The 72089-nt window shown below is 44.3% G+C and overlaps 2 protein-coding genes across 2 annotated transcripts in view; one reads left to right on the top strand and one right to left on the bottom strand.

Annotated features, from left to right (window-relative positions):
* The window catches only part of LOC137348666 (telomerase protein component 1-like), a 63098-nt gene extending 58279 nt beyond the window's left edge, over positions 1-4819 (bottom strand). The window contains exons 1-2 of the mRNA XM_068013924.1: positions 4780-4819; positions 4328-4354 (exon numbers count right to left, since the gene is read on the bottom strand). Coding sequence (XP_067870025.1) covers positions 4328-4354; positions 4780-4819 — 67 coding nt within the window. The remainder of the gene's footprint in view (positions 1-4327; positions 4355-4779) is intronic.
* Positions 4820-39961: 35142 nt separating this feature from the next.
* Positions 39962-60319, top strand: LOC137348665 (lysophosphatidic acid receptor 6-like). The gene is made up of 5 exons (XM_068013923.1): positions 39962-40787; positions 40909-41004; positions 53410-53490; positions 54723-54797; positions 60231-60319. The coding sequence occupies exons 1-5, from the start codon at positions 39962-39964 to the stop codon at positions 60317-60319; spliced, it is 1167 nt and encodes a 388-aa protein (XP_067870024.1).
* The last annotated feature ends 11770 nt before the right edge of the window (positions 60320-72089 follow it).

The following is a 72089-nucleotide window of genomic DNA, read 5'->3' as shown; positions in this document are numbered from 1 at the left end:
ATTAAAATAATAAATTAAAAGGAGGGACTGAGTTTCCCTGTTGAAGGGAGACCAGGAATATCCGAGAACAAAAGCCAAAAAGTACCGACAGACTGAGAAAGAACAGGCGGCTCGGGATGTGGGAGGAGATTGTAGGCACACAGAAGGAGCCTTGGGTGGGCTGGGAAGTTTCAGAAACACCTGGGGTCGGCCTGAGGCCCCGTGTTAACCCCATGGTGACAGGCCCGGGGGAGCGGGGTCATTGCCCGCCATCTTGGACATGGCAGGTTCAGGGTGTTTACGTGGCCATCTTGATGAGGGCACAGAGAGTGGGCGGAGCCTCAGGGTCTGTTCCCAACGGGGTCCGAATGGCCGGGAGCTGGATCCTGGACAAGGCGGTTTTAAGCAGCTTCACTTACTCCCTTACGAAGGACGTGGATTCACTTACGAAGGACGTGGATGAGCTTTCCGGACGTCGATGGTGGGCACTAGGGACCTTATTACCTGCACCCGCTTTCCCCCCCCCTTTTCCCCCCTTCCCCTTCCCTGCTCCACCCTCTCAGCTCACCCCCCAACAACCCCGTCCCAGCCCGCCACCCCCCGCACCATATTCCCCCCACACCCCCTTCTCCTGCACCCCCCCCCACCACCTTACAGCCCCCTTCCCAGCTCCCCCTCGCACCTCCCCTCCCTCCACCCCTCCCCCTCGCATCCCCTCCTCCCACAGGCACCATCCTACACCTGTGTAGGTGCCCTAACAACCCCACTGCCTTGTGGGCGTCTCGGGAGAGACCAGGGCTAAGGGAGTAAACCCTAACAGATAATCCGGAGTGGAACCCCGTAGGCAGTCATGTGTCACCTTTAACATGTTTCCGGCAGTTCCTGCAGCCATACCGGTGCCAAACGTCGTGCCCTGCACTCCTTTGGACTCCACCAGAAAGGCCGAGAGGGGGTTTTGACGACTGGGCAACTCTCAACCTCCATAAACTTGCCCAGGCATGCGCCATGGAGAGGTCACTCCATAGTTGCCTCACAGCGACTGACACTTTCTCTGCAGCACCTGTGGAAAAGCCTGTCACTCTAGAATTGGCCTTTATAGCCACTCCAGGCGCTGCTTCACAAACCACTGACCACCTCCAGGCGCGTATCCATTGTCTCTCGAGATAAGGAGGCCCAAAGAAGAAGTCTTGTGTTATGACCACAGTGGGAGCAATGCACTGTCAAATCAGTCCCATCACGACATTGCTTGCAGCATATGATTAAGCTTGCACACCTAATCTGAAAACAGCTAAGTTAAACACTCTAGTCACCCCACAATAAAACAGACCAAACCAGATATCTTTAGACAACAACAAATTAACTGTTTAAAAGCTAAATCTTAAACACTATTAAGATAAACCTATGTCTAAAGATCTTATAACTTCTTCAATTAGTCCAACTCCCCCATTCACACACATCTTCTTTGGGCCTCCTTATCTCAAGAGACAATGGATAAGCGCCTGGAGGTGGTCAGTGGTTTGTGAAGCAGTGCCTGGAGTGGCTATAAAGGCCAATTCTAGAGTGACAGGCTCTTCCACAGATGCTGCAGAGAAATTTGTTTGTCGGGGCTGTTGCACAGTTGGCTCTCCCCTTTCGCCTCTGTCTTTTTTCCTGCCAACTACTAAGTCTCTTCGACTCGCCACATTTTAGCCCCGTCTTTATGGCTGCCCGCCAGCTCTGGCGAACGCTGGCAACTGACTCCCACGACTTGTGATCAATGTCACAGGATTTCATGTCGCGTTTGCAGACGTCTTTATAGTGGAGACATGGACGGCCGGTGGGTCTGATACCAGTGGCGAGCTCGCTGTACAATGTGTCTTTGGGGATCCTGCCATCTTCCATGCGGCTCACATGGCCAAGCCATCTCAAGCGCCACTGACTCAGTAGTGTGTACAAGCTGGGGATGTTGGCCGCCTCGAGGACTTCTGTGTTGGAGATACGGTCCTGCCACCTGATGCCAAGTATTCTCCGGAGGCAGCGAAGATGGAATGAATTGAGACGTCGCTCTTGGCTGACATACGTTGTCCAGGCCTCGCTGCCATAGAGCAAGGTACTGAGGACACAGGCCTGATACACTCGGACTTTTGTGTTCCGTGTCAGTGCGCCATTTTCCCACACTCTCTTGGCCAGTCTGGACATAGCAGTGGAAGCCTTTCCCATGCGCTTGTTGATTTCTGCATCTAGAGACAGGTTACTGGTGATAGTTGAGCCTAGGTAGGTGAACTCTTGAACCACTTCCAGAGCGTGGTCACCAATATTGATGGATGGAGCATTTCTGACATCCTGCCCCATGATGTTTGTTTTCTTGAGGCTGATGGTTAGGCCAAATTCATTGCAGGCAGCCACAAACCTGTCGATGAGACTCTGCAGACACTCTTCAGTGTGAGATGTTAAAGCAGCATCGTCAGCAAAGAGGAGTTCCCTGATGAGGACTTTCCGTACTTTGGACTTCGCTCTTAGACGGGCAAGGTTGAACAACCTGCCCCCTGATCTTGTGTGGAGGAAAATTCCTTCTTCAGAGGACTTGAACGCATGTGAAAGCAGCAGGGAGAAGAAAATCCCCAAAAGTGTGGGTGCGAGAACACAGCCCTGTTTCACGCCACTCAGGATAGGAAAGGGCTCTGAGGAGGAGCCACCATGTTGAATTGTGCCTTTCATATTGTCATGGAATGAGGTGATGATACTTAGTAGCTTTGGTGGGCATCCAATCTTTTCTAGTAGTCTGAAGAGACCACGTCTGCTGACGAGGTCAACTCCCCCATTCACACACATACATTCAAAAATAACAGTAGTCCATCGGTTTTAAAAAGTGGAGTTTTTAAAAATTAGCTGTTTCTTAAGAAATTATAAAAAATAAGAAAGTCTATGCATGTTATGTTCCTTGTGGATGAGGTCTTCTAATGTGAAAATAGTCAAAGGTCACTCGAAGTCTTCAGGTGGATTTCATGCAAATCGTCGTTCAGTAGATAAGCATTCAAAACTCTTCGGCTGCAGCAGGCATTAAACAGTTCTTTGAACGATGAGCACAGTAATGCAAATGGTTTCTTGAAAAAGAAGGCTTTTCTTCTTTGCTCAGGGAATTAACTTAGATTGTAGCTAGTAGAATTTTCAGCTGAGAGGAAATAAAGAGAGTTCTTGTCTTCAGTATGTTTCACTGGAAAGTCTCTCAAATCTAGCTGGTTTCAGCCAGTTTCTGCCAGTTCTACACACAGCCAAGTGGAAACATTACCATGTGACCTCTCTTTCTCCTGCTGTTGCTCAGGGTAACAACAATGCAGCTGTGGTAGACTGTGTCTCCAGAACTTTCTCTCCCTTAAATGTGCACTGTTTTTAACAAAGTCTTTAAATGCACACACACTGTTTTTAATCCGAGGAGAAAAATAATGAGAAATCTGTGACACTTGCAACTGGCCAGCCACCCATTCTGCTACTTGTCCCCTGACTCTGCGTGCTCTGACCCTGTTTATTAGTCTATTGTAGGGTACCTCATCGAAGACTTTTTTTTGAAAATCTAGATATATTTCAACTACTACATTATCGTTGCCTGCTGCTCACAGGGAAGTGCAGTGATTGAAATACCAAATAAATCAAAGAGTTATAAAAATAGAACAATTTACAAAGACATTGCTTTCAACAAGATGTAGGACAATGTCACATGACACATACTTTCTCCTGCACTGAGATACACATTCATGTCTGCGAAAACTGACCCATTAACCCCGTCTGCATTGAAATTGAACAGCTCATCACACATGGATGTGAGCTATCCACAAAGTGAGCTAAAACAAAGGCACTCGCAGATGCTCCATCTCCAGCTACAATTGCTACAACAAAGTATGAACATCCCTCATCTTATCAAAATGGGCTGAGATCAGAAGCCATTGTGCAGCACCTCAGGAGCCTTAAGTCACATTGGAAAACTAGCACTTTATGAATTTACCTTTAGAGGTAACCTCTTTGGAGTTATCAGTCATCAAGTCACCAGAGCATCAGTCTGAGAGGACCAACCACAGAGAGAACATCGAAAGCCATCTTCAATTTCAGCACAAGGCGGAGGGGATGGTGGGCGGGGGGGGGGGGGGGGGGGTGGTAGAGAGACAGAGAGATCAATTCCAGTTAAGACATTTGAACACTGCCTGAGATGAGTTGGCAACCAACTACAGCAGAGCAATAAGAACAACCCCTCCACCTGTGAAAATTGATCTAAGAGATACCAGCACTGTCTTTGAACTGTTGACTGCCAGAAGACTTCAGCAAACCAGCAAAGGCAAGGCAACCAGAAAAGAGGCCTGCAACTTTAAAAACTTACCTTCAAAAAGGATCCCACAGGTTTTTCCTGTAAACAGCAGACATTTACACCTTGAATTCTCAATGCCTCTTTCCCTTTACCTTCTATCCATCTTTACTTGAGTGTGCATGAGAGTGAATATATGTGTGGGTGGTGGTGTGAATATTTCGGGTAATTATTGTTCAAAATCTTCTGTTATAAACTCATGAGAAAACCTGCCACTATCTGTTTATTTGGCCAACAAAACATGGGCATTGAAACACCAGTTTAAACAAAAACGCTATCTGTGGTCAGTTGGGAGTTGTCCAGTGGAAACCAGCCATGCCATCTCCCACCTGTCTATAACATTACTCTCTCTGTTACCGTTTCAAAAAGTTCAATGAGTTCGGTCAAGAAAGACTTTCCATTTTGAAATCCATTATAATATTATTTGTTTCCAGATGGATTCCTATTTTTTGCTTTAGCAGGGGTACCATTATCTTTCTTATTACTGGTCCATAGTTCCTTTAGCATTTTCTAATTCCTTTCTTAAATATCGTGTTACAACCGAGGCAGGAGGAGTGCATTGTCTTTTCTAGTTCCAATTCTCCACAGGTCACAACATATATTTAAATTTTCTCACTTACCGATACAGTCAATCATGTACCTATTTTTTTCTCAGAATAAAACGCACGAACCAGGTTTCTTTAATGAAGAACAAAATTATCAGTTCATTATAAAACAAGTAAAGCATAAACACACAGACTGAAATTTTAAAGTTCCCTTTTTTACCTTAGCCCCTTACACTCACACACACTCACACACACACACTGGTTAAGAGGAAAAATAAAAGGGATTTTTGTTTAGATCTCTTTTACAGGGAAGAAACTCTTGGACTGAATACTTGCTCATTCTTGAAGAAAACAGCAGATGAGATATGTTGTGTTCCAAAACTGGTATACAGTCTATCCTCCGAATACATGTAGATGGGTCACTGGGATCTTTTAGAACAGTTTTTTTCAGGCAGCACTGAGAGTTAATTGAGCAGGCTTTTCTTCAAAGACAGGAGATGAGATGAGTTGACACAGTGAACTTCTTAGGGTCTTTTAGAGAGATGCTGGAAAGCTGAGCTGGGTTGTGGTCTTCTCTCCTTCCTTGGGAATTCTCTTCTCTCTTTGGAAGTTCTCTTACTGTTTCTTCAGGCTTTTTAAAGAGATGGAACAGGCTGGGCTGAGCTGGAGTTTTATTTTTAAAACTCCAAACAATTCAAAAGTGAAGCCGGAAACAGAAAGTTTACCTTCTGACCTGTCACTTCTCTGCATGCATCTTCCACAATTACCAGGGTTTCTATTTTATTTTTAACTTGAGTCATGCGACAACCAGTAAATGTTGTTGTCAAACCAATCCTTTCAGTGTTCTCTTGATGACCCTCTTGAAAGAAAAATCGGGTCCAACATTTCTTCAGTTTCACTATGAATTCCACCTACCCACACCCCCCACCCCCCTCCCCCACCAAAAAAAAAAACATTAGAAGCACTTTCATAACACCTCCACCCTTGGAGAAATGAAATGCCATTTGTAAATGCACTTCATTACAAAGTGTAAGAAAACAGAAGATGAAAACATTTGAAAACACATTTTCACACTCATCCCCATTAATTCTTTGCCTGTAGTTAATACAATTCTGCGCTGTGCCCTCCTTCCATTCAGATAACTCAAAAAAAGTTAGATTCTCGATGAAGCATCAGCAGTAACATTATTTTTGCCCACTATGTGGATAACCTTTAAGTGATAAGGTTGTAATCATAAACTCCATTGGAATAGTCTGGCATTCTGGTTTTTAAATTTTTCCACAAAGGCTAGGGGGTTATGATCAGTATATAGCAGTGTCTCTCTGTAGTCATGGTGGACATAGACTTCAAAATGCTTAAGAGCCAATAATAAACTGGGAATCACAGTTCAATATCTTTTTGATGTCAATTTAGCTTTTTGGAAAAGTATCTCACTGACCTTTCTATGCCCGATTCATTGCCTTGTAACAGAACTGCATCGATCCCCAGGTAACTAGCATCAATTGCTACTTTGAAGGGTTTAGTCAAATTTGGAGCAGCCAACACTGGTTCATTAATCAAAATGGCTTTCAGCCTCTCAAAAGATGCATTGCACTCCCCTGAACACACTACCTTGGTTTTCATTTTCTGCAATAAATCGGTCAGTGGAGCAGTTATGGAATTGTAATTTGGTACAAACGTTCAGTAGAAATCACACATCCCCTGCTTATAAAGCTAATGATACCCATATACTTTTTTAAACAGCTTCATAACTTGTCTTGCAACTTCCATAGATTTGTGTACATACATCCACAGGTCTCTCTGTTCCTGCACCCTCTTTAAAATTACCTCTCCATAATCTTCCTAACAAAATGCATCATACGAACATTCAAATTAGGAGCAGGAATAGGCCACTCAGCCCCTCGAGCCTACTCTACCATTCAACAGGATCATGGATGATCTTTCAGCTTTCTGAAATTAGACTTCCTCCAGTTGTGTATTTTCACATTTGATTGTTCCTTGTCCTTTTCCATGATTATTGTAAACGTAGTGATAAAGTAATCTCTGTTTCCCAACTGCTTCCCCACTGAAACATGATCCACATGTCCTATTTCATCCCGCAAAGCCAGATACAGCAATGCTTCCTTCCCCATTGGGTGGAAACCTACTCATCAAGGAAGTTCTCATGTACACCTTTAAGGAATTCCTTCTTGCCTTTGCCCTAAACACTGTTATTTTCCAAGTCCATATTAGATTAATTAGTTTAATTGAAGTCCCCCATTTCACTACGTTATACTTCTTGCATCTTCCTGAAACTTGTATGAAGATTTTCTCCTCTATCTCCTAACCACCAGTTAATGGCTAAGAGCGCAGATCCAGCACCATCAGAACTCCTCTATTGCTCATTAATTCTAATCAAATAAGTTCTGTCATTGGGTGCGTAAGTAAGTCATTCTTTTCCAGAGCTGTAAGAGTAACGTTGACTGCTAGATAGGTATGATCGATGGATGGATGGATGGACGGACACAATTTTCTTTCATGCAAGACAATATTTGTAATGCTTTGCTCTCACAGTAAAGAAATTGCATATTTGCTAAATAATCTTCAGTGTGCTAAGAATTCTGTTGACAACCAATTTAAGATTGTCAGTAGGGCTTGCAGTGTGGCATATTTTCACGTACTGGAAGCTACATATATTAAAACAAAGGGCCCTGTTATTTGCAGACAGAAAGAGCATGTACACACATTGCGCCTGTTTCAGCTAAACAAAATAAGTGACAGCCAATCGCTGGTTCATTCCACAGAGCAATGCCTTGACCAATCAGATTCAAGCCACCTGGTTTAAATTTCAAACAAAGCTTGGCAGTTAACTGTCAGTCACCATAAACAGGTGCATTCCCCATGGCAACGCCTCTACCAATCAGAGTCCACTTGCCAACCAATCAGCACTCTCTTCTCATGCAGTATAAATTTGTTGTTTCCCTTACATTGGTATTCTTGCAGGTTGTCCTGATGAAGGCAAGATGAAAAGCTTTGAAAAAATGTTTCTATTTTCAGCAATACACAAGGAAAGAAATTAATAGAAGCGTGAGCTGATGAAGAAGAAAGGGATGAAGATCATTGAGGGTTAATCCTGGCTCTTCTCCTTTTCTGCTTTGCTCTTTTCACATCCCTGAACTGGAGTTTACAATTATAGAGCTGTGAGATCCATCACATCAAATCTCAGGCTTTTACTGATGCAATGTTAAGTCTCACACTTGACTCCCCACTTCCTTCACTGCCTTTCTCAATCCTTTGCTGTAGATTTATAGGTCCCAGAGCTTTCAATGGAGACCTCGCTGCTTCTCTATGTAACACGTTCAAACCAATGTCAATGATCCTGATATCGACAGGGTTGCAGTACAAAAAAATTCACTCACTTCTTTTCCACAATGAGGTTGGAGAGAATATGCTGGGGATGGACATCGTGAGCTACCTTTTTTGGAAAAGAACTTGCAACTGAGGACAAACTCTCCAGCTTAACACAGATTCAACTTTTCTGCAGTGCAATAATTCTGAACTAGGCATTTCTGTCCAACAATAATTAGTTTCTACCTGCAGCTATCAATTTTATTTACTCATGTACTTGATACCTGTCTATTTATCTAGCTGTATGTCTACACATTTTTCATTCTATCTATCACCATCAAAATATATTATTTAACTGTGAATCACCATTCAATTACCAGGCACTTTCTATCCTTCAATCTATGTATCTATCTCTCGATGTAGTATTCCTTCTAACTGTTTTATAAAACCCCTCTCCCCTGTCTCCTCCATCCCTTCCTATGATCAGCGGCTTCTGAAGCATCCCTCCCTTCCATTAGCCCACTGGGCCAAACTGCCTCTAACGCTCCCCGCTGCCCTCGCCCTTTAGTTTCTCTCCTGTCTTCTCTTATGCCCTCACCGAACTCATCTTGGCAATGAGACGCAACTCCTGCTCCATCAACCCTATTCCCATTAAGCTGCTGACCACCTAACTTCTCCATGTTAACTGATATTGTTACTGGTTCTCTCTCTTCAGTGTTGTCCCTCTCTCCTTTAAATCTGCCGTCATCACCCTCCCCTCCTCAAAAAACTGACCCTTAACCCCTCCACTGTCCTTACAAACTATCATCCCATATCCAATTTCCCTTAAATAAAAGCAAAATACTGCGGATGCTGGAAATCTGAAATAAAAACAGGAAATGCTGGAAATACTCAGCAGGTTTGGCAGCATCTGTAGACAGAGAAGCTTAGCTTGTTCAGTTTGCTTATCCACTGTTTTTTTCATGTTTTTACTAGCGGCTGTTCAATTTTCAGTCCGTTAACACCCTATCTGTACTAATGCTTTGTCTTTCAACACACCATTAACATATTGTTTGCCTTTGCTCCACGACCTTCTGGTCAGCTATTCTGTGACCTTGTCCTATCTGCACCTTCTCCTTTATTATCTCTTGCCGCACCCCCGCTTTACTTGCTTATAACCTTTTACATTTCTAATATTTGCCAGTTCTGAAGAAGGGTCACTGACCTGAAACGTTAACTCTGCTTCTCTCTCCACAGTTGCTGCCAGACCTGCTGAGTATTTCCAGCATTTCTTGCTTTTATTTCCAATTTCCCTTTCCTCTGCAAAGTCCTTAAATATGCTTTTGCCTCCCAAATCCGTGCCCATATGTCTCAGAACTCCATGTCTGAATACCTCAAATCAGGTTTGTCCCTCACCAAAGAACAGAAATGGTTCTTATAAAAGTCACAAATGACATCCGATGTGACTGTGGCAAGGGTAAACAATCCATCCATGTCCTTCTTGAGCTGTCTGCAGTCCTTGACCCAATTGACCACACCACCATCCTCCAACATCTCTCCACTGCCCCCCAGCTGGGTGGGACTTCTCTCACCTGTCTACCTAATCACTTGCAATTCCTTTCCACAACCACCTTGTCAACACACCTCAGGATCTTATATGTTTCAATCAAGTTGCCTCTTACTCTTCCAAATTCAAGTGGCTACAAGCCTAGCCTGTCCAATATTTCTTCATAAGACAGCCCACCCATTCAAGGTATTAGTCTGGTAAACTTTCTATGTACCACCTGCAATGCATTTACATCCTTCCTTAAATAAGGAGACCAGTACTGTACACACTACTGCAGATGTGGTCTCACCAATGCCCTGTATAGCTGAAGCATAACCTCCCTACTTTTGTATTCAAATCCCCTCATGATAAGTGATAACATTCTATTAGCCTTCCTAATTACGTGCTGTACCTGAATACTATCCTTTTGTGATTCGTGCACTAGGACACCCAGATCCCTCTGCATCTCAGAGCTCTGCAATCTCTCACCATTTAGATAATATGCTTCTTTTTTATTCTTCCTGCCAAATGGACAATTTCACACATTATACTCCATTTGCCAGGTCTTTACCCACTCACTTAACCTATCTATATCTGTTTGTAGCCCCCTATGTCCTCTTCACAGGTTACTTTCCTACCCATCTTTGTGTCATCAGCAAATTTAGCAATCAGACCTTCAGTCCCTTCATCTAAGTCATTTATATAAATTGTAAAAAGTTGAGACCCCAGCACAGATCCCTGTGGCACACCACTCATTACATCTTGCCAACCAGAAAATGACCCATTTATGCCTACTCTCTGTTACCTGTTAGTGAGCCAATCTTCTATCCATGCCAATATGTTACCCACTGCACCATGAGCTTTTATTTTCTGCAGTAACCTTTGATGTGGCACCTTATCAAGTGCCTTCTGGAAATCTAAGTACAATACATCCACCTTTATCCACAGCACATGTAACTCCCTCAAAGAACTCCAATAAATTGGTTAAACATGATTTCCCTTTCACAAAACCATGTTGACTCTGCCTGATTACCTTGAATTGTTCGAAATGTCCTGCTATAATGTCTTTAATAACAGCTTCTAACATTTTCCCTAAGACAGATGTTAAGCTAACTGACCTGTAGTTTCCTGCTTTCTGTCTCCCTCCCTTTTTGAGCACTGAATGCTGAACCTTGGTGCTGGAACTGAGTGCGACAGACTGCAAGACACCTGTTCCAAACAGTGCAGCAGAGGTCTCTAAGAGAGACTTATTGTTGGAGTTTGTGCCTCACTTTGTTTTGTGAGACCAGTAAGCTAGACAGGCAGGAAGCAGAAATATATGGCTGGGACTTGCTTGCAGACCAGAAAATAGACCTCTCTCTGAAAAGGAAGACCGACATACCTTGGAAAGAAATTCTACATTTGAGGTGCGGCTGTCACCTGCCTGGAGAGAGGAAAAGACCCCTGGAGAGAGAAAAGAGCCAGGAAAAGAGGAGTTGCTATGCTCTGTGGAGGAAGATTGCTTTGTAGAGCGGAAACCCTGCATTTTTAAAGGTAGCAGATTCCTATTGCCTCCACTCTCTGAAGAATCTCTGCCTCAAGAATGATTCCTGTTGCCTCTTGTGTTTTGCGAGATCCTGGAAAATCGAGAAAGCTTCGATTGATAGACTGTTACTTCAAAACAAGCAGACCTGTTCCAGCACCCTTTGCTGAAAGTTCTGTGTGACGCTCGCTGCAGATGAATTGCCTTGAAAGCCTACCCATCACAGACTGTTCATCAATATCACCTGCAGAGACTTCAAGTGGCATCCAACTATTCGACTCTGGGACACCACACCTTACCATAAAACATCCTACCAGAAAGTGATAAATTCAATCATTGTATTTTTTCTTTTTATTCTTAAGAAACAGCTGGAAACCAAAACATGCTTTTCCCCCAGTTAACTGTTTTTTGAACGTATGTGTGCATGCATGAGGGTTAGGAAGAATATGAAGTTTGAAAAGAATCCTTTCACGCATACAGTAATCTCATTGTTTTTTTAAGACTTAGTTTATTAATACATAGTTATTTTTGTTGTTGTTTAAAGAAACCTGGTTTGGTGTGCTTTATTCTGTGGGACGAACAGAGTGTTTAATTTGGCTATTCTCCGGTAGGTGGAAAACTTTACTAATAAGCTGTGACATGTGGCATAGTGGGACTGAATTAACAGTACATTACTCCCGCCTTGGTCACAACATATTAATTGGGGGCTCTTGGCAGGATTCAAATCCAATGCTAATAATGTTAATTGTGAGGGGTGTAATAATTTGAAAGAGAAAATAAAATAAAAGTACCAGGTTTCTCATATAATAGTGTTAAGGCGATACCATTGGAATGACATTAGCAGTTGCTGTAGCTTCGCTGGGTAAGGAGAATGTGTCCCTCAGTGACTTGAAACCTTTAATTAAGGTTAAATTAAACGAATTGGCAGCACAATCTCAGGATTACTTCCTGTGCCACGTGCTAGTGAGGGTAGGAATAGGAGGATAAGGCAAATGAATGCGTGGCTGAAGAGCTGGTGTAGGTGGGAGGGCTTTAGCTACTTGGATCATTGGGATCTCTTCTGGTACAGAGGTGACCTGTACAGGAAGGACAGGTTGCATCTAAACAGGAGGGGGACCAATATCCTTGTGGGGAGGTTTGCTAGTACTACTCGGGAGGGTTTAAACTAGTCTTGCAGGGGGGTGGAACCCAAAGTAGTCATCTCTCAGATGAGATAGTTGAGGCAAATATAGAGGTTAAAGCAAGTAAGTCCAGTAGGCAGGCTGGGCAGAGGCAGGACAGGGAGAGTGGAAGGTCTGGTAAGCTAAACTGCATTTACTTTAATGCAAGAAGCCTTACAGGTAAGGCAGATGAACTCAGAGCATGGATTGGTACATGGTATTGTGATATTATAGCTATTACGGAAACTTGGTTGAGAGATGGGCAGGACTGGCAGCTCAATGTTCCGGGGTACCGATCCTTCCGGCATGACAGAGGTAGAGGTAAGAGAGGAGGGGGAGTTGCACTATTGATTAGGGAGGGCATCACGGCAGTACTTAGAAAGGATATCCCGGGAGTGGGGGGGGGGGGGGGGCGTGTGTCCAGTGAGGCCATATGGGTAGAACTTATAAATAAGAAAGGGGTGATCACTTTGATGGGATTCTACTATAGGCCCCCCAATAGTCAGAGGGAAGTGGAGGAGCATATATGTAGGGAAATCACAGATAGGTGTAGGAATTATAGGGTTGTAATAGTAGGTGATTTTAACTTCCCTAATATTGAAAGGGACTGCCTTAGTGCGAGGGGATCAGACGGGGAAAAATTTGTTAAGTGTGTCCAGGATAGTTTTCTGAAGCAGTATGTGGATAGCCCTACTAGAGAAGGGGCTACACTCGACCTCCTCTTAGGAAATGAGGCTGGGCAGGTGGTTGATGTGTCAGTGGGGGAGCACTTTGGGACCAATGACCATAACTCTATTAGCTTCAAGATAGTAATGGAAAAGGATAGGACTGGTCCTCAACTGGAAGTCCTAAATTGGGGGAAGGCTAATTTTGATGGCATCAGACAGGAACTCTCAAAGGTTGAATGGGAGAGACAGGTAAAGGGACATCTGGCAAGTGGGAGGCTTTTAAAAGTGAGATAGGAAGAGTTCAGGGCCGGCATGTTCCTGTTAGATTGAAGGGCAAGGCTGGAAAGTTTAGGGAACCTTGGTTGATAAGGGATATTGAGGGTCTGGTCAGGATAAAGAAGGAGGGATATGTCAGGTATAGGCAGTTGGGATCAAGTAGGTCTCTCGAGGAGTATAGGGATGTAGGAGTACACTTAAGATGGAAATTAGGAGGGCAAAAAGGGGCCATGAGATTTCCCTGGCAGATCAGATAAAGGAGAATCCTAAAAGATTCTGTAAGTATATTAAGAGTAAAAGGGTAGCTAGGGAGAGAGTTGGTCCCCTTAAGTATCAGTGTGGTAATCTATGTGTGGAGCCACGGGAAATGGGCGGGGTCTTAAATGAATATTTCTCGTCAGTATTTACCATGGAGAAGGTCATGAAAGCTAGTGAGTTCAAGGGAGGGAACACTGATATCCTGGAGCATATCAACTTTACAAAGGAGGAGGTGTTGGAGGCTTTGAAGTGCATTAAGGTGGATAAATCCCCAGGGCTTGACCAGGTGTATCCTAGGATGCTATGGGAAACAAGGGAGGAGATTGCTGGGGCCCTGGCAGAGATTTTTGTATAATCGTTAGCCACGAGTGAGGTACCAGAAGACTGGAGGATAGCTAATGTTGAGCCTTTATTTGAGAAGGGCAGCAGGGATAAGCCAGGGAACAACAGGCCGGTGAGCCTTACATCAGTGGTGGGAAAGTTATTGGAAGGGATTCTGAGAGATAGGATTTATGTGCATTTGGAAAGGCATGGTCTGATTAGGGATAGTCAGCATGGCTTTGTGTGTGGGAAATCATGTCTCACGAATTTGATTTTTTTCGAGGAGGTGACCAAGAGGATTGACAAGGGCAGGGCGATGGACGCTGTCTACATGAACTTTAGCAACTCCTTTGACAAAGTCCCACATGGTAGGTTGGTCCGGAAGGTTCGAACACATGGGATCCAGCATGAGCGAGCAAATTGGATACAAAATTGGCTTGGTGATAGCAGGCAGATGGTGGTAGTGGAGGGTTGTTTTTCAGATTGGAGGCCGGTGACCAGTGGTGTGCTGCAGGGATCAGTGCTGGGCCCTCTGTTGTTTGTCATACATATTAATGACTTGGATGTGAATGTAGGGGGCATGATTAGTAAATTTACAGATGACACCAAAATTGGTGGTATAGTGGACAGTGAAGAAGGTTGTCTAAGGTTACAACAGGATATAGATCAACTGGGAAAGTGGGCAAGGGATTGGCAAATGGAATTTAACACAGACAAGTGTGAAGTGATGCATTTTGGGAAGTTAAACCAGGGCAGGACATATACAGTGAATGGCAGGGCCCTGGGGAGTGTTGTTGAACAGAGAGACCTTGGGGTGCAAGTACATAGTTCCCTGAAAGTGGCAACACAGGTAGACAGGGTGGTGAAGAAGGCATATGGCATGCTTGCCTTCATCGGCCGAGGCATTGAGTACAAGTGTTGGGACGTCATGTTACAGTTGTACATAACGTTGGTTAGGCCGCATTTGGAGTACTGTGTGCAGTTCTGTTCGCCGCACTGCAGAAAAGATGCGATTAAGCGAGAGAGGGTGCAGAAAAGATTCACAAGTATGTTGCCTGGTTTGGAGGGCTTGAGTTATAAAGAGAGATTGGATAGGCTGGGTCTGCTTTCCCTGGAGCAAAGGAGGCTGAGAGGGGACATGATAGAGGTACATAAAATTATGAGAGGCATAGATAGGGTAGATAGCCAGAGTCTGTTTCCCATGGTAGGGGTGACTAAAACTAGAGGGCATAGATTTAAGGTGAGAGGGAGGAGGTTTAAAGGGGATCAAAGGGGTAAATTTTTCACACAAAGAATAGTGGGTATCTGGAATGAGCTGCCTGCGGAGGTGGTGGAGGCAGGAACAGTAATAACATTTTAAGAGGCATCTGGACAGGTACTTGAATGAGCAACGCATAGAGGGATATGGAATTAATGCAGGCAGGTGGGATTAGTATAGATAGGCATTATGGTTAGCACGGACGTGGTGGGCTGAAGGGCCTGTTTCTATGCTGTATGACTATGACTCTAATTGCGGTTAGAATTTTAAACAAGTGCTAAAAAAAAGGGGAGGTAATTGACGTAATAGCCCAACATTTAAAATTGGAAGAAGAAGAAGAGGAAGAAGATGGGTCAGTGGAATTGGCTAAGATCCAGATAGACGTGAAAAAAAACTTGACTAGGAACAAAAAATGAAAAAATCTTAGGCTTCAACAGGAAACAGAAAAAGAAATAGCAATAAGAAAACTTGAATATGAAAAAGAGGAAAGGGAGAAAGATAGAGCATTTCAGAGAGAAAGTGAAAGAGAAGAGAGGGAATTTAGATTAAAAGAGATGGAACTAAGACAAAGGTGTAGTCTTAACTCCAGGGACAATTCTGGTCAGGTAGAATCTGAATCCAGCCCAGGACCCAGCAAAAAGCTTTTTGCACTTATACAGGCTCTCCCTAAGATTGAGAAAAGGGACGTGGAGGCATTTTACATTTGTTTTGAAAAAATAGCCATACCAATGCAATGGCCAAAGGTAAGCTGGACACTGCTTATGCAAAGCAGGTTGATGGGCAGAGCCCATGAAGTTTATGCCATGCTTTCTGAAGAGGATTCTGCGGATTATGAGATGGCAAAAAAGGCTATTCTCGCTGCATATGAATTAGTCTCTGAAGCTTACCGACAGAAGTTTTGGAACCTCCAGAGATTGGCTGGGCGGACTTATATAGAATTTGAGCGGGAAACACAAATTAATTTTGGTCATTGTCTATGGGCAGTAAAGATGGAAGCCACGTATGAGAACCTTAGAGAACTGATTCTCTTGGAAGAGTTTAAAAATTCAATCCCCCGAGCAGTGAGAATTCACATAGAGAACCAGAAGGTTTTAAAAGCCAAACAAGCAGCAGAATTCGCTGATGATTTTGAGCTTTTGAATAAGCCAAAACCCTTTTTCCATCAATTCCACAAACCCAAAAAGGATAGAAAGTGGGAGAGTGAAAGGAAGGCAAGTAATTGGGGACAAGAAGGAACAGCTCAGAACGTCACAGGATCCCCTCCTCGGACCAGAAATGAATTTGCTGAGGGTAGAATTGAGGTCCGCAAGCCAAAGTGTTGCTATTGCCTCAAGGTGGGATATCATCGTTCAGAATTCTGGAATTTGCGAGGTAAACCTATGTGACTTGTTGGGGTACACAAAGCTAATGAAAAGAAAGGGGCTCTGACCGAGAGTACTGCAGAACAGGCTGCAGCTTTAATGGCAGCTGAAAATCAGATACAAAAACTAAAGTGAGTGTAGAGGTTGAGACTAAGATACCTGTAAGTTATAATAAATTCTTGTCAAAAGGAAAAGTAACTCCATATCCCTCAAGTGAGGCAAGCAAACTTATCTTTATACTTCGGGATACAGGAGCAACCCAAACTCTTTTGCTGGGGAAAGGTATAACATTTCCACCAGACAGCACACTGAATGCTAAAGTTTTAGTTAATGGTATTGGTGGGGAGTATATACCTGTACCTTTGTATTGAGTGCACCTAGAGTGTGACCTAATGCCTGGAATGGTATCTAGGAGTTGTCCATTGATTGCCAGTAGAGGGAATTGAGCGAGTCGAAGAGACTTAGTAGTTGGCAGGAAAAAAGACAGAGGCGCAAGGGGAGAGCCAACTGTGCAACAGCCCCAACAAACAAATTTCTCTGCAGCACCTGTGGAAGAGCCTGTCACTCCAGAATTGGCCTTTATAGCCACTCCAGGCGCTGCTTCACAAACCACTGACCACCTCCAGGCGCGTATCCATTGTCTCTCGAGATAAGGAGGCCCAAAAGAAGAAGAGAGGGAATTGACCTACTCCCAATGAATGATTTGGCTGGAGCAAGGTTATCTGTTTCTCCTGGAGTCATAGAGAAACCAAGAAAAGTTAAAGAAACAGAACAATAACAGGAACAAGTTCCAGGACTATTTCCTGCATGTGTAGTAACAAAGAACAAAGAACAAAGAACAAAGAAAATTACAGCACAGGAACAGGCCCTTCGGCCCTCCAAGCCTGCGCCAATCCAGATCCTCTATCTAAACATGACGCCTATTTTCTAAGGGTCTGTATCTCTTTACTTCCTGCCCATTCACGTATCTGTCTAGATACATCTTAAAAGACGCTATCGTGGCCACGTCTACCACCTCCGCAGGCAACGCTTTCCAGGCACCCACCACCCTCTGCGTAAAGAACTTTCCACGCTTATCCCCCCTAAACTTTTCCCCTTTCACTTTGAACTCGTGACCCCTAGTAATTGAATCCCTCACTCTGGGAAAAAGCTTCTTGCTATCCAACCTGTCTATACCTCTCATGATTTTGTACACCTCAATCAGGTCCCCCCTCAACCTCCATCTTTCTAATGAAAATAATCCTAATCTACTCAACCTCTCTTCATAGCTAGCGCCCTCCATACCAGGCAACATCCTGGTGAACCTCCTCTGCACCCTCTCCAAAGCATCCACCTGCTTTTGGTAATGTGGCGACCAGAACTGCACGCAGTATTCCAAATGTGGCCGAACCATAGTCCTATACAACTGTAACATGACCTGCCAACTCTTGTACTCAATACCCCATCCGATGAAGGAAAGCATGCCGTATGCCTTCTTGACCACTCTATTGACCTGCGTTGCCACCTTCAGGGAACAATGGACCTGAACACCCAAATCTCTCTGTACATCAATTTTCCCCAGGACTTTTCCATTTACTCTATAGTTCACTCTTGAATTGGATCTTCCAAAATGCATCACCTCGCATTTGCCCTGATTGAACTCCATCTGTCATTTCTCTGCCCAACTCACCAATCTATCTATATTCTGCTGTATTCTCTGACAGTCCCCTTCACTATCTGCTACTCCACCAATCTTAGTGTCATCTGAAAACTTGCTAATCAGACCACCTATACTTTCCTCCAAACCATTTATGTATATCACAAACAACAGTGGTCCCAGCACGGATCCCTGTGGAACACCACTGGTCATACATCTCCATTTTGAGAAACTCCCTTCCACTGCTACTCTCTGTCTCCTGTTGCCCAGCCAGTTCTTTATCCATCTAGCTAGTACACCTTGGACCCCATGCGCCTTCACTTTCTCCATCAGCCTACCATGGGGAACCTTATCAAATGCCTTACTGAAGTCCATGTATATGACATCTACAGCCCTTCCCTCATCAATCAACTTTGTCACTTCCTCAAAGAATTCTATTAAGTTGGTAAGACATGACCTTCCCTGCACCAAACCATGTTGCCTATCACTGATAAGCCCATTTACTTCCAAATGGGAATAGATCCTATCCCTCAGTAACTTCTCCAGCAGCTTCCCTACCACTGACGTCAGGCTCACCGGTCTATAATTACCTGGATTATCCCTGCTACCCTTCTTAAACAAGGGGACAACATTAGCAATTCTCCAGTCCTCTGGGACCTCACCCGTGTTTAAGGATGCTGCAAAGATATCTGTTAAGGCCCCAGCTATTTCCTCTCTCGCTTCCCACAGTAACCTGGGATAGATCCCATCTGGATCTGGGGACTTGTCCACCTTAATGCCTTTTAGAATACCCAACACTTCCTCCCTCCTTATGCCGACTTGACCTAGAGTAATCAAACATCTGTTCCTAACCTCAACATCCGTCATGTCCCTCTCCTTGGTGAATACCGATGCAAAGTACTCATTTAGAATCTCACCCATTTTCGCTGACTCCACGCATAACTTTCCTCCTTTGTCCTTGAGTGGGCCAATCCTTTCTCTAGTTACCGTCTTGCTCCTTATATATGAATAAAAGGCTTTGGGATTTTCCTTAACCCTGTTTGCTAAAGATATTTCATGACCCCTTTTAGCCCTCTTAATTCCTCGTTTCAGATTGGTCCTACATTCCCGATATTCTTTCAAAGCTTCGTCTTTCTTCAGGCACCTAGACCTTATGTATGCTTCCTTTTTCCTCTTAGCTAGTCTCACAATTTCACCTGTCATCCATGGTTCCCTAATCTTGCCATTTCTATCCCTCATTTTCACAGGAACATGTCTCTCCTGCACGCTAATCAACCTCTCTTTAAAAGCCTCCCACATATCAAATGTGGATTTACCTTCAAACAGCTGCTCCCAATCTAAATTCCCCAGCTCCTGCCGAATTTTGGTATAGTTGGCCTTCTCCCAATTTAGCACTCTTCCTTTAGGACCACTCTCGTCTTTGTCCATGCGTATTTTATAGCTTACGGAATTGTGATCACTATTCCCAAAGTAGTCCCCTACTGAAACTTCAACCACCTGGCCAGGCTCATTCCCCAACACCAGGTCCAGTATGGCCCCTTCCCGAGTTGGACTATTTACATACTGCTCTAGAAAACCCTCCTGGATGCTCCTTACAAATTCTGCTCCATCTAGACCTCTAACACTAAGTGAATCCCAGTCAATGTTGGGAAAATTAAAATCTCCTATCACCACCACCCTGTTGCTCCTACATCTTTCCATAATCTGTTTACATATTTGTACCTCTATCTCACGCTCGCTGTTGGGTGGCCTGTAGTACAGCCCCAACATTGTTACCGCACCCTTCCTATTTCTGAGTTCTGCCCATATTGCCTCACTGCTCGAGTCCTCCATAGTGCCCTCCTTCAGCACAGCTGTGATATCCTCTTTGACCAGTAATGCAACTCCTCCACCCCTTTTACCTCCCTCTCTATCCCGCCTGAAGCATCGATATCCTGGGATATTTAGTTGCCAATCATGCCCTTCTCTCAACCAAGTCTCAGTAATAGCAATAACATCATACTCCCAGGTACTAATCCAAGCCCTAAGTTCATCTGCCTTACCTACTATACTTCTTGCATTAAAACAAATGCGCCTCAGACCACCACTCCCTTTGCGTTCATCATCTGCTCCCGGCCTACTCTTCCCCTTAGTCACGCTGACTTCATTATCTAGTTCCTTACAGGCTTTCGTTACTACCTCCTGACTGTCCACTGACCTCTTCATTTGGTTCCCATTCCCCTGCCAATGGCTAAACCCAAACAATGGCTAAATAAGTTCCATTGTCGAAGGTAAAATTAGCAGCACAAACAGGTCGCTGAGTATCTGAGACTTTCCTTGGGGATTAGATAATCCAAATAAGATGTTTAACAAATTTTCTATAATTGCAGCACAGCAAGCTGATCCAGAGTTACATAGAATAGCACAGTCGGCTCTGACAGAAGCTGAGGCAAAAGAAGTTCCAAAAGGCTATTATGTTGAAGACTGGGTTCTGATGAAGAAATGGAAACTGCCTCATTGATCTGTGGATGAAGTCTGGATGGTTGTTCGACAGGTAGTGGTACCACCTAAATATCGCTCGGAATTATTGAAGTTAGCACATGACATTCCTCGAGCAGGACATAATAGGGATCCGGAAGACCAAATCACATATAAGTCAACATTATTACTGGTCAGTCCTTACAAAGGACGTGGAGCAGTTTTGTAGGACATGCCATATGTGCCAAATGGTGGGAAAAACACAGACTACCATAAAACCGGCATATCTAATTCCCATACCAGTTACTGAGGAACCATTTAGTAGGGTATTGGTAGACTGTGTAGGACCTTTGCCAAAAACAAAAGCAGGACACCATTTGGAAACAAACAAACTTATTAGCGAGAGACAGCATGGTTTTGTGAAAGGGAGGTCGTGTCTTATTAATTTGACTAAGTTTTTTGAGGAAGTGACGAAGATGATTGATGAGGGAAGGGTGGTGGATGTTATCTATATGGACTTTAGTAATGCCTTTGACAAGGTCCCACATGGCAGACTGGTACAAAAGGTGAAATCACACGGGATCAGAGGTGAGCTGGCAAGATGGATACAGAACTGGCTCAGTCACAGAAGACAGAGGGTAACAGTAGATGAGTGTTTTTCTGAATGTAGGGATGTGACTAGTGGTGTTCCACATGGATCAGTGCTGGGACTTTTGCTGTTTGTAGTATATATAAATGATTTGGAGGAAAATGTAGCTGGTCTGATTAGTAAGTTTGCGGACGACACAAAGGTTGGTGGAGTTGCGGATAATGATGAGGATTGTCAGAGGATACAGCAGGATATAGATCGATTGGAGACTTGGGTGGAGAAATGGCAGATGGAGTTTACTCCCGACAAATGTGAGGTAATGCATTTTGGAAGGTCTAATGCAGGTGGGAGGTATACAGTAAATGGCAGAACCCTTAGGAGTATTGACAGGCAGAGAGATCTGGGCGTACAGGTCCACAGGTCACTGAACGTGGCAACGCAGGTGGATGAGGTAGTCAAGAAGGCATACGGCATGCTTGCCTTCATCAGTCGGGGCATAGAGTATAAAAATTGGCAAGTCATGTTGCAGCTGTACAGAACCTTAGTTTAGTCCACACTTAGAATATTGCGTGCAATTCTGGTCGCCACACTACCAGAAGGACGTGGAGGCTTTGGAGAGGGTACAGAGGAGGTTTACCAGGACGTTGCCTGGTCTGGAGGGCATTAGCTATGAGGAGAGGTTGGAAAAACTCGGATTGTTTTCACTGGAACGACGGAGGTGGAGGGGCGACATGATAGAGGTTTACAAAGTTATGAGTGGCATGGACAGAGTGGATAGTCAGAAGCTTTTTCCCAGGGTGGAAGAGTCAGTTACTAGGGGACATAGGTTTAAGGTGCGAGGGGCAAAGTTTAGAGGGGATGTGCGAGGCAAGTTTTTTACACAGAGGGTGGTGAGTGCCCGGAACTTGCTGCCAGGGGAGGTGATGGAAGCAGATATGATGGTGACGTTTAAGAGACATCTTGACAAATATATGAATAGGAAGGGAATAGAGGGATATGGGCCCCGGAAGTGCAGAAGGTGTTAGTTTAGGCAGGCATCAAGATCGGCGCAGGCTTGGAGGGCCGAATAGACTGTTCCTTTGCTGTACTGTTCTTTGCTCTTTGTTCTTTATATACTTACTGTCATGCATATGGCTACTCGATTTCTGGAGGTCATTGCTTTGAGGATAATTACTGCTAAAGTAGTAGTAGAAAAGTTAAGCCAATTCATTACAAGTTATGGGTTGCCACTTGAAGTTCAATCAGATCAAGGTTTTAATTTCACGTGTACAATATTTCAAGAAGTCATGGGTAATTTGGGTATCAAAAACAAAAAGAGGGTAGTCACTTGGCTGGGAGTGTACTACAGACCTCCAAACAGTCAGGGAGAGGTAGAGGAGCAGATATGTAGGCAAATCTCAGAGAGGCGTAAAAATAATACGGTAATAATAGTAGGGGATTTCAACTTCCCTAATATCAACTGAGATAGTCTTAATGCAAAAGGCTTAAAGGGGGTGGACTTTTAAAAAGCATACAGGAGAGCTGTTTGAGCCAATACATAGAAATGGTCAGTACTGGACCTAATCCTAGGGAATGAAGCTGGACAAGTGGTAGAAGTGTCAGTGGGGGAGCATTTCGGGGATAGTGACCATAACTCTGTAAGATTTAAGGTAGTTATGGAAAAGGACAAAGATGGACCGGAAATAAAGTTACTGAATGGGGAGAAGTATGATAAAACAGGTTCTGGTCAAAGTGGACTGGGAGCAGCTACTTGTTGGAAAGTCTACATCAGACCAGTGGGAGTCATTCAAAGAGGAAATAGTGAGAGTTCAGAGCCAACATGGACCCGTTAAGTTGAAAAGTAGAGCCAACAAATCCAGGGAACCCTGTACGTCAAGGGATATAGAGGATTGGATCAGGAAAAAAAGGAGGCTTATGGCAGATTCAGAGTGCTGAGAACAGCAGAGGCACGAGAGGAGTATAGAAAGTGTAGGGGGGTACTTAAAAAATAATTAGGAGAGCAAAGAGGGGGCATGAGAAAACACTGGTGGGAAAGATAAAGGGGAATCCTAAGGCATTTTATAAGTATATTAAGGGCAAGAGGACAAGCAGGGAAAGAGTCGAGCCCATTAGGGACCAAAGTGGCAATTTGTGTGTGGAGCCAGAGGACATAGGTGAGGTTTTAAAGGATTACTTTTCATCTGTGTTCACTATGGAGAAGGATGATGTCGGTGTGGAGATCAGGGAGGGGGGTTGTGATATACTTGAATATATTAGTATTGAACAGGAGGATGTGTCAGCTGTTTTAGCGGGCTTAAAAGTGGATCCCCAGGCCCAGATGAGATGTATCCCAGGCTGTTATGTGAGGCAAGGGAGGAGATAGCAGGGGCTCTGACACAAATTTTCAAATCTTGTCTGGCCACAGGAGAGGTAACAGAGGACTGGAGGACAGAAAATGTGGTACCATTATTTAAGAAGGGTAGCAAGGATAAACCAGGTAATTGCAGGCCAGTGAGTCTAACATCAGTGGTTGGTAAACTATTGGAAAACATTCTGAGAGACAGGGTTAATCTCCAGTTGGAGAGGCAGGGAATAATCAGGGATAGTCAGCATGGCTTTGTCGGGGAGATCGTGTCTAACTAACTTGATTGAACTTTTCGAGGAGGTGACGAAATGTGTAGGTGAGGGTAAAACAGTTGATGTAGTCTACATGGACTTCAGTAATGCTTATGATAAGGTCCCGCATGGGAGATTGGTTAAGAAGGTAAGCGCCCATGGGATCCAGGGCAAATTGGATCCAAAATTGGCTTAATGGCAGGAGGCAATATATGATGGTCAAGGATTGTTTCTGCAAGTGGAAACCTGTGACCAGTGGTGTACCACAGGGATCGGTGCTGGGACCCTCGCTGCTTGTAGTGTACATTAATGATTTAGATGTGAATATAGGAAGTATGATCAGTAAGTTTGCAGATGACATGAAAATTGGTCGTGTCATAAATAGTGAAGAGGAAAGCCTTAGATTACAGGACAATATAGATGGGCTGGTAAGATGGGCAGAGCAGTGGCAAATGGAATTTAATCCTGAGAAGTGTGAGGTGATGCATATTGGGAGGACTAACAAGGCAAGGGAATACACAATGGATGGTAGGACCCTAGGAAGTACAGAAGGTTAGAGGGACCTTGGTGTACTTGTCCATAGATCACTGAAGGCAGCAGCACAGGTAGATAAAGTGGTTAGGAAGGCATATGAGATACTTGCCTTTATTAGCCGAGGCATAGAATATAGGAGTAGGGAGGTTATGATGGAGCTGTATAAAATGCTAGTTAGGCCACAGCTGGAGTATTGTGTACAGTTCTGGGCATCACACTATAGGAAGGATGTGATTGCACTGGAGAGGGTGCGGAGGAGATTCACCAGGATGTTGCCTGGGCTGGAGCATTTCAGCTGTGAAGAGAGACTGGATCGGCTTGGGTTGTTTTTCTTAGAGCAGAGAAGGCTGAGGCGGGACATGATTGAGGTGTACAAAATTATGAGGGGCATAGATAGATTAGATAGGAAGAAACTTTTTCCCTTAGCAGAGGTGTTAATAACCAGGGGACATAGACTTAAGGTAAGGCACAGGAGGTTTAGAGGGGATTTGAGGAAAACAGTTTTCACCCAGAGGGTGTTTGGAATCTGGAACGCAGTCCCTGAAGAGGTGGTAGAGTCAGGAACCCTCACAACATTTAAGAAGCATTTAGATGAGCACTTGAAACGCCATAGCATACAAGGCTATGGGCCAAGTGCTGGAAAATGGGATGAGAATAGTTAGGTGCTTGATGGCTGGCACAGACACAATGGGCCGAAGGGCCTGTTTCTGTGCTGTATAACTCTATGACTCAAACTGCTAAAATCTTCAGCATATCACTCACAGGCACAGGGTAAAGGTGTGCAAAGGAAACCCGACCCCGATCCAAATGCCGGACCTGGAAGCCCGACATGACCCACCTGAAACTGACATGTGTCGTCGGATTCCGTCCGGGTCGGGTCGGGTAGCAGGCCTTGACATCAGTCCATGGGTAAAGGCCTGCTACCCGACCCGACCCTGAGGGTCCCGATGACATGTGTCCGGTTCGGGCCAGATCACGTCGGACTTCCGGCTCCGGCATTCAGGCTCGGTCGGGTTTTCTTTGCCCACCTTTAACACAGGGAGCTTCAGAAAAGTACCATCAAGCTCTCAAAACAATGATTGGAACATATTGTCACGAATATCCCCATGATTGGGATAAAGGGCTGGACTTTCTTTTATTTGCCACTAAAGATTCAGCGAATGAGTCTACACGTTTTAGTTCTTTCGAATTGGTTTACGGACATGCGATAAGAGGTCCTCTAAAACTCATCAAGGACATGTTCTTAGAACAGAGGAATGAATCTTTCGTACTAGACTGTGTAGTTGTGTTCCGTGAAAGTCTCATAAAAGCTTGCAATGCCACTCAGGAACACCTTAAAACATCAAAAGCCAAATTTTCAACCAGGTGATGAATTATTAGTATTATTACCATTACAGGGCGAACCATTAAAATTGCAGTTCAGTGGTCCGTATAAAATGGTCAAAAGAGTGGGTAAAGTAAATTGCTTGAATTACACCCCTGATCACTGGAAAAAGAAGTGGCTGTGTCATATCAATATGTTAAAGTAATATCATTGCAGTGAGGAGGATAAGCCAGTACAGGTATGTCAGGTAATAGGGACTGTCGAGAAGGAAAAGGATAGTGAGGATGACGCAGATGGAGGCCTAGACAATTTGCAGGTTGAACCTCCTACTATTCAGTTAGCTAATACAGAATGGCTAGGAAAATTGGACAACATGCTTTTCCACTTAGATGTAGAACAACGAGAAGACGTAACAAAGCTGCTCACAGTATTTAAAAGAGTCTGTATGGATAAGCTAAGATGTACAAGCTTAGCCACACATGATGTGGATGTTGGGGAATCATTCCTATAAAACAACATCCTTACTGCTTGAGTCCAGACAAGGAAGAATCAATTTTTGTCACACTGGACGGTGTTTACAGTGTCAAGTGATACCACACAGGTTACTGGATACTCGAAAAACTTCTCAGAGACTAATGAACCCAGTAGTGGTCAATGTTCCTAATTGTGCAGTTCACCTTGCTGAGGTGCTAGTCTATAGGGACACTTCAAAGGAACACATGAAACAACTGGGAGATGATGTTTGGGAGGTTGCAATTGGCTGATTGGGAGAACCTATGTGGAAAAAGAAATTCCAGAATATTCCAGTGGAGTTTATCGTTACAGCCTTATCGTTTGAAGATTGTACACATTTCAGAAAAAAAAACAATGTTATCATCAATGCTTTGTCATGAATTTAACCTTATTGAGTTACATCAGTTATAATGGTACAAAGCAAAGTTATGTTAACTACCAGTGGAGTGAGTGATGGGTATGAATGCGAAAATGTATTTAAAATATATATTTTTTTCAATTTCTGTTTTACATTGTAATAAAATGCATTCAAGAATGGCGTTTCATTTCACCAAGGACGGAGGTGTCACAAGAGTTTTGTTTTTTTATTTGAAAGCTTAGAATTCTGTGTGTTTTAAAAACTGAGAAAAAAGATTTTTCTGTTAACATTGAATGCTGAAACTTGGTGCTGGAGCTGAGTGGGATAGATTGCAAGTCACCTGTTCCTAACAATTCAGCAGAGAAAAATGACAGGTCACATGACTTATTGTTAGCATTTTGGTTTCACCTTTTGCACCCCTTTGCCTTCTGTTCCATGACATCTTTGTCATTTAGTCTCTCCGGCCCTCCGCCCTATCACACACGTTCCCTTTTGCTGTTCTCCCACATTCCCCCCAACTCCCAGTTTCACTTGCTCAAAGCCTATTGCATCTCTGACCTTTGCCAGTTCTGATGAAAGTTCACAGGTCTGAAATGTTAACGGTTTCTCTCTTCACAGATGCTGCCAGCCCTGCTGAAGATTTCCAACACTTGAGGTTTTAATTTCAGAATTCCAGCATCTGCAGTATTTTGCTTTTACTTCAAAAGTACTAAACACTTTGTGACCTTAGATGGTTGTGAAATGCGCTATATAAATGCAAACCTTTCTTTCTTCTTAGGATCACAGCAGGTGTGTGAAATGAACGGACATGGGAAACTGGAAGAACTAAAATCGGCAACGTCAAAGAACCTGCAGCTGCCGTCAGCTGCCAGCAGCCCCACGGCAGCCGTCCAACTTTGCAGAGTTTCCTGACTATACAAGGTCCAGCTCGCTTCAATTGTGGCTGAGATTTTAGAAATTCAATATTAATCCTGATGACCAATTTGATAATTAGTGGAAAGTCAATATAAATTTTGGTGGTTCAAAAACTGTAACGTATGATGATTGTAAAGTATTATGTACAGGCCAAAGAATGGATGTACTGTGAGGTAGGGTGATGGGGAACAAATGGAATAAGGTCAGATATCAACAGAGTCTGTCAACCGTGAACCACCGTTAGGTTACCATCATTGCAACACGCTCAGAGTGCGTGTTCCTGTACGAGATATACAAAACAGGTTTTGCAGATGCCTTTAATGGCACCCTGCATATGGGACATTGAAAAACTAGAAGTGCAAATTTGGGTATATTTTACTACCCGATACAAGCATTGTTATTGCTTTAGCATATGACCGGTCGACTTCTACTGGCGTTTCACAATGAGAGCCAAGGGCAATTGTTTTCATGTGGAATCAGGTTGGATCACAGGGGGAGAATTATACCAGGAGCATGGAGAAATAATTCAAATTCAGTTCCCATTCCAAAGTCAGACATTCTGGCTTCCTTTCAATGTAACACCTTGCTCGCGCGTTATTACTTCTTGGGAAGTGGCAAGATTTAGCCTATTTTGGATGTCTCTCTGTGGGTTGCAGACATCATCTCGTGGCTGCCAGGTCGTGTCTACATTTCCTCTTCATTCACTCAAGGATTGGGCAGGCAATTGCAATGTTCCCTACAGCCTGGCACCATGTTAGGGCAGGTGATATCGTGGGGCTTCCAAATACTGGGCTGCATTGGTTAGGGGTTAAAGTAACTTATTGTCAGAATGGGAATGACACTAGACTATCTAAAAGTTCCATCTTGCGAAAATGATTGTACAGTTTCCAATGGGACGTCTCTTCAACCTGTCTGTTTTTAAAACTGTTTCCTTGACGATCGAGCTGCAAGAAAGTCAACGTTTAGCATTTTGAGTCAATAAAGGTCGTGCCATTTACACTAAACCAATGGCTTCTTTCTTTTTAACATCAGGCCTTGTTACTGTTGAAAATAGAGGCCTGGGTGGCGGGGTGGCTTGAGATACAAACAATGGAGATACGGTGAAGTAGAAATATATTTGTATGTGTGTGTATGTGCATTTATGCGGATGGATAGATTTGTAGAGATATGCAGATTTCGATATTCATACACAGATAAGCAGTTCGATAGCTACTTACATTGTAAGATATATGGGAGGTTGCATAGATAAATATACATGCATAGACAGATGCACATACATGTACAGATCGAGGCACAGGGAGTTGCAATTCTGAAGTGCATAGATACAGCTCTAGATAGATAGATAGATAGATAGATAGATAGATAGATAGATAGATAGATAGGTAGATAGATAGATAGATAGAAAGAAAGAAAGATATATAAACCATGACGGACTGGTAACGGCCATGCAACCTTTTTTTGTGATACATTGTGCATCACAACATAGACGTTGCCACCCGAAACCATGTGAATCCCTGGGAGAAGCGAAAAACCAGGTTAAGAAGAAAACGACGAATTTTGGAGGGGAACAGATCTGACAACTTCCTCTCCGACCCATCAAGGTGATTGAATCCCGTCCAGGAGATCACTCTAGCCTTGAATGTCTTGAAGTACATATCTTCGGAAGAGGTGATATCCGCCACAGTCAGACACAGTTCCAGCTCTTACTTGAAAGAATGTAATGAATCAGCGTCTACAACACGGGTCACAGCCTGTTCCAGAAATACATTATTGTTTGGATAAAGAAACATCGCCTCCCGTCTAACCTAGATCTGGCATCTCTCAAATAAAAGGGCATCTCCTGGTCATGAATAACTTATTTTATCAGAACAATCTGGCAATTTGAACGCATTCTATTCCCATCATCATCTTATAAACCGCAAACAAATCACCCCTAAGTCTGCACTTCTCTTAGGTGCATCTACCTGGCGTCCCATTTTTTTTTAAGCTTACCTTGATAATGAAGATGCTTTTATCATGGGAAGTCTTCTAGTGGCCCTACACTCCACCCGTTCCAGATCCTCAATATTATCTACAATGTGAAGAGAGCAAAACTGGACTCATTATTCAAAGTGAGGCCTCAACAAGGTGCTAGACAAGGAGAACATAGCATTGCCCGCCCTATAACCAAGTGTCCTATGAATGCACCCCAACACTCTATTTGCTCTAAGATATGCTTCACAGCATTGCTCATGCTCCTTCAGAGATCTTTTCATTTCCCACTTTCTTTAATGCTTTTTCGTGGAGGGTGTGTGAATGTTGAGCAGTCCTCTTCACACACATAACATAACTTCTTCAAATGAAACATTATTAGTCAGCCATGTCCCCACTTGCCCGTTACATTAAGATCCACCTGAAACAATTGAGCATTATCAACAGTCTTCTATATCTCCACAGATCTTTGCATCATCATAAACTTTGTAGATCGTTCCCCTAGAATGTAACTCCAGATCATTGACAAAAATAGTGAAGAGCAATGGTTGCAAGACCCTGTAGAACACCACTGGTGACTGGTCTCCAAACAGATTCACATCCATCTCTAGTTATTATTTTGCTTAGCTGATGCCAGCCAGATCTCAATCCAGCTCAATATCCCCTTTAGTAGAAAGGCTTGCATCCCATAGAGAAACCTCTTGTGCGGTATCTCATCAAAAGCTTGTTTTGGAAGTCTAAACAGACAATGTCCACTGGCCTTCCCTTACACACCATCTTCCTAAATTTTTCAAAGATGCAGAAAGTATAAGTAGATGCACAAGACATCACCTTTTCATGAAAGGTTTCTCTAACATGCCCCTTTATATACAAGTAATCATATATGTATACTTAATGATTCTATCACACAGCTTTCCTGCTACAGATGGTAACCTAGTGGGTTACAGCTAGCCGGGGCTGGCTTGTCACTTTTTGTTTTTCAAACGTGGGTATATATTAGCTTCTTGTCATCTACGGGAAACATCCCAGAGTGCAGTGAACTATAGAAATACTGACCCGGGCTCGCACATCACGTGTTCCATCTCGCTATGGACCCTTCAGTGGGTATATGCTTTATCTATTTTGAAGGTCTTAGTTCTATCCAAAACAATATGGTTAGACAGGTGGATAGATCGACTGTTAGATAGCTTGATATATGGCATGTTGATTAAAAAAAACAAGGAAAATGAGTGACTTTGCATAGAAATGTATCTCTGTTTGCAATTCGTGCTGAGAACATGGAAAAGCTGAGAGTCATCATTAGGATATGGAAATCTCATTGTGTGTTGACAGCTGATCTACTGCACCTTGAGTTTGAAGATCAGAGTCGATACTAATAAAGGGTAGGGGTGAGGAGACGGGAATATCTGTTGACTAGATTGATTCCAGAGATGAGGGGTTTGTCTTATGAAGAAAGATTGAGCAGTTTAGTCCTTTATTCTCTGGAGTTTAGAAGAATGAAAGATCTCATTGAGGTATATAAGATGATAAAGGAGGTTGACAAAGTAGACGTAGAGAGGATGTTTCCTCTGGTGGGGCAATCTAAAATGAGAGGTCATAGTTTTAGGATAAGGGGTAGCAGATTTAAAACTAAGATGAGGAGAAATTACTTTTCTCAAAGGGTCGTGAGTCTGTGGAATTCACTACCCCAGAGTGCGGTGGATGCCGGGACATTGAGTAAGTTTAAGGAGGAGTTAGACAGATTTTTAATTAGTAAAGGGTTGAAGGGTTATGGAAAATGGACAGGAAAGTGGAGTTGAGGCCGAGATGAGATCAGCCATGATCGTATTGAATGGCGGAGCAGGCTTGAGGGGCTGAATTGCCTACTTCTGCTCCTAGTTCTTATGTTCTTATGTAATTACACCTGCTATACGGACTTTCAACACCACCCCCCCTCCCCCACCCCCGGCTGGTGCTGGATTTGGTACCAGCACCCAGCGAGGGAAAGTTCAAGATCTGACGCACTGCCCCAACCAGTCAACTCGGAGAGAGAGAACTTCATTGTTTTTAGCTGCAGCAGGATTTAACCCCATGGTCCCACGGGTGAGTGGACAATACTGCAACATTTCCACCTATAACTGGAGTTGTATTGAGTTTCAAATCAGCAATCCCAGCCAATGTGGGAGTAGGGAGGAGCCTGAGGCTCTCATGTCATGGAAAGAAGAATAACTGCACCAACTGAAGATCAGGAACTACAAAAGGCTGCGAATGCCATCAGCAGCAGGTACCAGATAGAAGTTGGATGAAGGACTGAGTGAAGCGTTTCACCTTTTGCTCCCTCTTCTGCTCAAGCCAACTCACCACATTAATAACCAGCTCATTTGTGAATCCACATCGACATTCCCTCACTCTGGCACAGTCTGCAGGTAAGCATGCAAATGCATCAGTCCAATATACAGTGATTAAGGGACAGTGGAAGGTGAGTGGTACTTTCAGCAGTTGAATAGGCAGGGCCAGAATGAATGCAGGCAAAAGTTACTGTCAAGGAGAGAGAATGGGGTGAGCGAGCAGAGATTGGTGATGGGCAAGAGATGGCTGAATCCAGAGTGGGGATGGGTAAGTAGGCATTGATGCGAGCTTGAATGGGTGGGTGAAAAGGGCGGTGGGTGGGCAGAGAATGTGATGGAGTGCAGAGACCGCTGACGTGGGAGTAGAGAGCGGTGATGGGTTAGCAAGGAGCAGTGATGGGTGAGTAGAGAGCAGCGATGGGTGAATGGAAAGTGGTAATGGGTGTGCAGAGTGAGGGAATGGCAGCTTCAAGAGCGGAGATTGGTGTGGTGCCACTTATACTTGTGTCTGATGCTCTCTGTGGCAACTTTTGGCTAAAATTTAACAGAATGGCACCATGTAATGAAGAATGGGATCAGTTGCTTCTGGTTACTGGTGATAAATAGAAATTCCCACAGATGGAGAAAGATAAACATAGAGAATGAGACAATACCCCTGGATATAGTGAGACAAAAACAGAAAAGAGGGTGAGCACAGGTAGATATACAATTAATTGCAGAGAGGTAGAAAGATCAGGCAGAGATAGTGAGCGGGAAATAAATTGGTGGCAATGTTAGAGACTGAAAGATGTGGACCAAGTGCAGCCAGAGGGAGAACGAGGAAGCGGAGATAGCAAAAGTTAAATTAGCAATTTGTAGAGGCAGCATGATGGAGAAAGTGAGACACAGAGAGAGTGGTGAAGAGCCAGGAAGTCGAGAGTGCCAGAGATTAAAGAGGTAAATGGATTGATCAAAGAGTTAGACAAAAGAGACGTGGACATATAATTTGTAGAGACACGAAAGCAGAAAAAGCGAGGCACAGGCAAGCGGAGTGAGGTTAGAGAGGGAGAAACAAAATGGAAAGAGGGAGTAGGAAAGACACAGGCAGATATAGAGAGACACAAGAGAGTGTAATGTTCTGAAATCTTTTGAGAGCTTGGGTTGAGTTTGTGATTTTGTAACAGAAAACTCCATCACTGTGAGCAGTTGTTAGTCCTTTAACATTCGCAATTCCGATGAGGACTCTGAAGAAATGGAAAGAATAAGAGAGAGATGGGGAGAAGGAAAATGCATAGTGTAAAAACAAGGCAGAGAAAGGATTATCAAAATGGAAAAATAGTGAAATGGAAAGGCCGAATCAGACAAAACGGGGCTGGATTTGAACTTGGAGGAAAATGATCAGCATCAAAGGAGTGAGAGATCCCTTTCAGTGCACATATATGTCCCTGAAGGTCAGTGAATGAGACATAAGAGTCAATATGCAAGTTCGCTGACCATACAAAGATAGAAAGTAAAGCAAGTTGTACGCTGGACACAGAGAGTCTACAGAGGGGTATAGATAGGTTAAGTGAGTGGGAACAAAACTGGCAGATAGAGTACAGATAGATAGAGCTGCACTCAAGAGCTGAGCTGAGAGCGACTGCCCTTGACATCAAGGCAGCCTTTGACCAAGTGTGGCATGAAAGAGCCCTAGCAAAACTGGAGTCAATGGGAATCGGGGGAAAACTGTTCGCTGGTTAGAGTTGTACATAGTGCAAAGGAAAATGGTTGCTGGACGTCAATCATCTGAGCTCCAGGACATTACTGCAGGAGTTCCTCAGGGTAGTGTCCTAGGCCCAACCATCTTCAGCTGCTTCATCAATGACCTTCCTTCAATCATAAGGTCAGAAGTGGGGATGTTCGTTGATGATTGCACAATGTTCAGCACCATTCACAACTCCTCAGATACTGAAGCAGACCATGTAAGAAATGAGCAAGACCAGGACAAGCGGCTTGGGCTGATAAGTGGCAAGTAATATTCGGGCCACACAAGTGCCAAACAATGACCATCTCCAACAAGAGAGAATCTAACCATCTCCACATTCAGTGGAATTACCATCGCTGAATCCCTACTGTCAACATCCTGGGATTACCATTGACCAGAAACTGAACTGGAGTAGCCATATCAATACCGTGGCTACAAGAGCAGGTCAGAGGCTTGGAATCCTGCAGCACGTAACTCACCTCCTGACTCCCCAAAGCCTGTCCACCATCTACAAGGCACAAGACAGGAGTCTCTCCACTTCCTGGATGGGTGCAGAAGTTTGAGTGTCAACAACACTCAAGAAGTTCGACACCATCCAAGACAAAGCAGTTCAGTTAATTGGCACCCCATTCACAAACGTTCACTCACTCCACTCGTACAGTGGCAGCAGTGTGTACCATCTCCCCGATGCACTGCAGCAATGCACCAAGACTCCTCAGACAGCAAACCCGTGACCTCTACCACCTAGAAGAACAAGGGCAACAGATGCATTCGAACACCACCACCTGCACGTTCTCCCCCTAGCCACACACCATCCTGACTTGGAACCATATCTCTGTGGCTTTACTGTCACTGGGTCAAAATCCTGGAACTCCCTTCTGAAAAACATTGTGAGTATATCTACCCCACATGGGCTGCATTGGTTCAAGAAGGCAGCTCACCACCACCTTCTCTTGGGAAATTAGGGATGGGCAATAAATGCTGGCCTTGCTAGCGACCCCCACACCCCATGAACGTATTTAAAAAAATAATGTACATAAGGCGAGTGCCCAATTTGGTAGGAAGAATAGAAAAACAGTATTCTATTTACTTTGGGACACAGTGCAGAATGCTCCGGTGCAGCGGAATCTGGATGGCCTCATTCATGGATCAGAATAAGTTAACATGCAGGTGCAGCAAGTAGTTAGGAAGGCAATGGGATGCTGGCTTTTATTATAAGGGGGATGGTGTATAAAAGTAAAGAAGACTTGCTGCAATGGTAGAGGGCATTGGTGAGACCGTACCAAGAGTGGTGCATAAAGTTTGGGTCTCCGCTTTTAAGGAGGGATATACTTGCATTGGAGGCAGTTCAGAGAAGGTTCGCTAGGCTGAATTCTGGGATGAAGGGGTTACCTTATGAGGAAGGTTTGCTGATGTTGCGCCTGTACTCATTGGCGTTTAGGAAAATGAGTCGTGCTGGAGTGCTGACCTGGGGCTGCATTAGAGAGCTAAAGTGGGAGTTTTGTGACTGAGGGAGTTCGGTGAGGAGGGAGCGAGGAGCTCCTTTCATTTCCTACCAGTCCTCAAAGAGCGTGAGGGGAGCCGAGAGTTTCCAAAGAGCACAGCTGACTGGTGAGTAAGTCCTGGTGGGTATTTTTCAAACTGGATTGAATTGTAAGACATTGTTTTAGCAAGACTTAGTTGATTTTTTTTATTATGACAGTCTTCTAAAGTTTTAAATTTAAAGGGGTTTAGTCATGGCAGGAGAACTTAAAGCAGTGGTTTGCTCCTCTTGCTGCATGTGGGAATCCAGGAACATTTCCAGTCCCCGGAACCAGCATGTGTGCAGCAGGTGTGTCCAGCTGCAGCTCCTGGAAGCTCGGGTTTCAGAGCTGGAACGGCAGCTGGAAGCACTGTGGAGCATCCGCGAGTCTGAGAGCATTGTGGATAGCACGTATAGAGGTGGTCACACCGCAGCTGAAGGGACCTGAGGAAGGAAGGGAATGGATGACCACCAGGCAGTCCAAGAGAAACAGGCAGGTAGTTCAGGAGTCCCCTGGGGTTCCGCTTGCAAATCGGTATTCCATTTTGGAGGCTAATGAGGCTGGTTCCTCCAGGGTGTGTGGACAGAGCCAAGCTTCTGGCATCACAAGCAGCCTGTCTGCACAGGAAGGGAGAAAGAGAGGAAGAGCAATAGTAATAGGGGATTCTTTCGTCAGGGGAACAGATAGGCTCTACTGTGGCCGTCAACGTGACTCCAGGATGGTGTGTTGCCTCCTTGGTGCCAGGGTCCGGGATGTCACTGAACGACTGCAGGGCATCCTGAAGGGGGAGGGTGATAAGGCAGAGGTCATGGTACATGTTGGTACCAATGACATAGGTAGAAGGAGGGATGAGGTCTTGCATCTAGAATTCAGGGAGTTAGGCAGTAAACTAAAAAGCAAGACCTCTCGGGTTGTAATCTCTGGATTACTCCCAGTGCCACGTGCTAGCGAGTATAGAAATAGGGGAATAGCACCGATGAATGTGTGGCTTAACAATAGGTGCAGGAGGGATGGTTTAAGATTCCTGGACCACTGGGACCGTTTCTGGGGAAGGTGGGACCTGTACAAGCGGGACAATCTACATCTGAACCAGAGGGGGACTAACATCCTTGCTGGTGGGTTTGCTAGTGCTGTTGGGAGAAGTTTAAACTAATTTGGCAGAGGGAGGGGACGCAGACTCCTAGCAGAATAGGGACACAGCTAAACACAGGAAAGCAAACAAGTCAGAGGGAATACAGCGGAAGTAAGTTTCAAGGGAGTACGACCAGGGTGGATGGCCTCTACTTTAATGCCAGGAGTATTGGTAGGAGTGACCACCGCACAGTCCTTGTGGAGACGAAGTCCCACCTTTACATTGAGGGTACCCTCCATCGTGCTGTGTGGCACTACCACCGTGCTAAATGGGATAGATTTTGAACAGATATAGCAATGCAAAACTGGGCATCTACGAGGCGCTGTGGGCCATCAGCAGCAGCAGAATTGTACTCAACCACAATCTGTAACCTCATAGCCCGGCATATCGCCCACTCTACCATTACCATCAAGCCAGGAGACCAATCCTAGTTCAATGAAGAGTGCAGGAGGGCATGCCAGGAACAGCACCATGCATACCTCAAAATGAGGTGTCAACCTGGTGAAGCTACAACACAGGACTACCTGCATGCCAAACTGCGTAAGCAGCATCTGATGGACAGAGCTAAGTGATCCCATAACCAACGGATCAGATCTAAGCTCTGCAGTCCTGCCACATCCAGCCGTGAATGGCGGTGGACAATTAAACAACTAACTGGAGGAGGTGGCTCCACAAATATCCCCATCCTCAATGATGGGGGAACCCAGCACACCAGTGCAAAAGATAAGCAGCTCAATATACCAGGATATAGAATCTTCAGGTGAGACAGAGGAGGGGGTAAAAGAGGAGGGGGCATTGTAATATTAGTTAAGGAGTCAGTTACTGCAGTAAAGAGAGACGATATCTTGGAGGGGGCATCAAACAAAGCTTTATGGGTAGAGTTTAGGAATAAAAAAGGGACAGCCACATTGCTAGGTGTTTATTATAGACCCCCAGATAGTCAGCGGGAAATTGAGAAGCAAATATGTGCACAATTCACAGAGTTGTGTAAAAATAATAAAAATAATATTAGGTGATTTCAACTTTCCCAATATTAATTGGGATAGTCGTCGTGTTAAGGGCTTAGATGGAGTGGAGTTCTTAAAATGTTTACAGGAGAAATTTTTAGCTCAATATGTAGAAGATCCAACAAGGGAGGGTACAGTGCTGGACCTATTTCTGGGGAATGAAGCCGTACAGGTGGTTGATGTGTTGGTGGGGGAGCATTTTGCTGATAGCAACCACAACATGGTACAATTTAAGCTTGTTATGGAGAAAGAAACAGACAAGTTGCAAAAAAAGGTTTTGGATTGGCTATGGGCCAAGTGCTGGCAAATGGGATTAGGTAGACAGGTCAGGTGTCTTGAATGCATCAATGCAGACTCGATGGGTCGAAGGGCCTCCTCTGCACTGTATTATTCAGTGATTCTGTGATTCTATAAACAAAATTCTGAGCAGGCTTTCCAGGGTCAATGCTGAGAAGAAGGTTCCCCTCGTGTGGGAATCCAGAACTACAGGGGGCAGTTTCAGAATAAGGGGTCTCCCATTGAAGACGGAAATAAGGAGCAATTTCTTCTCTCAGAGGGGCGTCAATCTTTGGAATTCTCTACCCCAGAGAGCAGTGCAATTGGCTCATTGAATATATTCAAGGCTGAGTTAGACAAGAAGTCAAGGGTTATTGAGAGAGCAGGCAGGAAAGTGGAGTTGAGGCCACGATCACATCAACCATGATCTGATTCAATGGTGGAGCAGCGTCGAGGTTCAAAATGGCCTACTCCTTCTCATATTACTTATGCTTTTGTGTTCTAGCAAAGAGAGAGCGGGACTCAAAGTCACTGGTCATTGCACACATTAATTGCTGATAGAGAGAGGGCACCAAGAGAAGCCAACTGGTGTTCAGATATCTCCCTGAGGGAGTGGGACTGAGAGACATCAGTCAGTGTACAGATATCTCCCTGAGAGAGGGACTGAGAAACACCAGTTACTATACAGATATCTCCCTGATGGAGAGGGGACTGAGAGACACCAGTCAGTGTACAGAAATATCCTTCAGATAGGGGACTGAGAGATATCAGTCAGTGTACAGATATCTCCGTGAGGGAGAGTGACTGACAGACAGCAGTAAGTGTACAGATATTTCCCTGAGGGAGAGGAACTGAGAGACACCAGTCAGTGTACAGATATCTCCGTGAGGGAGAGTGACTGACAGACAGCAGTAAGTGTACAGATATTTCCCTGAGGGAGAGGAACTGAGAGACACCAGTAAGGGTTCAGATATCTTCCTGGGTGAGGGGACTGACAGATATCAGTCAGTGTACTGATTCCTCCCTGAGGTAGAGGGATTGGGAGACACCAGCTAGTGTACAGATATCGCCTTGAGGGAGGGATTCAGAGACACCAGTCAGTGTACAGATATTTACCTGAGGGACAGGGAGCGACAGACATCAGTCAGTGTATTGCTATCTCCCTGACTGTAATCGTCTAGGAGACACCAGTCAGTGTACAGATATCTCTCTGAAAGAGGGACTGGGAGACACCAGTCAGTGTACAGATATCTCCCTGAGGGAGAGGGACCGAGAGACACCAGTCAGTGTACAGATATCTCCCTGAGGGAGAGGGGCTGAGAGACATCAGTCAGTGTACAGATATCCCCTGAGAGAGAGGGCACTGAGAGACACCAATCATTGTACAGATATCCCCTGAGAGAGCGAAGGATTGAGAAACACCAGTCTGTGTACAGATATCTCCCTGAGAGAGGGACTGAGAGACACCAGTCTGTGTACAGATCTCTCCCTGATAGAAGGACTGAGAGACACCAGTCAGTGTACAGATATCTCCCTGAGAGAGGGACTGAGAGACACCAGTCAGTATACAGATCTCACCCTGAGAGAGAGGGACTGAGAGACACCAGTCTGTGTACAGATCTCCCCCCTAGAGAGAGGGACTGAGAGACACCAGTCTGTGTACAGATCTCTCCCTGATAGAAGGACTGAGAGACACCAGTCGGTGTACAGACATCTCCCTGAAAGAGAGGCACTGGGGGACACCAGTCAGTTTACAGATAACGCCTTGAGGGAGGGATTGAGAGACACCAGTCAGTGTGTAGATATATCCCTGAGAGAAAGCGACTGAGAGGCACCAGTGTACCGATATCTCCCTGAGGGAGAGGGCACTGAGAGACACCAATCATTGTACAGATATCCCCTGAGAGAGACAGGGGGGAGGGGACTGAGTAACACCAGTCAGTGTACAGATATCTCCCTGAGGGAGTGGTGACTGAGAGACACCTGTCAGTCTATAAATATCTCTGAAAGGGAGGGGCATGGAAATAGCAGACGGTGTACAGATATGTCTTCGAGGAAGATGAGGCCGGAAGATGCAGTCAGTGTACAAATATCACCTTCACAGAAGGGAAACTGTAATATATAGATATCCTCTCAATATGTAGATATCTTTTGTGGGGAGAGAGAGAGAGTGGGGGGGGGGGGGGGGGTGCGGGACTGAGGCACCAGTCTGCATACAGATAGCTCGTGCTGTAACATACAATACAATATTACTTTTAATAAATGTCACCATATCTTTTTTTTTACAGGATTTAATTTTCTTATTCATCTATGCAATTCTGCATCCTGGCACGATAGGAAATTCTCACATCTATCGACATCATAGGTTTTAGAGGAAAACGTCATCCAGTTTGAGCCAATAAAATAGGATTAATATGTTGTACACCCGACTGAGTCCGTTAACAACTGATAGTCTTGCAGTGCAGTCTTAGTTGTCATTCAACAATCTATCTTCTTATTTTCCCCATATTTATCATCGGTGGCTCTATATTATTTGACAAAACATCAAATGGCCACTTTTGTGAGCTGGAATGCAACAATCACCGGACCCTGGTCGGAGGCAAACTCATCCAATCTGACTGGAAATGCAAGTCTTGGGCACTCTGTAGACAAGACATTTGAAAAGATGCAGCGGATCCAAATGATTGTCCTTCCTTGTCTCCTTATCTTCGTGGTTGTATTGGGTATTGCTGGGAACTCGATTGCACTGTGGCACATCGCACGATTGAAGAAAGTTTCATCAGCAACTGATGTCTTCCTGCTTGACCTAACCATCACCAACGTCTTGGTTATCCTGGCTTCTATATTTTTCCTTATCCAATTTATCCCAGAATGTGTGCTCGTGAAGCCATTTCTTGATGCCCATATTATTTTGAGTTTAATCAACATTTATGGCAATCCACCCTTCATGACCTGCATTGCTATTGACCAATATATCGCTGTTGTGCATCCTATTAGGTCTCGTGCCTGGAGAAGACCCCGATACTATGTCATCCTGTCCATTGCGATTTGGCTGTCAGTACTGGCCATGAGCCTAGTGACCTTCTTCATGTTAAGAACCAACGTAGCTGATGACGTTTCATGCAAGGTTAAGCCCTTAGTGTTGAGACCATGGCAAATCTTCAAGCTATTTTCTGAAGTTACATTCGTTGCCATCCCATTGCTGATCCTGTTAATCTGCTATGCCCTGACAACAAAGAAACTGATAGAAGTGGGAGCTGGGAAGGAATCCATGGAGCTTATGAAGAAGAAAGTGCTGAAGACCATTGTGGGAATCCTGGCTCTTCTCTTTTTCTTCTTTGCATCATATCACATCCCCGAAATATACTTTGTGAGTAAGGACCTGCTAAATCCTTCACATGAAGTCTCAGTTTTTTACTTGTGCCATGTTAAGAATTACACCTGGGCCCTCACCTCCTTCACCGCCTTCCTTAATCCCTTGCTGTACATTTTCAGATCCCAGAACTTTCAGTGGAGACCACGCTGCTGCACTGTTTAACATGCTGAAAAGCGTGACCATAATTCTGATATTGACAGAATTTGGGTTACAGTGTAAAATCTCAACCTTTTCTTTCCCACAGTGACTTGGAGAGAATGTGCTGAAAGTAAAGTCATCCGTACCAACCTTGATTGTATCTACTGAGGAAATAATGTATCAAAGAAAGTAGACTGAAATCGTCTGTGGTGCAATTTTTCCAAACTTAGCCTGTATGTCTATCTAGATGTAATTTGTGCATATTATCAATGTAATTTACTCAATACTTGTTATTTGTCCATTTATTTACTCCTCTGTCTACGTATCTATCTTTCTGCCTGCTGATCCCTAACACTATCTTTTATCTCTCTGTTTATTTATTTCTATCAGTCATGTTCTATCTTTCTATCTATGTGTGTTTATGTATCCATCTATCACCTATCTCATAATCATTCTATCATTGTCAACGTATTCCTGTACCTCGAGATACCGATATCTCTTTATATATTTATCCATCTATATTTCGCTATATACCTCTGTCTATCTCTCTATCTGTCTCCATCTTTCTTTCTCTTTATCTATCTCTTTCCTTATACATCCCTATCTATCACTATTTCAATCTAACATTACATATCCAGGTATCTATATCTATAATAAAAAAAACAAGAAATGCTGGAAGTACTCAGCAGGTCTGGCATCATCTGTGGAGAGAGAAGCAGAGTTAACCTTTCAGGTCAGTGACCCTTCTTCAGAACTAGCAGATATTAGAAATCTGAAAGGTTCTAAGCAAGTAACACGGGGGTGGGCCAAGAGATAACAAAGGAGAAGGTGTAAATAGGACAAGGTCACAGAGAATAACCGACCAGAAAGTCAAGGAGTAAAGGCGAACAATATGTTCATGGTGTGTTGAAAGACAAAGCATTAGTACAGATAGGGTGTTAATGGACTGAAAACTGATCAGCCACAAGCACAAACTTGAAAAAACAGTAGGTAGGCAAACTGAACAAACTAAGATAAAATAAAATAAAATAAAATAAACACAAAAAATATAAAAAAAGAAGAAAAAACTAAAAATAAACGTAAAACGGGGTGCTTTGAAATGATTAAAATCAATGTTCTGTCCGGGAGGCGGTAGCGTGCCTAATCGGTAAATGAGATGCTGTTCCTCGAGCTTGCGTTGATGTTCACTGGAACACTGCAGCAATCCCAGGACAGATTTGTGAGCATGAGAGCACGGGGAGTGTTGAATTGGCAAGCAACAGGAAGCTCACGGTCGTGCTTTTGGACTGAGCGGATGTGCATCTTCCCCTCCCTTCCCCTGTCAGCATTCCAAAGGGATCATTTCCTCTGTGACACCCTGGTCCACTCCTCCATTACCCCCACCACCTTGTCCCCTTCCCACGGCACCTTCCCCTGCAATCACAGGAGGTGTAATACCTGCCCATTTACCTCCTCTCTCCTCACTATCCCAAGCCCCAAACACACTTTTCAGGGGAAGCAGCGATTTACTTGTACTTCTTTCAATGTAGTATACTGTATTCGCTGCTCACAATGTGGTCTCCTCTACATTGGGGACACCAAACACAGACTGGGTGACAGCTTTGCGGAACACCTCCGCTCAATCCGAAAGAATGACCCCGAACTTCCAGTTACTTGCCATTTCAACACTTCCCCCTGCTCTCAAGCACTCATATCTCTGTCCTGGGATTGCTGCAGTGTTCCAGTGAGCATCAACGCAAGCTCGAGGAACAGCATCACATTTACCGATTAGGCACACTACAGCCTGCTGGACTGAACATTGAGTTCAATAATTTCAGAGCATGACAGGCCCCCCATTTTACTTTTATTTTTTAGTTATTTTTCTTTTTAAAAAATTTTTTGTGTTTATTTTCTTTTATTTCATCTTAGTTTGTTCAGCTTGCCTATCCACTGTTTTATTTTCATGTTTGTGCTTGTGGCTGTTCAGTTTGCAGCCCATTAACATCCTATCTGTACCAATGATTTGTTTTTCAACACACCATTGACATTTTTTTTGCCTTTGCTGCATGACCTTCTGGTCGGTTATTCTCTGTGACCTTGTCCTATCTACACCTTCTCCTTTGTTATCTCTTGGCCCACCCCCGTGTTACTTGCTTAAAGCCTTTCAGATTTCTAATATATGCCAGTTCTGAAGAAGGGTCACTGACCTGAAAGGTTAACTCTGCTTCTCTCTCCACAGATGCTGCCAGACCTGCTGAGTATTTCCAGAATTTCTTGCTTTTATTTCAGACTTCCTGCAATATTTTGCTTTTATCTATATCTATATCTGCTCTTCTGCATCTCTCTCGGCCTCATCATTTACATTTCTCTCTCCCCCTCTATGTGTCACTTCGCCTGCCTCTATCTGTTACTATTTCTATCACTGCATCTCTCAATCATTTAAACAGTTTATTTGTCTCTTCAACTGCAATTCTAGCTGTTTCTCTATCTATCATCATCGATCCCTGGTATAAATATACTAAATGTCCTCTGCACCTTTTTCAATACCAGTGATAGTGAGTTTGCTGACTAAAACTTCAGAGATTCAAATTTAGTTTAATAATCATTCTCCTTTAAGACACACATTTAAACCTACCTCTTTGACCAAGTGTTTTGGTCATCTGCCCTACTATCTCCTTCTGTCGCGCAGTGCCTAATTTTGCTTTGTAATGTCACTGTGAAGCTATGTGGACTGTTCCCCCACCCCCCCCCCCCCCACCCCCACCCCCGGTTGGAGTCATTATACAAGTGCAAGTTGTTGTTTTTGATATTATAAATTCAACATTAATTTTGATGTTGATGAAACGCTGATGAAAATTCAAAACTAAATAGTGGCGGGTTAGAATAAATGTAACTTACGCAGATTGTAACCGATTATATTCAGGGTAAGACACAATGTGGCGTAGTGTGAGGTAGGGTGATGGGGGACAATTAGAGCGAGGGCAAAGGCCGACAGAATCTATCAGCTGAGCCTCCCATATGGTTTTCCACCCTTGTGCGAGCCTGGCTGTGAGGACCATGAATAGATTAGAAGCGCACATTGGGATTTATTTTACTGATTCACGGGATATTCTTGCTTCAGCATGTTACCCGTCACCTTAACTGGCATTTCACATCGAGAACCAAGACTGAGTGAAGTGCTCAGTTGGAGCAAGTTGGAGAGCAGGGAGCTCTGAATCAGGCATGCAGGAAAAAAATCTGTTCCCATTTTGAAGTACATTCTATGATAATTTCAATATAACGTTATGTCGAAGCTGACAACCAAGATTAAGATTGTCAGTCGGACTGGCAGTGTGGCGCATTTGCACGTACCGGAAGCTAGATATATTAATGCACAGGGCCCTGTTCTTTGCAGACAGAAAGAACATGTACACACATTGCGCCTGTTTCAGCTGCACAAAATAACTGGTAGCTTTTCTTTTTTCGTACTTCAGTGCAATGCTTTGACGAATCAGAGTCAAGTTGCCTGGTTTCAATTGCAAACAAAGCTTGGCAGTTAACTGTTGGTCACCAGAAACTGGTGCATTCTCCATGGCAGCGTCTCTACCAATCAGAGTTCACTTGCCAACCAATCAGCACTGACTTCCTATACAGTATAAATTTGTTGTTTTCCCTTACGTGTTCTTGTGGGTTGTCCTGATGAGTGCAAGATGAAAAGCTTTGACAACATGACCCTTTTTTCAGCAATAACAAACGATTGTAACATTTTGTTTTTATGTCAGTATTTATAGCTAAACAGCAAGAGTTAAAACACCTTGGAAAGCAGAGAAGACTGCATGTTTCTAACAAAGGAGGTTATCAGTAATGTTCTTAAGCTGGAATAGAGTTAGATGGCTATGGGAGAATTGGGCCAATGACATGCCAAAATAATTAAGTCCCCACTTGAAACTCGTACAATCTACCTTCGGTTCAACATAATGTTTTGGTTTAACATTATTAGCATTTCTAGGTAAATAGCCAGAGTGAGGGAATTTTTTGGAAGCAGACAATTTGAGGTGAATCCAACATTGGAGATCCCCTGCTGCAGAGTTGGAGAAGCAAAACCGAGGAGCTGCAGGGCCACCTTTGGCGAGAGGGTGTACAGTCTGACACGTTTACAGAGGCAGTTTCCTTTATAAATGTAGAGATGGGAATTTAAATTGGGAGAAGTTGGCACAAAGTGTGCAAGGATGGAAGGTTCTTATGATGCTTGAGATCGATATATTATGGATTCACAGCTTTTTATTGCAAAGTTTCATGAGGAAAACTGCAGGACAACACTTAGATTGAAAAGAGAAGCCTCAAAGAACAGCTCACACAACACAAGTCATTTAGATAAAAGCAAAATACTGCAGACGCTGGAAATCTGGAATAAAAATAAGAAATGCTGGAAATACTCAGCAGGGCTGGCAGCATCTGTAGACAGTGAAACAGAGTTAATGTTTCAGGTCAGTGACTTCTTCAGATTCGGATAACCTCCGTCTCCTCAAGCTATGCTTTGCAAACACGGAATGATTTGTCAAAGCGCAGCCACTAATGTAAATGTTGGAATCCGGCTCTCATTTTACAGCACCTCTGCCTGTGCAGCACTCTCTCGGTACTAGCACTTGAAAATCGACCTAGATTGCGGGTTTGATGATAGAACCGCTTGACTCCGAGTGGAGAATCAATACGACTCGGACAAACTGACACTAAACTATAGATGAAATAGGGGCAAGAAAGCAAGGTGGAAAAATTGAGTCGTGAGAAGGATTACTCATCAAACAAGCTTTTCCGTGGAGCCCTTGCCAGGTTATGAGGGAGGTGTAAGAAAACCCTCGCCAGACCCACATGAAGTATTCAGCCTTTGAATGCTTGGAGGCTTCAGAGGGAAATAACAAATGCAATGCTTCATTCGGTTTGGCAACATGTTAGCAAAGATCATATAGGGTACCAGTATAAAATTCCGGGCTAAAGAGGTCAAGGGGCAAAGTAACTTATTGTCAGATGATAGAATGGGATGAGACTAAATAAGAGTGTCACCCTAAAGAAAACACTGTACAATTACAAAAAGGATGTCTCCTCTCCAGATCTGCTTTTATAATTGTTCCTTTAAGAATTGAATTACAGAAAGGCAAAGTTTGGCATATGCGTGAATAAATGAACTGTCTTTACACCAACCTAATGCCGCTTTTCTTTGCAATGTCAAGCAAATTAAACATCACTAAAGAGACCTGGGTGGAGTGTTGGGATTTTCGCTGGGCATTCTCTTCTCAGTCGTGTATAAAGCGGAATCGGGATGTGGATAGCTTGCTAAAAAGATGAGAGATGAAGAGATATAGGTTAATACTGGTGCAGAAGGAAACCGTCATAAATCTAGAGAGATAGAACAAAGAACAGTACAGCACAGGAACAGGCCATTCGGCCCTCCAAGCCTGCGCCGATCTTGATGCCTGCCTAAACTAACACCTTCTGCACTCCCAGGGCCCATATCCCTCTATTCATTTCCTATTCATATATTTGTCAAGATGTCTCTTAAACGTCGCTATCGTATCTGCTTCCACCACCTCCCCTGGCAGCAAGTTCCAGGCACTCACCACCCTCTGTGTAAAAAGCTTGCCTCGCACATCCCCTCTAAACTTTGCCCCTCGCACCTTAAACTTATGTCCCCTAGTAACTGACTCTTCCACCCAGGGAAAAAGCTTCTGACTATCCACTCTGTCCATGCCGCTCATAACTTTGTAAACCTCTATCATGTCGCCCCTCCACCTCCGTCGTTCCAGTGAAAACAATCCGAGTTTTTCCAACCTCTCCTCATAGCTAATGCCCTCCAGACCAGGCAACATCCTGGTAAACCTCTTCTGTGCCCTCTCCAAAGCCTCCACGTCCTTCTGGTAGTGTGGTGACCAGAATTGCACGTAATATTCTAAGTGTGACCTAACTAAAGTTCTGTACAGCTGCAACATGACTTGCCAATTTTTATACTCTATGCCCCGACCAATGAAGGCAAGCATGCCGTATGCCTTCTTGACTACCTTATCCACCTGCGTTGCCACTTTCAGTGACCTGTGGACCTGTACGCCCAGATCTCTCTGCCTGTTAATACTCCTAAGAGTTCTGCCATTTACTGTATACCGCCCACCTGCATTAGACCTTCCAAAATGCATTACCTCACATTTGTCCAGATTAAACTCCATCTGCCATTTCTCCGCCCAAGTCTCCAACCGATCTGTATCCTGCTGTATCCTCTGACAATCCTCATCACTATCCGCAACTCCACCAACCTTTGTGTCATCCGCAAATGTACTAGTCAGACCAGCTACATTTTCCTCCAAATCATTTATATATACTACAAACAGCAAAGGTCCCAGCACTGATCCCTGCGAAACACCACTAGTCACATCCCTCCATTCAGAAAAACACCCATCCACTGTTACCCTCTGTCTTCTGTGACAGAGCCAGTTCTGTATCCATCTTGCCGGCTCACCTCTGATCCCATGTGATTTCACCTTTTGCACCAGTCTGCCATGCGGGACCTTGTCAAAGGCTTTACTAAAGTCCATAAAGACAACATCCACCACCCTTCCCTCATCAATCATCTTTGTCACTTCCTCAAAAAACTCAATCAACTTAGTAAGATACGACCTCCCCTTCACAAAACCATGCTGTCTCTCGCTAATAAGCTCGTTTGTTTCCAAATGGGAGTAAATCCTGTCCCGAAGAATCCTCTCTAATAGTTTCCCTACCACTGACGTAAGGCTCACCAGCCTATAATTTCCTGGATTATCCTTACCACCCTTCTTAAACAAAGGAACAACATTGGCTATTCTCCAATCCTCTGGGACCTCACCTGTAGCCAATGAGGATGCAAAGATTTCTGTCAAGACCCCAGCAATTTCTTCCCTTGCCTCCCTCAGTATTATAGGGTAGATCCCATCAGGCCCTGGGGACTTATCTACCTTAATGCTTTGCAAGACACCCAACACCTCCTCCTTTTTGATAATGAGATGACTGAGACTATGTGCACTCCCTTCCCTAGGCTCATCATCCACCAAGTCCTTCTCTTTGGTGAATACGGATGCAAAGTACTCATTTAGCACCTCACCCATTTCCTCTGGCTCCCATAGATTCCCATCTCTGTCCTTGAGTGGGCCAACCCTTTCCCTGGTTACCCTCTTGCTCTTTATATATGTATAAAAAGCCTTTGGATTTTCCTTAATCCTGTTTGCCAATGACTTTTCATGACCCCTTTTAGCCCTCCTAACTCCTTGCAGAATATACCTATATATTGTATACTGAATGGCAGATAGATGCATAGATAAATATTGATAGATAACTAGATCAAAAGGACCGATGTTTGTTTGCAGTTCGTTTTGAAAATATGGAAAAGACTCAGTGTCACCATCAGGGTATGGAAATCTCAGTGTGTCCTGACACCTGATTACTGCACGATGAGACTGGGCACCAGGATCTGTAATAATATTATAGAGGGAGTGAGACAAGAGTTGGAAATGACTGTGTAATGACCCCCTGGGTAGGATAGGGGATAATGTTTGTTATATAATATTATTAATATTGTTATATAACATTATTATACAATGTTTGGGTTGGTTTGGGCTGTAATGGATGCCAATATCCAGGGTTAGGCTGATAACTGGAAAGTAGCATTCACACACCACAAGTGCCAGACAATGGCCATCTCAAACAAGAGAGAAGCTAACCATCTCCCCTTGACACTCAATGGAATTATGATCGCTGAATTCCCCACTATCAACATCCTGGGGGCTACCATTGACCAATAAATGAACTGGACCAGTCACATAAATGCTATGGCTGAAAGGGCCAGGTCAGAGGCTGGGCATTCTGCGGCGAGTAACTCACCTCATTTCTCCCCAAAGCCTGTCCATCATCTACAAGGCACAATTCAGGAGTGTGATGGAATATTCTCCACTTGCCTGGATGGGTGCAGCTCCAGCAATGCTCAAGAAGCTCTACATCATCCAGGAAAAAGCAGCCCGCTTGATTGACATCCCATCCACCACATTCAACATTCACTCCCTCCAACACCAATGCACAGGGGCAGCAGTGTGTATCATCGATGAGATGCACTGCAGCAACTCACCAAGTTTCCTTAGACAGCACCTTCTAAACCTGCGACCTCTGCCAACTAGAAGGACAAGGGCAGCAGGTGCATGGGAACACCAACACCTGCAAGGTCCGCTCCCAGCCATGCACCATCCTGATTTGGAACTATATCGGCCTTTCCTTCATTGTTGCTGGGTCAAAATTCAAGAACCCCCTTCCTTACAGCACTGTGGGTGTACCTACACCCCAAGGACTGCAGCAGTTCAAGAGGGCAGCTCACTACCACCTTCTCAAGGGCAATTAGTGATGGGCAATAAATGCTGGCCTAGCCAGTGATACAAAAATGCCCTGAATGAAAAAAAAATCTCCTAAAAGAAGGGCGTGCAGTTTCTGACCCACTACACTACCCATTAGACAGAGGAGTCTTCACCTCTGCTGTCTCGTGATGGATTCAATCCCTGGCCTCAGAGGGTAAGAGGTCAGTGTCTGATCTACTGCCGATACCAATCCCAGTCAGAGTGAGGTGAATTCATCCCCTCCACATGCACTGGATTAGAACCCAGGTCAATACTGGAATTCCATTCTGATGCATGTCAGGAAGACCATCCAATGTCAGATTTGGGGGAAGCTTGAAGACGAGCAGAATAAATGCACCAACCACAGTTCAGAAACTATAAAAGATCGTCGATCTTTGTCTGCATTCGGTTACAATTTCAGCAAGACCGTTAACATTAAAAATACAAGTTATGAACCCCCAGACCAATTTAAAAGATTTACACAACAAGGTTTCACATTTTAAGACTTTATTATAAGAGTGAAACTAAAAGAAATCCCCACTTGCTAAATTGTACTTTGTAAGTAGCTGATACTCCCAATTACAAAGAAAGATATTTATTTATTAATTAAAATACTTGATAAACTCACACTGCACTTATAAATTACACAGTCTCTTTTGATGGCTAAGTCTTTGTGGTTAAATGTCCCAAGTTCCTCCCAGTTGCAATGGGTTAGATCTCCCAGACTCTTCAAAATCAATGTCCTCTTTGCTCACTTTTATGAGCACCTCCGTCACGCCCATGAATGAGGTGATCCTGTCTGGTCTTTATTCTCTGCAAACGTCAACTTTTGGAACATGTTCAAGTCTTCCTTTCTCACAGTCTTTAGCTGTATCAGGCTCCTCTAAGAGTAGGGGTTCCCCCCCCCTCCCCCTACCTTACTCTCCCTTGTGGCTGCCGCTGCCAGTTGACCATCTTTTGCACAGCCAGTCCACCTTCAGAGAATCTGTTCAATTTATCTGGAATCAAAAGTCAATAGCTCATTGTCATTTTCCAACATTCAAATTCCAGAAGATTGGCTTCAGTAGAGCCACCCGGGTTTTTAATTTTTTCCAGATGTTAACAGTCGTCATGCACATTAGCATCTTCACAATCACTGACTCCTTGTTTATGATCGAAAGTACTGGGAGGGTGAAACCCGTTGTTCGGCAAGTGCTATACACCTGCAGTCTCTGTTTTGCAAGACAAAATCTTTGATCTGCGTTCTTTGTTGCCCTGGTAAAGAAGATTTCAGTCTTGTCTTTAAGCAGAGGTGATGTGAGGCCACCTGACTTCTCTGACTCCATCTTAAACTTTTAAAATTCATAAGCTTTTTCTTAAAAATACATAATCTTGTTACAAAGTCCAGCATTCATAACTATGTCCCCTTTGAAAGGCTCGTAAAGGACTACCTAAACATTCTCCCTTGTCGCTGGCATTTGTATTCAAGCTGGCTGTCTACAGTTAAGCAAGCTCATCTGTAACTCCACACCGATAGTCCTAGATTTCAGCACGGTCTAGGAGTAAGGGTCTGTTTACTTGATTCTAAAAGAGCAAGTTTGAGATGGAGAGAAAGGTGAGTGGAACGTTGAGCAGCTAAAGAGGAATGGGCAGGTTGAATTGAGGTAAATATCATGGTCAGTGTGAGAGAGCAGGTATGGGTTAGCAGGTGGGCGGCACAGTGGCGCAGTGGTTAGCACCGCAGCCTCACAGCTCCAGGGACCCGGGTTTGATTCCGGGTACTGCCTGTGTGGAGTTTGCAAGTTCTCCCTGTGTCTGCATGGGTTTTCTCCGGGTGCTCCGGTTTCCTCCCACATGCCAAAGACTTGCAGGTTGGTAGGCAAATTGGCCATTATAAATTGTCACTAGTATAGGTAGGTGGTAGGGAAATATAGGGACAGGTGGGGATGTGGTAGGAATATGGGATTAGTGTAGGATTAGTATAAATGGGTGGTTGATGTTCGGCACAGACTCGGTGGGCCGAAGGGCCTGTTTCAGTGCTGTATCTCTAATCTAAAGATGGCTGATTACAGAGCGAGAATGGGGAGCACAGAGCAGGGAAATGGAAGGAAGAGCGGGGAGGGAGAGTAGAACGCTGCAATGGGGGAGTAGAGATATGCAATGGGGAGTAGAGGGTTGGAATGGGGGAGTAGAGAGTTGGAATGAGGGAGGGGATTCTGGGGATGAATGGGGTGCCATTTCCATTTTGGCGCTTCCTGTTCTGCCCAGTAATGACAGGCTGAAAATTCAACAGCAAGTTAGGGGTGACTGTGAGTAAGTGAAACTTGGATGCCAGGGAAACGAGAAATTCCCATAAGCAGAGTAATAAATAGCAAGAATGAGGGGAACACCTGGATCAACTGAGATCGAAAAAGGGGAGAACGGGTAGCGAGTCAATACATCGCAGAGAGGTACAAAGACTGGATAGAGATAGGCAAGGAGAGTGAAATACATTCATGCTGAGGCAAAAAAAAATGGAAGAGGAGGACAGCGAGAGGGCAGAAACAGGAAAAGATAGTTGAGCAAATGTGCAGCGAGAACAAGACAGAGAGAGAGAGAGCGAGGTTGGAGAGTGCGGGGAATAGAAATGGAGAGAAAATGAAATTCGTGAAATGGAGATGAGCAGAATGAATAACCAAAAAGGAGAGAAGCGGCAAGAAAGACACAAGGGAAATAGAGAGAGAAAGACGTACATGAGGGGTGATGAGGTTCTGACAGCTTCACTTTCAGTGGTTGGATTTCATTTTCCATCTTGCCAAAGCAAAATCTGCTGTCGCAAAAAGTTGACCAACCATCACATTCGCAGATCCGATGTAGACTGTGATCAGATGGATATGATGAGAGAGACCTAGCCACAGTGAATAGGAAAGCTCAGTTTTGAAGGGATAAAGTGACTCCAGTCAATACACAGATATTTGTCTGCAAGAGTGGGAAAAGAACATACAAGTCAATGTACAGAAAATTTCCTGAGGGAGAGGGGACTGTGGGCAGCAGTCAGTGTAAAAATATCATTCTGAAGCACAGGGTCTGGGAGACACCAGTCAGTGTACAGATATCTCCCTGAGAGAGAGGGACTGAGTGACACCAGTCAGTGTACAGATATCACCCTGAGAGAGAGGGACTGAGTGACACCAGTCAGTGTACAGATATCACCCTGAGAGAGGGACTGGGAGACACCAGTCAGTGTACAGATATTTCCCAGTGGGAAACAGATAGAGAGACACCCGTGTACAGACAAGTCCCTGGGGAAGAAAGATTATGAGACACCAGTCAATGTACAGATATCTCCATGAGGGAGAGGGACTGAGGGACACCAGCCACTGTACAGATATAATAAAAGCAAAATACTGCGGATGCTGGAAATCTGAAATAAAAACAAGAAATGCTGGAACCACTCAGCAGGTCTGGCAGCATCTGTGGAAAGAGAAGCAGAGTTAACGTTTCGGGTCAGTGACCCTTCATCGGAACTGTACAGATATCACCCTGAGGGAGAGGGGACTGAGAGACAGCAGTCAGTGTACAGATATCTCCATGAGAGGCAGAGAGGTCAATTACCGGGGGGCACAGATTTAAGGTGATTGTTGGAAGGATTAGAGGGGGCATGAGGAAAAACCTTATCACCCAGAGGGTGGTGGTGTGTCTGGAATTCACTACCCGGATCCATGGTGGAGACAGAAACCCTCAACTCATTTAAAAGTTACCTGGACATGCACTTGAAGTGCTGTAACCTGCAAGGCTATGGACCAGGTGCTGGAAGGTAGGATTCGATTGGGTGGCTAGATTTCTTTCGCTGGCACAGAAACGATTGGCTGAATAGTCTCATTCTGTACCGTAACGTTTCTATGGTTATATGGTTCGATTTCTCAGCCATGTCCCCACTTGCCCATTACATTAAGATCCACCTGACGGAATTGAGCATTATCAACAGTCTTATATATTTCCACAAATCTTTGCATCATCATCAAATGTGCAGATTGTTCCTCCAGAAAGTAACTCCAGATCCTTGACAAAAATAGTGAAGAGCGACGGTTGCAAGACCTGCAGAACACCACTGGTGAATGATCTCCAAACATGTTCACATCCATCTCCAATTGCTATTTTGCCTAGGTGATGCCAGCCAGATCTCAATCCAGCTCGATATCACCTTTAATAGAAAGGCTTCCATGCCACAGAGAAATCTCTTGTGTGGTACCTCATTAAAAGTATTTTTGGAAGTCTAAGTAGACTGGCCTTCCCTTGCACACCATCATCGTACCCTTTTCAAAGATGCATAAAGTATAAGTAGATTTATAAGACATGACCTTTTCGTGAAGCCATGTTGAGTTTCCCTAATATGTCCCTTTATATACAAGTAATCATAAATCGCATGCTTAATGATTCCATTAAGCAGCTTTGCTATTACAGACAGAAAACTAGTGGACCTTTAGCTAGGCAGGTCTGGCATATGACTGCTTTTTTTTCTTCAGAAGTTGCGTATTAAATCAGCTTCCTCCCAATTTACTGGAAACATTCCAGAGTTCAGTGAACTACAGCAATACTGACTATGGCTCACACATCAGACATTGCATCTCACTGAGGACCCTTCCGGGTGGGTATATTCTCTATCTATTTCGAAGTTCTAGTTCCAGCTAAAACAATATTTGTAGACAGGTGGATGGATAGAATGATAGATTCATAGATGCTATACAAATGGCATGTTGCTAAAAAAAAACAGAAGGACAATAAGTGATTTTGAATAGAAATACATCTCTGTTTGCAGTTCGTGTTGAGAACATGGAAAACGCTGAGAGTCATTATCAGGCCATGGAAATCATAGTGTTTACTGACAAATGATCAGTTACACATTGAGACTGAAGATCAGGGGGTATAATAATACAAAGGGTAGGGGGCGAGAAGGTGGAAATCTCAGTTTGTAATGACATTGAATCTAACGCAGGAAGAGCCTGGGGGTCCAAACCGCAATGGCATTACTGGGATGGTCAGCAGATGGAAGACTCAGTGTGTACTGACACCAGATCTATGTGAATTGTTTGCCTGTAAATGCAGAATTTCAATCCCTCTGCCTGATGCTGGATTTGTCCCAGCAACTCGGAGAGTAAAAGGTCAGATTCTAACCCTCTGCCCAAACCAGTTACCCAGGAGAAAGAGAACTTCTGCAGCAGGATTTAACCCCAGGTCGCAGGGGTGAGTGGACAATATGCCACCATGTCCACCAATACTGGGATTACATTGGGATTGACATCAGTAATCCCATCCCATGTGGGAGTAGGGAGGAGCCTGAGGCTTACATGTCATGGACGGGCACAGTAATTACACAAACTGAAGGTCAGGAACTATAAAAAGGCTGCCAATCCTACCAGTTGGACGTTGGTTGAAGGACTGACTGAAGCGTTTCACTTGTCACTTGCTCTTCTACTCAGGCCGACTCTCCACACTAATAACCGGCCCGTTTGTGAATCCACATCGATATTTCCTCACTGTGGCACAGTCTCCGGGTAAGCATACAATTGCATACCGCGATTAAGGGAGAGTGGAGATGAGTGGTAGTTTCAGCAGTTGAACAGGCAGAGCCAGTTTGAACATAGACAAAAGTTACTGCCAACGAGAGGGACTGGGGTGAGCGAGCAGAGAGTGGTGATTGTTGAGGGATGGCTGTGTAGAGAGCGGGTATGTGTAAGTGGGTATCGATGAGTGGAGAGTTTGAATGGGTGGATGGAAAGGGCGATCGTAGACAGAGAGCGTGGATGGAGTGCAGAGGGCGGTGATGTGAGAGTAAAGAGCGGTGATGGGCTAGCAGGGAGCGATGATGGATGAGTAGAGAGCAGCGATGGGTGGGTAGAAAGCAGCAAAGGCTGGGTGAAGGGCAGGAATGGGAGTTTTGTGAGCAGATATGGGTGTCGGACAATTTATATTCGGTGCCTTCTGTTCTCTGCAGCAAGTTTCAACTGAAATTTAACAGAATGGCACATGTAGGGATGATTGGGATCAGTCAATTCTGGTTACTGTTGTTAAATAGAAATGCCCATAGATTGAGAATGATAGACGTAGAGAATGAGACAGTACCTTCGATAAATAGAAACAAAAACAGAGAAAAAGGGTGAGCACAGATAGAGAGAAAATTAATCAGAGGTTCAAAAATATAGCAGAGAAAGTGAACGGGAAAGTAACTTTGTGAAATTGTTAGAGATTGAAAAACATGGATGGAGTGCAGCCAGAGGGACAGTGAGCAAACAGAGGTAGTAAAAGTTAAATTAGCAGGCAATTTTTAGAAAGAATAAGATGGAGAAAGTGAGAGACGGAGAGAGGAGAAGCCGGGGTGGAGGTGATGGTGTAAGAAGAGAACACCAGATATCAAAGACAGAAATGGATGGGTCAAAGAGTTGGAAAAAGAGACGCGAACAGATAATTTGTGGAGACAGGAAAGCAGAGAAACCGAGACACAGACGAGGGGAGTGAGGTTAGAGAGGGAGAAACAAAGGGCAAAGAGGGAGTAAGGAAGACACGGGCAGATACAGAGAGACACAAGAGAGTGAGAGGTTCTGAAATCTTTTCAGAGCTTGGGTTGACTTTGCGATTTTGTGACAGCAAACTCCAGCTTTGTGAGCAGTTGTTAATCCTTTAACATTCGCAATTCCTGTGAGGACTCTGAGGAGCTGGAAAGCGATAGAGTGACTAAGTGAACATGGGGCGTTTAAAAATATGGAGTGTCACAAGCAAGGCAGATAAAGGGCTATCAGATGGAAAAATAGTGAAATGAAAAGGCAGAGTCTGACACAGCGAGGCTGCATTTGAGCTTGGGGAATAACGATCAGCGTTGAAGGAGTGAGAGTTCCCATTCAGTGCACAGATATGTCCCTGAAGGTCAGCGACTGAGATATACCAGTCAATATGCAGGTTTGTTGATGATACAAAGATAGGTGGGAAATTAAGTTGTGAGGAGGACACAGAGAGTCTGTAAAGGGATTCAGTTAGGTTACGTGAGTCGCAGATGGAGTATAATGTAGGAAAATCTGAGGTTATCCGCTTTGGTAGGAAGAATAGAAAAACAAAATGTTATTTAAATGGGGTGAGGCTGCAGAACGCTGGGTACAGAGACATCTGGGTGTCCTTGTACATGAATCACAAAAAGTCAGCACGTAGGTGAGGCAAGTGGTTAGGAAGACAAATTGCATATTGGCCTTCATTGTAAGGCAGATGCTGCACGAAAGTCAGGATGTCTTGCTACAACTGTACAGGACTCCGGTGAGATCACACCTACAGTACTGCACACATTTTTGGCCTCCATATTTAAGGAGGGATATACTTGCATTGGAGGTAGTTCAGCAAAGGTTCACTAAGTAGCATTCTGGGGTGAAGGGGCTTGTCTTATGAGGAAGGTTTGAACAGGCTGGGCCTAGACTCATTGGAGCTTAGAAGAATGTGAGATGATCTTATTGAAACATACAAGATTCAGAGGAGGCTTAAGTTTGCAGGTTAGATGCTTCGAAGATGTTTCCCTCTTGGGTGAATATAAAACTGGGGACACAGTTTCATAAAAAGGGGTCTCACATTTAATACTGAAATGAGGGCGAATGACTTCTCTCGGAGGGTCGTTAATCTTTGGCCTTCTCTACCCCAGAGAGCAGTGGAGGCTGAAACATTGAATACGTCAAAGACTGACTTCAACAGAGCTTTAATCTGCTAGTGAGATAAGGTTTATAGGGTGCAGGCAGGAAAGTGGTTTAAGGTCACAATAAGATCAGCCATGATCTTATTGAATGGTAGAGCATACTCGAGGGGATGAATGGCCTACTGCTTCTCCTATTTCTTATGTTCTTGCGTTCTTCCTGAGAGAGAGAGAAACTCAAAGGTACTGGTCGTTGAGAGAGTGCACTGGCAGTGCGAGCATCCAACTGGTGGAGAGATATCTCGCTGAGGGAGAGGGACTGAAAGACACCGGTCAGTGTACAGATATCTCCCTGAGGGAGAGGGACTGAGAGACACCAGTCAGTGTACAGATATCTCCCTGAGGGAGAGGGACTGAGAGACACCAGTCAGTGTACATATATCTCCCTGAGAGAGAGGGACTGAGAGACACCAGTCAGTGTGCTGATATCTTTCTGATGGTGAGGGGCTGAGAGGCACCAGTCAGTGGACAGATATCTCCCTGAGAGAGAGGGACTGAGAGACACCAGTCAGTGTGCTGATATCTTTCTGATGGTGAGGGACTGAGAGACACCAGTCAGTGTACAGATATCTCCCTGGGGGAGAGGGACTGAGAGAGACCAGTCAGTGGACAGATATCTCCCTGAGAGAGAGGGACTGAGAGACACCAGTCAGTGTACAGATATCTCCCTGAGAGAGAGGGACTGAGAGACACCAGTCAGTGTACAGATATCTCCCTGAGGGAGAGGGACTGAGAGACACCAGTCAGTGTACAGATATCTCCCTGAAGGAGAGGGACTGAGAGACACCAGTCAGTGTACAGATATCTCCCTGAGGGAGAGGGACTGAGAGACACCAGTCAGTGTGCTGATATCTTTCTGATGGTGAGGGGCTGAGAGGCACCAGTCAGTGTACAGATATCTCCGCGAAGGAGAGGGACTGAGACGCAGCAGTCAGTGTGCAGATAACTCCCTGAGAGAGGAGGGGACTGAGAGACATCAGTCAGTGTACAGATATCACTGTGAGGGAGAGAGACTGAGAGACACAAGTCAATTACAGATATCACTTTGAGGCAGAGGGACTGAGTGAAACCAGTCAGTTACAGATATCACTGTGAGGGACAGGGGACTAAGACACACCAGTCGGCATACAGATATCTCCCTGAGAGAGAGGGACTGAGAGACACCAGTCAGTGTGCAGATATCTCCCCTAGGGAGAGGGGACTGAGAGACACCAGTCAGTGTACAGATATCTCCCTGAGGGAGAGGGACTGAGAGACACCAGTCAGTGTGCAGATATCTCCCTGTGGGAGAGGGGACTGAGAGACACCAGTCAGTGTGCAGATATCTCCCTGAGGGAGAGGGGACTGAGAGACACCAGTCAGTGTACAGATATCTCCCTGAGGGAGAGGGGACTGAGAGGCACCAGTCAGTGTACAGATATCACCCTGAGGGAGAGGGGACTGAGAGACACCAGACAGTGTACAGATATCTCCCTGAGAGAGAGGGGACTGAGAGACACCAGTCAGTGTACAGATATCACCCTGAGGGAGAGGTGACTGGCAGACACCAGTCAGTGTACAGATATCTCCCTGAGGGAGAGGGGACTGAGAGACACCAGTCAGTGTACAGATATCTCCCTGAGGGAGAGGGGACTGAGAGGCACCAGTCAGTGTACAGATATCACCCTGAGGGAGAGGTGACTGGCAGACACCAGTCAGTGTACAGATATCTCCCTGAGGGAGAGGGGACTGAGAGACACCAGTCAGTGTACAGATATCACCCTGAGGGAGAGGTGACTGGCAGACACCAGTCAGTGTACAGATATCTCCCTGAGGGAGAGGGGACTGAGAGAAACCAGTCAGTGTACAGATATCTCCCTGAGGGAGAGGTGACTGGCAGACACCAGTCAGTGTACAGATATCACCCTGAGGGAGAGGTGACTGGCAGACACCAGTCAGTGTACAGATATCACCCTGAGGGAGAGGTGACTGGCAGACACCAGTCAGTGTACAGATATCACGCTGAGGGAGAGGTGACTGGCAGACACCAGTCAGTGTGCAGATATCTCCCTGAGGGAGAGGGGACTGAGAGACACCGGTCAGTGTACAGATATCTCCCTGAGAGAGAGGGGACTGAGAGACACCAGTCAGTGTACAGATATCACCCTGAGGGCGAGGGGACTGAGAGACACCAGTCAGTGTACAGATATCACCCTGAAGGAGAGGGACTGAGAGACACCAGTCAGTGTACAGATATCACCCTGAAGGAGAGGGACTGAGAGACATCAGTCAGTGTACAGATATCTCCCTGAGAGAGAGGGGACTGAGTGACACCAGTCAGTGTACAGATATCTCCCTGAGAGAGAGGGACTGAGAGATACCAGTCAGTGTACAGATATCTCCCTGAGAGAGAGGGGACTGAGAGACACCAGTCAGTGTACAGATATCTCCCTGAGAGAGAGGTGACTGAGTGACACCAGTCAGTGTACAGATATCTCCCTGAGAGAGAGGGACTGAGAGACACCAGTCAGTGTACAGATATCTCCCTGAGGGAGAGGGGACTGAGAGACACCAGTCAGTGTACAGATATCTCCCTGAGAGAGAGGTGACTGAGTGACACCAGTCAGTGTACAGATATCTCCCTGAGAGAGAGGGGACTGAGAGACACCAGTCAGTGTACAGATATCTCCCTGAGAGAGAGGGACTGAGAGACACCAGTCAGTGTACAGATATTTCCCTGAGTTAGAAGGACAAAGAGACAATTGCCAGTGTGCAGGCCTCTCCCTGATGGATGGATGGCAGTGATATCAGTCAGTGTTTAGCTATCTCCCTGACTGCAGAACTAAGAGAGATATCAGCCAAGATACAGATAGATCCTTGAGGCAGGGGACTGACATAGTAGTCAATAGACAGATATATCACGAAGGGAGTTATGCTATTTGACACTGGAACAGCTATCTCACCTTTTGATACATAGCGTGGCAGCATTTTCCATACTTCAATAGCGTTCTCCATATCTGCCCATTTTCAGGCTTCATAGTCCGATGTGATCTTTGCACTTCTGCATCCCGTTACGGTAGAAATCCCTTGTCCTTATGCTTTCCACTGGTTTCAGATGAGAACTTCACCCAATCTGATGCAATGAGATAGGAATATTATCTTGGAGTCCCAGTTCATTCCTTCAATAATCAATAACCTGATAGTGCGGTCGCAAGTGCTGTTGGATAATACATATTGAGGTTTCCCCACGTTTTACATTGGTTTTTCTTATTGTTTCACATAGCATCAAATGGCTACGATTGTGAGCTGGAATACAACAGTCACCAGATCCTGGTCGGAGCTCAACTCAACCAATCAGACGGGAAATTCTAGTCTTTGGCCCTCGATGGACAGCGCCAATCATGCCAACTTCATGATGGACTTGATTTCCTTTCCCATTCTCCTTGGCCCACTCATTGTATTGGCTATTACTGGAAACTCAATTGCACTCTGGCACATCATCCGAATGAAGAGGTTCTCATCACCAACTGATATCCTCCTGCTTGACTTAACCATCATCAACATCTTGCTCATCCTGTCTTCTACAATCAACATTCTGCAAATTACACAAACATATAACTCATCGAAGTCACTCAGCTACTTCAGTAATATCATCGGTCTAATCAACCTGTATGGCAGTCCACCCTTCATGACCTGCATTGCTATTGATCAATACATTGCTGTTGTCCACCCGATCAGGTCTCATGTGTGGAGAAAGCCCCGATATTATATTGTTCTTTCCATGGCAACTTGGCTGGTATTACTTGCCCTGAGCCTGGTGGTAGTTTTCTTCACACATGTCATGGTAAAGAGTTTATTTTATTGCAAGACTCTGGTTTCAGTGTGGAAAACGAACATAGTACTTTTGCTCTGCCTCGAATTGTTGACATTTATCATCCCATTCCTAATCCTATTGATCTGCTATGCCCTGACTGCAAAGAAACTGATTAAAGTGGGATCTGGAAAGGAATCCATGGAATTGATGACGAAGAAAGTGATGAGAACCATCTGGGCGATTCTGGCTCTTCTCCTTTTCTGTTTTGCCCCATTTCATATCACTGAAATGTACTTTATGTTGAAGAATCTGCTGGGACCCTCGGGGGAAATCACAAGTTGGTATGTTTGTGAAATGCGGGCATATATCTGGGTCCTCACTGCCCTCAGTTCCGTCCTCAATCCCCTCATCTACATTTTCAGATCCCAAAATTTTCAGTGGAAGGTATGTTGCTGTTGTGTGTAGCACGTCACTAAAATGTGACCCGGTGACATTGCAATAAATTCCCTCACCCCGCATTCGCAAGAATCTCATTTCCAATGCAGACTCTCACTTACCATTTCCCAACACCGAGTTGCAAAGAGGAGTATGATGAAGAAAAAGCCACGAGGGGCACCATATGTAGGAAATGGTGCGTAAAGCAAAGGGAGGTTCTGTAAATCAGAGATGGTGAAATTGGGTTGGTTGTGTTGACTGTCAGCGAGCATTTGTCTATCCACCTCTCGTCAATTTGCCGTTAATTACCTGTTTATCTATCTACATATCTGTCTGTGTATCTATCTATCTTTATCTCTCAATATATGCGTACCTATCTCTGTATCTGTATATCTTTACACATGTTGATGTATCTGTCTACCTTTAGCTATGTTTACCTCACCTAAAAATTGTGCAGAAGATGCATTACCTACTTTCAAGCCTTACTTTGAGTCCTCACAAATTTCGTACTCGTTTCCCTCACCATTTCCCGCTGTGGATTGCTACGTTAACAACTAACACTCAATTTTGCAATTCTGTTACTGTGGCTGACTGGGTGGCTTCCCTGAGAAAGAAAAAAAAATACTTTTCTCCAGCGCCTTTCACCACCTCAAAGGGGTCCCAAAGCACTTTGCAGTCAATGCAGTACTTTTGAAGCATAGTCGCTGTTGCACTGCAGGGAGTGCAGCAGTGCCAATTCATGCAAAGCAAGCTCCCGTTGTCAGCAATATAATAATGACTAGGTAATCTGTTACAGTGCCATTGATTTATACATAAGCATTGTCTGTCCAGGGGATTACTACCATGCCCTCCTTCGAAACTGTGCCTTAGGATCTTTTACATCCACCTGAGGGAACAGACTGCTCTTGCTTTTAAGGTCTCATCTGAAAGACGGATCCTCCCGCAGTCATGCCAGTCTGGATTTTTGTTCTCAATCCTCTGCAAAGGGACTTGAACCAGCACAATTATGATTTAGAGCTGAGATGCTACCAACTAAGCCATGGCTGACACCAGCTGAACCTCGCCATCTCTTATCTGCAGCCATCTTGTGTAATTAAAACACTTGCACTCATCAATTGAAGGTTGGCAACGCCAAAACCAATTTTATACTGAATATCAAAAGTCCGGAGTGACCCTTGAAATGTTTTACCTCATGGATGTTGACATATGGTAACGTTTTCCGAGATTCCATGCCACCAGTGGATCTTCCCATCCAGCTGCACAGGCTAAATCTAATATGAGATTAAATGATCTACTGACGTTATATTTGAAGACCATGAAATTTAAGGCATGGGAGGAGATGGCTGGTGGGGCAGGGGGCGGGGTTTATGGTCATGGTGGTATGTGCAGAGGAGTCGATAGGAAGACATAAATCTTTTGTGGAGGTTGGCAGGGGGGTGCGGGGGGGGGTGGTGTGGGGAGGGGAGTTTGAGTGGGGTGGGGGGGGGAATAGCTTTCAATTTGTTTTGGGGCTCTCGTTGCATCGAGTCTCCACCCATATTCCACAACTGGAAAATTCAGACTGGGCGGAGCGGGTATGTCCTGTCTTCACTTTCTTCCATTTTAGTGGATCAGTGAGATTAGTTTGGGATTGGTACAGGGCTATGGGGCATGTGCGGGCAATGGGATTAGTTTAGCAATGCTATAGAACTATGGGGAGAGAACGGGTTGAGGGATTAGTTTAAGATTATTACAGAGTTTGAGAGGGAATAGAGGAATTAGTTTGTGGTTGGCATGGCGCTATGGAGGGAGTTAGTGGGATTAGTTTATGATTGGCACAGGACTATGGGAATTGGGTAGTGGGATTAGTTTGGGATTGACATGGGGATATGGCGAAATCAGAAATGCCCCTTGGGTGAGATGTCGTGGGAACGATTTGGGATTGATGCAGACTTATGTGGAGAGAGGGAGCATTGGGAGTAGTTTTGATTCAATATAGAGCTATAGAGAGAGCGTGTTTAGTAGAATTAGGGTGGAATTAAGACAGGGCTATGGAGACAGAATGGTCAGCAGCATATAGGGCTATAGGAATAGAATGGACTGTGAGATTAGGGCTATGGGAAGAGAGCAGGGACAGTGGAATTAGTTTCGGATTAATAGAGGACGATGGGGAGAGAGTGGGGCTGTGGGTTAGTTTGAGTTTATTACAGGACTACGTGGAGAGTAGGGACAGTGGAATTAGATTGGGATTAATGTTGTGTTTGAGGAGAGAGCAAGCAGTATCACACAAGGTGACACTGAAATAAGTGATTAAGATTTGAATGAAAGGTTTCCATTTATGCTGTTTATATTCTAATACCTGTTGAGTGATATAACCTAGTTTGTCTATATAGATACTTGCATATGTTCAAAGTATACAGTTCTTTGATTAGCTTCTTTTCAAAGAGAAACACGACCAGGATGTCAACATGGATGCTAATTCTTATTATATGCTTCTTTAATGATCGGTTGGAGTTTGCTATGGAATGCTATTAGAATCAATGAATGTTGTATTTATAACATCGCTAATTAATAAAATTTGCCTTTTTATGTCAAAGAGACCATCTCTGTCATTCAAAAAAGTCACAATCTATTCACCCAAACAAATTGGAAAACCTTCTTTGTCTCGCAAAAGCTTATATTTATCTATCATCTTTAATAAAACTTCACAAAGTGCTTCACAGGGGCAATATTAAACATCAAGTGACATAAGAAGGTTTCAGGACAACTTCCCAAAAGGTTGGTCAAAGATGGAGGTTCTAAGGAGCATCGTAATACAGGAGAGAGAGGTAGGGAGGTGGATAAGTTAACAAAGGGAATTCCAAAATGTAAGACCTTGGGAGCTGAAACCATGGCCGCCAATGGTAGAGCGATTAATACAGGAGATGTACAAAAGGTCAGAACTGCAGGAGTGCAAAGATCACGGAAGGTGATTGAACCGGAGGACATTAAATCAGGGATTTGAAACAAGGATAAGAATTTTCAAATCGATGAGTTGCTCAACTGTGAGCCAATGTAGGTCAGCGAGCACAGCGATGATGGGAGAATGGGATTTGGTGCGAGTTGAGAATGAGCAGAAAAGGTTTGAATGAGGTCAAGTTTATGAATGGTGGCATATGGGAGGCGGGTCAGGAGAGCATTGGAATAGTCGGGGCTAGAGGTAAGGAAAGCATGGATGAGGGTTTCAGCAGCAGACGCGCTGAGGCTGGGACAGAGTTAGCCGATGTTACAGAGGTGGAAGTCGGCAGTCTTGCTGATGGTATGGATGTCTTTTTGCAAACCCAACTGAAGGTCAATTACAATGTAAAGAATGGCAGCAATCCCGTTCAGCCTCAGCTAGTTACCAGAGAGAGGGATGGAGTCAATGACTAGGGAATGGAGTTTGTGTCGGAGAGTGAAAACAATGGTGTCATCGTCCTCCTAATATCCAGTTGGAGGAAGTGTCTGCTCATCCATTGCTAGATGTTGGCAAACAGTCTGACAATTGAAAAACATTAAAGAGTTTGGGAAGGTAGGGGTGAAGGAGAGCTGGCTTCCATCAGTATACATCTGGAAGTTGATGTTTTGTTTCGAGATGATATCATTGAAGAACACCGTGTAGATGAGAAATAAAAGGGGGCCAAGGATGTATTCTTGGAGGACAGCGGACGTAATATTGCAGGAGCAGGAACAGTCTCTGACTATTGGCAGTGTAGCGCAGGAGGGTCTTAATCCAGTGGGTAGGCAGTTGTGGGGGGGGGGGGGGGTGGTGGAGTGAAGAAGGGAAAGAGTTTGTATTCATTTTGCCCATGGAAAGAAACACATAAATTTGATCTCTATCGCACATTTCATAACTTCAGAACGCCCCAAAACACATTACAGCCAATGAAGTGCTTGTTTTTTTTGAAATGGAGACACAGTTTCGATGTAGAACGCGGCAGACAATTTATGCACAGCCAGATCCCACCAGCGGCAATTCTTTAAATAATGTTTCATCGAAGTTAGATGAGGGATAAATATTAGTCAGGGCATCGGGGGTGGGGGGGGGGGGGGGGGGGGGGAGGTGGCGGGTGGTGGGGTGGCGAGCAATTCCCCTGCTCTGCTTGGAATTAGAGCCATTGAATCATTTACCTCCATATGTAAGAGAACATCTCCATCACTAGAGTGGCAGACTGGATTAGAAGTTGAAATCTGTTCGAGTGGGGTTTGAACCCCCAACATTCTGGCTTCAGAGAGGAGAGTTCTGGTGCTGAGCCAGGGCTGACATCATGGAGCAGAAAAAAAACAGGAAAATTAACAGGCCTTTTCAAAATTATACGAGGTTTTGATGCTGTAAATATAATAGAAATGGTCACCACAGACAGGGGGATGGGGGGGAGGGGGTGGGGGGGACAGTAACCAGAAGACACTGATTAAGATAAGGAACAAAAAGAAGTGACAGGAAATGAGATATTTCTTTATGCAGCGAGTGGCAATGATTCAGAGTGCACTTTCAGAACGGGAAGTAGAAACAGATTCAAAAGTAACTTTTAGAAATGAATTGATGTCTACTTGAAAAGAACCAATTTGAAGGGTTACGTGGAAAGAGAGTGGGATTGGGACTAATTGGACTACCAAGTCTCAACTTGCTGTAGATCATGTTTCAATACTCCATACGATTGCCATCGCCTGAGACCCCTCCTTCCTGATCATTTTATAACAATACTGGACCTCAGTCCCACTCTGCAGTAGATCAGGTGCCAGCATACACTGAGATTTCCATTATCCATATTGTAATTCTCAGCTGTTTCCATATTCCCAACACGAACAGCAAACAAACATTGATTCACCATAGCAATTAATCCATCTATATTCAAAGTAACTCTTCCGCCTCTTCCAACATGTTGTGCATTGACTATTTGCTATTTCCAAAGTAATATCAATCTATCTCTCTAAGCGTCACTCTATCCATCTCTCTAGCTGTTCAACTGTCTTTCTATCTCTCTATGTCGACCTATCTTGAAAGCCAAATAAGTTGTTTTCTCTTTTTCTTCCTGTACATGTGTATTTATCCGATTTTACTGCCTGGTGCTGGAGTTATTATTGCTTCACTACATTGCTAGCCGACCTCTACTGGATCAGGAATTAACAGGATAAGACCAGGAAAGCCTTTAGGTGGAGATCATTGCGGATCTCTGGAAGAGGGCTTGCAGAAATAATTCAGTCCCCATTGATCGGAACAAAGAAGTATCATTTCTGAGGAAGGCTTAACTTCCATCTTCTCAGAATGTCTCAAATGCATTACAAACCACGAATTACTTTTCTAAGGGCAGCCTCTGCTGTTATCTGGTCATACGCGGCTTCCATTGTACAGCCAGCAATGTGCAACAATCAGACAATGAGATGAATGTATTACTTCAGGGAGGAATGCTGGTCCCAGGAGACTGAGGGAACTCATCTGCTCTTCTCCAATAATGGCCGTGGGATCCTGAACATTCATCTGAGCAGGCAGATGATGTCTCGTTTTGATATCTCAGCCAAAGGACGGTACCTCAGTGCAGAATTCCCACATTGCTGGCACTGAAGTTTAGACCTAGATTCTGGGCTTAGGTCTCTGACGTTGTGAACATGTTTATGACTTCCTGACTCAATGTCAAAGCAAAGCAACCAAGACAAACTATACCCACGATCAAAAAAGAGACAATTAGGCAAGAGTGGGAAATAGGTATTGGAAACTAGAGTTAATTGAACGATTATATATCACAAATGCTCTTTCGTATATCCCGTGCAAGGTTGTGAGGGAGGTGTTAAGACACTCTCCCCACATATGGGTGAAGTATTCAGCCCTTGGTTGGTTGAGAAAGTTGACAATTGCAATGATCTTTGGAGTCGAATAACATGTTAGGAAAGATCATATTGTGGGCCTTCTGAATCTTGGTTAGAGATTAAAATAACTTATAGTCAGAGTAAGAATGGCAAAAGACTGACTCAAGAGTTTCAGCAAAAGCAGTTACTGTTCACTTTCAAATGCACAGTCTTGTCAGCATTTCTGTTTTTGTAACAGTTTACTTGAAAATCCATCTACAAGAAGGTCGAAGATTAGCGTGCTGGGTGAAAAAGTCAATATGCAAAACCAATAGCCTCTTTCCTTTATTTAGATATTTATTGCCGATGGAGTGAATTTTATGATGAGCTTTGTCCCCACAGTCCTGTATCAGGATGAACGGATGGGTGGGTAGCGAGCTATAAGGATAGAGATGCGGACAGAGATTGATAGTTACAGTGGAGATACAGAGATGTAAGTTGGATGTTTAGATAGGTAGTGATGTACAAACATCAATATCAATAGACAGCTAAGTAGTTCAAAAGCCACATAGATAATAAGATAGAAAGAGACCTGCATAGATAAAATACACAAAGAAACAGAAAAGCTTTAAGTTTATACTTTGAACTTTAAGGGTATACAACAGGCTGGCTCAAACACTCAAAACTTTAGCAAATATTTAGCATTTTCTAGTGCATGTTATTTTATACAAATACATGTAGATAGAGGCATAGGGAGTTATAGTTCTGAGGTGCATAGATAGATAGATAGTCACCGAGTCATAGATTCAAGGAGTCATTACAGCACAGAAGGAGACCATTCCACTCTTCGAATCTATGCTGGCTGCCTCTAAAGAAATCTAGTTAGTCCCATTCCCCCACGTTATCCCCGTAGCCCTGCAAGTTTATTCCCCTGAAGTGCCCATCCAATTTCCATTTGAAATCATTCAGCGTCACTGCTTCCAACACAATCGTAGGCAGTGAGTCCCAGGTCATGATCACTCGTTGCATAAAAAGGATCTTCCTCATATCCCTGTATCTCTTGCCCAAAACCTTCAATCTGTATCCCTTAATCCTTGTATCATCAGCTAATTAGAATTAGAATTAGAACATTACAGCGCAGTACAGGCCCTTCGGCCCTCGATGTTGCGCCGACCTGTGAAACCATCTGACCTACACTATTCCATTTTCATCCATATGTCTATCCAATGACCACTTAAATGCCCTTAAAGTTGGCGAATCTACTACTGCTGCAGGCAGGGCGTTCCACGCCCTTACTACTCTCTGAGTAAAGAAACTACCTCTGACATCTGTCCTATATCTATCACCCCTCAACTTGAAGCTATGTCCCCTCGTGTTTGCCATCACCATCCGAGGAAAAAGACTCTCACTATCCACCCTATCTAACCCTCTGATTATCTTATATGTCTCTATTAAGTCACCTCTCCTCCTCCTTCTCTCCAACGAAAACAACCTCAAGTCCCTCAGCCTTTCCTCGTAAGACCTTCCCTCCATACCAGGCAACATCCTAGTAAATCTCCTCTGCACCCTTTCCATAGCTTCCACATCCTTCCTATAATGCGGTGACCAGAACTGCACGCAATACTCCAGGTGCGGTCTCACCAGAGTTCTGTACAGCTGCAGCATGACCTCGTGGCTCCGAAACTCGATCCCCCTACTAATAAAAGCTAACACACCATATGCCTTCTTAACAGCCCTATTAACCTGGGTAGCAACCTTCAGGGATTTATGCACCTGGACACCAAGATCTCGCTGTTCATCTACACTACCAAGAATCTTCCCATTAGCCCAGTGCTCTGCATTCCTGTTACTCCTTCCAAAGTGAATCACCTCACACTTTTCCGCATTAAACTCCATTTGCCATCTTTCTTACACTTGATAATTTCAGTTCTCATATCTTTGGTCATTCTCACGGACACTAGCTTGTCTTTGACTACCTTATCTAAACCTGTCAGAATCTTGTACACCTCTTTCAAATCTCCCCTCAATCTCCATTGTTCCCGGAAAATAAACCCAGCGTCTCCAAACTAACCTTGTAGCTAAAATCCCTAATACCATTCTGTCAAATCTCCTCTGCACCCTCTCAAAGACCTTCACATCTTTCATAAGCAGCCAGAACTGGATGCAATACTCTAGTTGCAGCCTTCTCAAAGCTTTCTAAAATTCAACATAACTTTCGTGCTTTTGTACTTAATCCCTCTATTTATGAAGCCGAAGATCCCATATGCTTTGCAAACTGCTGTCCCAATATGTTTTGCCACCTTCAAAGATCTATGCACTTGAACCCTTAGGTTCCTCTGTTCCTTCACACCGTTTAGAATTTTACAATTTAGTCTATATTGCCTCTGTCTATATTGCTTCTCCCTATCCCTTCTGCCAAAATGCATCACCTCACATTTCTCTATATTATTTTTCATCTGCCACCTGTCTGCCAATTCTACGAGCCTCTTTATTTCCTGTTCAGTCGATTTGTATCACCTTAACTGTCTGCTACACCTCCAAGTTTGGTATCATCGACATATTTTGAAATTTTACTCTGAATTCACTCCATTTATATATATCAAAGAAGTGGTCCTAGAACTGAAACTTGAGGAACACCACCGTCTACCATACTCCAGTCTAGGGCAAAGAACAAAGAACAGTACAGCACAGGAACAGGCCATTCAGCCCTCCAAGCCTGCACCGATCTTGATGCCTGCCTAAACTAACACCTTTTGCACTTCTGGGGACTGTATCCCTCTATTCCCATCCTATTCATGTATTTGTCAAGATGCCTCTTAAACATCACTATCGTACCTGCTTCCACCACTTCCCCCGGCAGCAAGTTCCAAGCACTCACCACCCTCTGTGTAAAGAACTTGCCTCACACATCCCCTCTAAACTTTGCCGCTCGCACCTTAAACCTATGTCCCCTAGTAACTGACTCTTCCACCCTGGGAAAAAGCTTCTGACTATCCACTCTGTCCATGCCACTCATAACTTTGTAAACCTCTATCATGTCGCCCCTCCACCTCCGTCGTTCCAGTGAAAACAATCCGAGTTTATCCAACCTCTCCTCATAGCTATTGCCCTCCAGACCAGGCAACATGCTGGTAAACCTCTTCTGTACCCTCTCCAAAGCCTCCACGTCCTTCTGGTAGTATGGAGACCAGAATTGCACGCAATATTCTAAGTGTGGCCTAACTAAAGTTCTGTACAGCTGCAGAATGACTTGCCAATTTTTATACTCTATGCCCCGACTGATGAAGGCAAGCATGCTGTATGCCTTCTTGACTACCTTATCCACCTGCGTTGCCACTTTCAGTGACCTGTGGACCTGTACGCCCAGATCTCTCTGCCTGTCAATACTCCTAAGGGTGCTGACATTTACTGTATACTTCCCACCTGCATTAGACCTTCCAAAATGCATAACCTCACATATGTCCGGATTAAACTCCATCTGCCATTTCTCTGCCCAAGTCTCCAACCGATCTATATCCTGCTGTATCCTCTGACAATCCTCATCACTAGCCGCAACTCCACCAACCTTTGTGTCATCCGCAAATGTACTAGTCAGACCAGCTACATTTTCCTCCAAATCATTTATATATACTACAAACAGCAAAGGTCCCAGCACTGATCCCTGTGGAACACCACTAGTCACATCCCTCCATTCAGAAAAGCACCCTTCCACTGATACCCTCTGTCTTCTGTGACTGAGCCAGTTCTGTATCCATCTTGCCAGCTCACCTCTGATCCCGTGTGACTTCACTTTTTGTACCAGTCTGCCATGAGGGACCTTGTCAAAGGCTTTACTGAAGTCCATATAGATAACATCCACTGCCCTTCCTTCATCAATCATCTTCATCACTTCCTCAAAAAACTCAATCAAATTAGTGAGACACGACCTCCCCTTCACAAAACCATGCTGCCTCTCGCTAATAGGTTTGTTTGTTTCCAAATGGGAGTAAATCCTGTCCCGAAGAATCCTCTCTAATAATTTCCCTACCACTGACGTAAGGGTCACCGGCCTAGAATTTCCTGGATTATCCTTGCTACCCTTCTTAAACAAAGGAACAACATTGGCTATTCTCCAGTCCTCTGGGACCTCACCTGTAGCCAATGAGGATGCAAAGATTTCAGTCAAGGCCCCAGCAATTTCTTCCCTTGCCTCCCTTAGTATTCTGGGGTAGATCCCATCAGGCCCTGGGGCCTTATCTACCTTAATGCTTTGCAAGACACCCAACACCTCCTCCTTTTTAATAATGAGATGACTGAGACTATCTACACTCTCTTCCCTAGGCTCATCATCCACCAAGTCCTTCTCTTTGGTGAATACTGATGCAAAGTACTCATTTAGTACCTCACCCATTTCCTCTTGCTCTACACATAGATTCCCTTCTCTGTCCTTAAGTGGGCCAACCCTTTCCCTAGTTACCCTCTTGCTCTTTATACACGTCTAAAAAGCCTTGGGATTTTCCTTAATCCTGTTTGCCAATTACTTTTCATGACCCCTTTTAGCCCTCCTAACTCCTTGCTTAAGTTTAAAAAAACATTTACCACAACTTTTCGGTTTCCATCCATAAGCCAATATTTTACCCAAGCTGACACTGACACTCCTATTGCACGAGCCTCAGTGTTGTTAACTAGCCTTTTATGTGGTACTTTGTCAAATGCTTTCTTAAAATACATATTGACAGTTCCCATTGCTTTCCCTTCATCTACCTTCTCTTACTTCAACAAAAAGTTAAATTAGATTAGTCAAGCATGATCTGCCTTTTACAAATCTGCACTGGATCTCCTAAATTAACTCAAACTTCTCCAAGTGCCTGTTGGCCTTTCCCTCTGATTATTGTTTCTAAAATCATACCAACCACTGATGTTGAATTGACTGGCCTGTAGTTACTAGGACTGTTCTTGCACCCTTTCTTGAATAAGAGTTTTACATTTGCCACTCTCCAATCCTTTGGCACCTCCCTCTTGTCTAGGGAAGATTAGAAGATTATGACATGCTCTTCCACTCTCTCCACTTTCACATCCTTTAGCTACCTGGGGTGCATGCCATCCGGAATAGGCGGCTTATTCACTCTAAGC

Source organism: Heterodontus francisci, chromosome 34 (genome assembly GCF_036365525.1).
Source record: "Heterodontus francisci isolate sHetFra1 chromosome 34, sHetFra1.hap1, whole genome shotgun sequence".
Lineage (NCBI taxonomy): Eukaryota > Metazoa > Chordata > Chondrichthyes > Heterodontiformes > Heterodontidae > Heterodontus > Heterodontus francisci.
Note: the sequence above shows the minus strand (reverse complement) of the source record. Positions and strands in the feature narration are given on the sequence as shown.

Coding starts and splice junctions, on each gene's coding strand:
- LOC137348665 (XM_068013923.1), top strand. CDS start 39,962: ATGGCCACTTTTGTGAGCTGGAATGCAACAATCACCGGACCCTGGTCG. Junction 41,005..53,409: donor GACAGAATTTGGGTTACAGT/GTAAAATCTCAA, acceptor TATTTTGCCTAG/GTGATGCCAGCCAGATCTCA. Junction 54,798..60,230: donor CACTGTGGCACAGTCTCCGG/GTAAGCATACAA, acceptor TGTTTCACATAG/CATCAAATGGCTACGATTGT.